The 72,089-nt window shown below is 36.9% G+C and overlaps 1 protein-coding gene, 2 long non-coding RNA genes and 2 other non-coding genes across 5 annotated transcripts; all 5 read right to left on the bottom strand.

Annotated features, from left to right (window-relative positions):
* Positions 1-1,385: 1,385 nt before the first annotated feature.
* On the bottom strand, positions 1,386-18,997 carry LOC124234915 (uncharacterized). Its single transcript, XR_006887437.1, has 4 exons — positions 18,371-18,997; positions 4,949-5,064; positions 4,229-4,375; positions 1,386-2,490 (listed from the first exon to the last, which is right to left on the bottom strand). It is a non-coding gene; the product is annotated as an uncharacterized LOC124234915 (long non-coding RNA).
* On the bottom strand, positions 16,862-16,933 carry LOC124236537 (small nucleolar RNA SNORD108). Its single transcript, XR_006887772.1, has one exon. It is a non-coding gene; the product is annotated as a small nucleolar RNA SNORD108 (small nucleolar RNA).
* LOC124236539 (small nucleolar RNA SNORD107) lies at positions 18,761-18,834 on the bottom strand. The gene has a single exon (XR_006887773.1). It is a non-coding gene; the product is annotated as a small nucleolar RNA SNORD107 (small nucleolar RNA).
* A 3,054-nt stretch (positions 18,998-22,051) lies between the features above and the next one.
* On the bottom strand, positions 22,052-33,620 carry SNRPN (small nuclear ribonucleoprotein polypeptide N). The gene is made up of 8 exons (XM_046652518.1): positions 33,602-33,620; positions 28,124-28,192; positions 26,760-26,911; positions 24,567-24,678; positions 23,951-24,103; positions 23,219-23,357; positions 22,312-22,437; positions 22,052-22,224 (listed from the first exon to the last, which is right to left on the bottom strand). The coding sequence occupies exons 2-8, from the start codon at positions 28,124-28,126 to the stop codon at positions 22,187-22,189; spliced, it is 723 nt and encodes a 240-aa protein (XP_046508474.1). The 5' UTR covers positions 28,127-28,192; positions 33,602-33,620; the 3' UTR covers positions 22,052-22,186.
* A 73-nt stretch (positions 33,621-33,693) lies between these two features.
* On the bottom strand, positions 33,694-42,353 carry LOC124234916 (uncharacterized). The gene is made up of 3 exons (XR_006887438.1): positions 42,164-42,353; positions 37,865-37,960; positions 33,694-33,737 (listed from the first exon to the last, which is right to left on the bottom strand). It is a non-coding gene; the product is annotated as an uncharacterized LOC124234916 (long non-coding RNA).
* Between the last annotated feature and the right edge of the window lie 29,736 nt (positions 42,354-72,089).

The raw sequence follows: 72,089 nt of genomic DNA on the forward strand, positions 1-72,089 counted from the left end.
ACGTTAACTCCTGGACCTATAAAAAGGATCAGTTAACAACAGTACGTCAATGGTAATGTCCTGGTTTAGATAACTGTATCATGCATATGAAACTTGCTAACATAAGAGGAATCTAAAGAATATTTTTACAAACTACGTACTACTTTTGCAATAGTTTTGTGTGTCAAAAATTATTTCAAAATAAAAATTAAAGCAATAATGGCAATACTTCTTTCCAGTCTATATCAAAAATACACAAAACACTTTCAGTAGAGCCAGTTAACCAAACACAAAACCCTGACCAAAACAAAATAAAGTTGTTTAAGATTTTTTTCAGAAATCGCAAACAAAATTATAATGATTATAATAGGGAAGTGTGTATTTACATACATATATATTTATATATATAATTACACATATACACAATTAAGTTCATTCATTCACTGGATGCAAGAATGTTCACTTTTAGAAAAAGTTAATTTTTACCCTAGTCAATAATTATAATGGCAAGTATGATCAACTGTAAAACACAAGACATTTTATTAAACTTGTCATCAAATTTAGTGGAAAATCCTCAATGAAAGGAAGGAAGCTGTTTCCTAAAATGACTCATAAGTAAACCTTTAACAGGATTAGTATTAAGAATGAAATAACCAAGGGCACTTTCTGCTTTCATATATTCTGAAACCACCTATGAATTGTGAAAAAAGAAAACCATAATTTTGGTATTTCAATTAAACGTCACTAGAAAAGTACATGAAATGGCTTTCACATATTAATAAGAAAAACTGAGTGTATGATCCCCATCGCTACACTGACAAAAGTATGAGATGAGTTGGGATTAATCAAAAGATAAGAAAATAAAACTACACTAGCAATATTCCCACATAATTTAATTAAAAATAGAAACACATACCTTGCAGTTGGATAGGAAGGCTGAGTTAAAGAGATCTAATTCTCTCCTAATTACTCTATTAAATTTGGTGCAAATGAAATTAAAATTGCATTTTTTTCCAACTTGGAAAATAATTTTAAGCGTCAACTGAGGGAAAAAATTTGAATGTAGACAGGGAATATTCTGAAAAATTACGAGAAATGAGAGAATTCAATGGAATAGCTAAGACTAGAAACCATCGGTAATTTTAAAGTATCAATATAAGATAAAGCAAATAAATAGAAATGTAGCCAATTATGTGGGAATTTCCATATCATTACAGAATTTAAATTAAGCAGTAATTGCTTAAGTCAAGGGAAACAATTTGAGTATGTAATACTTTAAATACCATGGTAATGATTAATGGAAAAATAAAAGGACAAAATGAAAAGTATTAGAAAATACAGAGAAAGAAATGTATGATACTAATGCAAACATGTTTTTAAAAGAAAAACACAAAACTCAAAAGGCATAAAACAGAACATTATTGTATTTCAATACATAACTTTTGTACAACCAAAAAATAAAACACCACAGTAAAATGATGCCGAAAAGAAAACATGGTATTTCACTTGCAATGCATGACATATGGTTAACATCTTTAGTTATAAATGAGCTTTTAGAAATGAGCAACACAGACACTCATACTCCAAGGGAAATGGAAAAAAAAAAGCAGAGGAAAATGAAATAACACAAATGACTAGTAAGGATTAAGGATATACGAAGATGATGGAGACAAACAAGAGAAGAAAAAAAGCAATTTCTTCGTAATATCGCATTGTTAACGATTAAAACACTGACATCTAACATGTGTACCATTTTAGGAAACAGAACTCTCATGAACAAACACTGGGAGACAATATTGATGAGGACTCTCTATGATTAGGGGGAAAGCTGTAGTTTTGACTCAAAACATAAATTTTTGGACATCCCTAGTCCTAGCAGTTCCAATTCTCTGAAATTATCAAAATAATTTATCTGTATGCCTTTTTACGGCATAGAAAATTTATAGACATAATATGGGCCAAAAAGAGAGTTGCATATCAATCTGTTTATCAACACACCCCAAATAGATGTGCACAAAACTACACTGACAGTAGATAACGTTGGAGAATAGAATTATGAGGGGAAAAGGGCATGAGTTAAAAATACCATACTTCACAAATTTCTATACCTTTAAAATCTTGAACAAGATGATTTTTTATGAAATAATCTTAAGTTGATCCTGTGATAAGTGAAAATTATAAATACATGCACTTAATACTTATGGGAGCACTGAAATGAAGCCTTGCAATTACACCATCCTGAGATTCTGTGTAATAACGTCTCTGGCATTCAAGCTCCTGAGATTTAGTCCAATGGCAACAATTCAATGTCAACAGGCCTGGTTACAATTCTCTCCAATTACACTCTTTAGATTACTTTAAAACATGAGCTTTCTCAGTCCGGTTTTTCTGATCTGCAAGGAGTGTCCACTGCAACACACGAAAGAGTCTCCATACATTATGAAGACCATCTTTTGGTTTGATGAAGATGGTGTCAGAAGAAATGGCATCAGTTTCCTATTCAGTCATCACCTGAGAGGACACAGTGGGATCATCAGTAGGAACTAATAAAATTTCTATGTACAAGAAATGCAACAGGCATTCTATGAAGAAATAACAGGTGGATCAAAATTATTGTTTGAATTTTATAATAGTAAGAAGGCCAGATACTGTTACTCTTTCTTCTTACACCTTGCTAAATGGACATACCTCCTCATGTTGTCTGTGCCTCTTTTCAATGACGCATTTGGTTGCTTATATCACTAGATCACTCTCGTTCAAATAGAAAATTATTTCACGCAATCTACATGCATTTCTTCCTATACAAGCAACAAGAGTGCCTAACCACCATAGTGAAAATAACAAAAGGAGAAAAAATTAACTGCATTAAAGCTATGGAAGCTACAACGTAACTCAGAAAAAGATTTAGCTCCTAACCCAGTATTCTAGCTGGCTATCAAAACTGCTGGGTAGGTACTTCCTCAAAAGTCATTAATCTTCAATTTAGCTATGATTTATCCTAAGAAAAAAACATTTTCTGATTAAAACCTTCACTTTCAAGGTTATTCCACGGATAACAAATAGGCAATAACACTCTCTGAGAAAGAATGTTTAAGAAATTTGTCATCATTCACTATTGGCAGTACATCCCATGAATTACCTTCCTAAAGGACACGATGGGGAATGAAGGAAAAATGAGAAGCACAAAAATCATGGTGTGTCAGGAGCTAGCATTCACTATTTTTCTATAAGATCATGGTTTCATTAACAACTGCCCCTCTCACTCTTTTGACAGTTTCACAGCTTTAGTAGTTATATTACACATTTCAGCATCAGCGTATTGCACCTGGTTCTTCTCTCTTTTGCATTCCCCAAACTGACTTTATCTCAAAAATCTTGTAATTTTTTTTCCTTTCTCCACCCCTTATCTTTTGCCTAATTTACTCCCAAAGTCATAAAACAAGTCAGCAAGACTTTATTCAATTCCCACAGTGAATAAGGTTTTTGTTCAAAACTATCCACGAGAAATTCGGTCTGTGTGAGAAGTGATATTCTGAAAATCAATTTAATAATTGATTTAATAAGGATACATGATTTGATGAGAACATTGTGAAAGGACCCAAAAATGTAAAAGAAAATACTGAAGCTCCACAGCTCTTAACTACTATGCCTTCTTTCATCCAGTCCTACATGTAGTCTGGGTCTCCAGTTACCTTGGCACTCTCTCACTATAAGACGGAATCTCTGCTGGAATTTGGGCTGGTCATATGACACTGCTGGCCAACAGAATATGGCGGAAGTGATGCTACATGACTTCTGAAGCTATCAGAAAGGCCACACCACTTTCACAAGGCTCTCTTCTAACACTCATTCTTACGATGCTTCCTTGTGAACCTGGCTGTGTGAAAGTACTCTAGTTGAAAGCCTCCAGTAAGCCCAGCCTTCCACATCACCACAAACCAAGTGCCAGATATGCGAATGAAGTAGTAGATGTCTGAATCGCTCTCAACCACTGGGTCCTTCCCAGTTGATCCTATATACATTCTGGCACTGTCAGAAATCTTCACCCACAGAATCTACGGAATTAACACAATATTTTATGCCACTAAATTTCAGGATAATTTTTTACTCAGCAATACATAACCTGAAAAGATCTCAATACCCACTAGCTGCCACAAAAAGTTCATTAACTTAAAGAGAATATCAACTCTTGTCTAACCAAAGTGCCCCCTACCCCCTCCCCATCAAATGAGCACTCAACTGTCCTTACAATCATATCGCCAAGGGGTACTCCTAGGACCAGAGATGGCAGTGACGAACACCTGAATGAGGAATATTGCAATAGAGATCCAGTGGCACCGATTCTTGGGATTAAAAATGAACTTGGTAAAGTATCTTTTCTTGGAATTATCATCTCCTGATGGGGAAAAAAAGAACATCGTAATGTAAGGTCCACACCAGTCTGATGGAATAGCTAAAGAACGAGTTAAGTGGAGGTTCATGCTGAACTTTGTTACAGATTTAACACAAACTATTCCTCATCAATAAACCCTCTAGCTGATTCAATTCTCCAATGTCATCCATGACTTTACTACTAGTACTTTTCAATATCAGCACCTTTTTTAGGTTTCTATAAACTTCTCCCTTTATCACACTACAAAACTATAATTGCAAAATGAGTTTGTCTATTTCATAATTTCCAATTCTTAGACAACTGATTGTTTCCTTTATACCATTAGTTACATTGCCATATTTGGTCATAAATAAGTAAATTAATTGAAACAAAACTCAATCTCTTACACTCTGCATATACTCTACAGCTTTAATGAGTTAAACATATCTTTTTAAATAATGAATTTACTCACTAACTTTCTGGCATGGGTGAAAATCCCAAATTGCCAAAAAGAAGAAAGTCTGTACCAGCACTAATTTCCTGAGCCTAGCCAAAACGTCATCCTTCACAGGACTTCTTGATCCAGAACCTTCTTACCTTTGATTCACGGTTAAGACTTATGAATTAAGGAACTCCATAAAAGAGGAATGTTCCTGATGATGTCACAGCTGTACTCAGATTATCTGCAAATGTTTTTCTTCCATCATATCCAACTGCAAAGTAAGTATACAAATGCAATATAGCCAAGGTTAGATACAAATGATACACCAGGACATACAAATTAAGATGGCTTTAGAATGGTCAGGAACAGTAAATGGAGATAATTAAACACCCAGCAAATATGACTGCCCAGAGAGAACCTTTTTACTTTCTCATCTTTTCAAACCATCTTCAGCACAAATGTAGAGAATATTGAAACATTGTTCATGCAAATTCTGAACAATCTAAAAAATTTAAGACCTACTTTAATCTATTCCCCAATTTCTTCCATTAACTACCTCATCCCAAGAACCTCTTCCTCCAACAACTTGATATAGTTAGTAACCATAAATATGGCATTGCCTTATGCAAATTTACTCTTTAAAGAAAATTTCAAGGACTATTTTCATCCCTCATCTTTTTTGTCAACCCAAATAGAACTGTTTAGTACCTACCTCAAATCCCATCTTCTCCCTTCTTTCCTTGGGTGATCCAATACACTCTGTTCACTCTGTAAAACTCTCTGCTGCACAAGTCTCTAAATCACATGCTCTTCATGACCACTCAAAAACCACTCATAATGGCCACTGAGAATACAAAGTTGGATACAACAGCCCCAAATCCCAAGATGTCGAGAGGCAAGGACGAAGATAGGCACAAACTGCTTGTATCTTTAAAATTCCCTCTGTTTAAATGTTCCTTTTGAAATAGCTTTAAAATTTCAAATGCAGAAAGTAGAAGCAGTCCTTCTATTCCTCTATCTCTATACAGTTATGTTAAAACTTTTTCATACGTCCTTCCAGATATATTTTTATTTAATAATTCATATATTCATTTTAGATTGTCATGTAGCAACATACAAATACATAAACAATGTTTTACTATTTAAATTATACATGTACAAAAATTTCAAAAAATGGTAAAATAATCACCATTAAAATAACACTGACCAGTAAGCATTACTTAACACGATAATCATGCCAGGATAATCCCATTCCCCAGGAACAGTAACCATTAACACTTCAGTTTGAAAAACTAGAGGCATATAGACACCATTGTAAACACAATTAATTGATGTTTGTTCAAAAATGACAATTTTAAATATGACCTAAAAACAGCCTTCCATACGAGAATTTTTTTTTCAGTATTTGAATTACATTCAGGTGACCAATAAGCTGTAATCACTACGACCTTTTATTGACGAGAATTTCAGATGTTCAAATTATTTGTCATCTCAATCTACAAAACATACTTTCTTCTTTGAGAGTTGCAATAGATAAAATCAAGAGCAAGTTATACCATTTTAAAAGTTTTACATACTCAATTATGATCGTCAGTGCCAAACTGTTTAAAAAGGTACACTGACTTATACTTTGATGAACACTGAATAGAATCTAAGAAATTTTCATAATTTATATTAGAGGCAACTGAGATGAAAGACTTTTGACATTTGTTTCTGACTATCACATATTAAATATAACTATTCACTGGAAAATTTTAAAGGTCCTCAAATTTTTAAAAATATTCATTATCAGAGGAATTCTGTTCACATATATGTGTATATATGGAAACAGACTAGGAAACAGATACAGAGCTACTTAATCATTTTATATAAAAAATTAACATACATGTAGCTATAACATGAAGTGGGCCTCTAGAAATGTTTAAGCTTAGAATTAAAATACTATCTCCCTTGTTTTCAAAAAAAATGTGAAGCAATAAGCTAACAAATGACAAATCTATCTATATTATCAAATCTATCTCCCTAAAAGTAATTTTACCTGTATATGTGTATATATACCTTTATATCTATGCATATACATATATAAATTTGTAAAGAGTAAATTTATATAGTATAGCAAAGTGACAATTACTTTAGCAATGTGAGAATCTCCTGTGAATCTGTGATTTAAAATGATGATTCCTTCTCATGTCTTCCTTTTTCTTCCTAAAATTAAAAATACATCCAGGGGTATTTTTCTTTGTTTGTTCTAAGTATACAATCTAATGTTTTCTTCTACATGAAAGCTTAACAATCTGAGGGGATGTGTCTATCTCTCTTCCCAAAACTCAGTGAACAAGCACCAAAATGTTAAACAGCCCTAAGAGGCCGATTATTAATTACACAGCCAAAACATTTACATGAGCCAATTTATGATATTTTACAATGAAATATTTACAGATTTATGTTTGTGAAACTCCATTCATCTAGAAAAACCACATTCTTTCAAAATAATACATCTGTTATTTACAAAGTTGTCTTGAATGTTGTCATGCAGTTGAAATACAAAACTATCATTCAAAGAGGGAAAACAAAATTTCTTATATAACATTTCCTATGTTTAAAGTATATAATGCCCAATATCAAGCAGTACAACTACAAAATTATGACTTAGATATCAATTTCACTACAACATTGGAAAGAAAATAATGAAACCATGATATTTTACAATGAATTATTTACAAAATTATACTTTGTGAGACTCTATACATCTAGAAAAACTAGATGTTAAAAATTAAAAATTTACATCCTATTATTTACAAAGTTGTCTTGAATATTGTCATGCAACCAAGGGAACACATACAGAACCGTGTATAGTTCCAAGAGGTAGTAGAAAATCTCCTTGATAAAGTCATTTATATGCTGAATGTTAAAAACAAAAGAAAAAAAAATATATGGGGAGGTATGAATAGGCAGAGCACGGAGGACTTTCGGGGCAGTGATGGATCCAAGTTATCACAGATTTGTCCAAACCCATAGAATGTACAACACCAACAGTAAACCATAACATAAACTATGAGTTTTGAGTGATTGCAATGTATCAATGTAGGTTCACCAATTGTAACAAATGTATTACTCTGTTGGAGAATGCTGATAAAGGGGATGATTACAGATGTGTTGGGGTAAAAGATCTAAGGGAAATCTCTGTACCTTCCCTTCAATTTTGCTGTGAACCTAAAACTGTTCTAAAAAAATTAAGCAACATTAAAGAAATAAGTGAGGAAGTTCACTACATCCAGAAATACCACATAAATTTACATTGTCTAAGTTTAATATACAATTCATATTTGATACAATAGAAACTATTCTTCTATATGAGAATGAGGTAAATGCAAAATCCTGTCAATTCCTTCTAACGACCAAATTAATATACGATTAATTTTGTATAACCCCAAGAGTCTGTTTATCAACAATCAGTTTCATTGCCACGTTAATTTCAGAAGACAAGAGAACAAATTTACAATGAATATTTACAAAATTATACTTTGTGAGACTCTCAATACATGTAGAAATACTAGATATTTAAAATTAACTATCTTACTTGCCATTATTTACAAAATTATCTTGGTTATTGCCATGTAACAAATAAACAAAGAAGTACATAACTCAGAGATTTTATAAAATGTACTTTAGAAAACTGAATTGCATAATTAACTTCAGTACACCTGGAAAATAAGATATACCTACATGTTCCTGAAACTGACAGATATTTTTATATAAAATGGAAACAATTTAATGTTTATAATCTAATTTTTCTTTTAAATGAAAATATGATGTAAAAGAACCTTTAAATGTCACGATCTTCTCCCTAACATGATAATATATACATAAGGAGCAAGAATATAGCTCAGAGAGTTTTAACTCAATTATGGTAATTTGTCTTTAAGGATCCCAGCAGTCCAATGAAGACTCCATAAGGGTGAACTAAAAATATCATCAAAAGAAACTGGTTCTAACCTCTATCATTCCGTTTATCAACAGTTCTATACATTCACACTCAAAACGTTATAAAGCAACTATTATAAACTCAGTTATTTAAAAAAAAAAAGACCAAGCCATATAGTTTCTAAAAACATTTGCAAAAGTTAAGCGTTTCAACCTTACAGTTTAAAACCGCATGACTGAAACATACGATGTCCACAATCTCTATAAACCAAAAAGAATAAAGCTAAAGCATCATATACTACAGACATGAGATCAGAAAACATCCAACACCCTTGTCCATATCCGTCACCACAAACCACTGAACATGCAAAAAAAGCTAATTACTATACTGATAAAAAAGTTCCTGATATTTAAAAGTATATTCTATCAGCAATGTCTACATTTCTAGAAAGAATAGGTGTTTTAAAGATAACTATAGTTCAACATGAATATATTTAGAGTGTGTGTGTGTGTTCATGTGTGTGTGCATGTGCCTGCATATGAAGAGGATGTTTCTACATGCCTAGGAAGTTAAGATGTTATACAAGAAGCTTGTCTATCATATATACAGCAGTCAAGTGCTTCCCTGCTCTGTCCCAACATTTATCAATCAAAAAATTAGATAAGAAAAATCATACAAGTTACATATTTAAAAATATGAATGGCAATGACACAGACTAACAAAAAAGATCTAATTAAAAAACTCAAAACACAAAAATAAACCAAAACCCTTACAATCAAGCCAAACTCATGAATATGCTCATTCTACTGCACCTATGTTCAAACAGTAATTCTACCTTTAACATTTCAATAAAAACATATTTTCAAAATTGACAGAAGTTACATATTCAAAAATGTTTTATAAAATGACATTTATCTTCGATACATGAATCAAAGTAAAAATATAATCCCCATCAACCAAATATATCCCAAATGGACTCAGTATAGGAATTCAATTTACCAAAATAAAGTGTTTTCACCTTTGTCTATATCGGTTTGATCTTCAAAAATGTATGCCTATTAGCAAATCCTATGCAGATGTTATAAAACAAAGACTAACATTTGTCTACCATATATCTAGCAGCCTCACAGTATCCTCCAGGTACTAAATAAAGTTCAAAAACTAAAACTTCCTATATCATCTACCCTCAAACAACCCAAAGAACATAGACTAAAGCCCGAATGACAATTATTTGGCCAAAAAATGATGTTTCTATTTTCTGAATTTTAAGAAACACTTGTTTCATACACATATATGTACATATGTGCATGCATGTGTATATATATATACACACACATACACACACCCCCATATGTATATGTAAGCAATCCCTATAAATCAAGAACTGAAAGTTTAAAGCAAAACTATTACACATTCTAACTTTTTACACACAACTATCTAACAAAAACCCCTTCAGCTTCCCAATTATTTACTCATAGAGACAATGTGACAACCATTTGGGTAAGTTTTCATTCTACAATTAATATACTTATGAAACATGCAGATATAGTATTCTTATCCTTTAAAAAATAACTATGTCCATTATATACACATAATACATAAACATTCTTTTGATCGGCTCATGATTTAATGAACTCAGATTTGATACGCCATTGCTAACATTTCCCATAAAATCTTATAAATTGCTTAATCAACTAAGTACTTTAAAATAACAATTCACTATTATTAAAAGTTAAATTTCACCGGCAACTGAAAACTTTTGTAACCTATGCTATTTTACCACAAGTAGAGGTTTCTCTATGTTATACAAAGGACTGTGTTATTTGTATGCAAACGTTTCTAAAACCAATAAGCAAAGGCAGACCACCAGTTACAAGGACATTTCCACCATGATGAATCTTGTCATAAAACAATGACATGTTACATGAGATACTACACATTATATTTACCACAACCTAAAAATAGAACCTACTGATTCAATGAACACAGAGGCTAGATCTAACCATCTCTTTTGGCAAACAAAAATGGTTCTACCCTTATAAGTTCAAATGAATTTACAATGATGTCTATCCATGTAGAAAACTAGATGTTAAACAAAAATATCTAACATTAATAACAGTTTATAACAAAATGTATAACAATATCTACCAGAAATGAATTAATGTTCAGAGGCAATTTAAACAATTGCAGTGGTGGAAGGGGAAAAGTCTACCTCTCTTTAACATTAGACTATTTTACAAAACATATGTAGATTACCAACATCTGAGCATGGAGTAACGCCTGGAGGCTGTTCAAGAACTCTCCTTGTATATATGCATGCATATATACATACACAGCCCTCCAAAACGTCTTATTCTCTATCTCCTGAATTCAGCTCTTTTACAAAGCAGTCTAGAAACACCTCTCAGCAAGCAACAAAATTATATTTTAACAATTGAAATGACCAAAATGTCAGCCACTTCTATGCTTGATAAGATGATATAACAGTACTTTTTTCATGTGTATACAGAGCAATAAAAAGCCCACTCAACCCTGAACAGGCAAAGTGTTCATTGAGGATGGCCTCTTGTGCAACAATCTCATTTTGAGAATAAAATCTAATGCCATACAAATTCTAACATATAAAGACCATTTACAGAATAACATCTACATCCACATAAAGCAGCCTTAACAAAATTTCTTACAGACAGTTGTATGCAGAACAATCCTACTCCCCGCAAAAAACCCACAGCAATAATCCGATCAAATGATTATAAATACACATCATTCAGAGGTATTCTAATTATTCTATTTCTATAATCATCTATTAAAATATTTCTATGTATTTTAGCAAACTCTTTGTTAGCAATCACAATACTCTAAGAAATGTCACAAAGCAATTATATTCAGTTATTTCATACAAAGCATTCTCAAAATGCACATGAATAACTAGTGCCTTAACTTTTTTTCCTGATTAACGTATTAGACACTCACCATGCCCATTTCTTTTCTCCTATCCATAAGCGCTCAAACAATGAATAGAGAATTATGTATAGCTTTACAAAATGTCCACAGAATTCCTTCCAAAAATCTTTTTGAGATACGATTTTACCAAACACATTTTTAGAAACTTCCCTGGGAAACCAGCTCTATTATCACAGCAACGATTTAAAAAGTATCTAAAAATAGTAGATTCATGTTTATAAATGTAAGTCTCTATGCTTCAGTATTAGAGTCCAAGAAAAACTAAGCTAAAAGAGAATACAATAAAACTATCCCATGTTGAAATTTTCATTCTCTTCATTTCCTAATATGCAATATACAGTTCATATATATTCATCATTCACTTAGTATGTTATATTTCCATTTCAATAATATTACCCAAACACAATTTTCCGAAGTATTTCAATAAATTCTTATGCTATATATGTCCAGTAGTTAATAGGATCAGATTCCAAGCTGTTTTAAAATGCTAGCTCCAGCAGGGGTGTCGGGGGGGAGAGGCCCACACTAAGATCTGTTTATCACATACACATACAAATGTCACATATGCAAGGCTTTTACTGGTAAATCTTTTGAAGGCAAGTTGATACTCCATAGCAAGCAAGACACAGTTTTTCCCCCCTCAAATCCAAATGTAAACATTTGAAAGGCAAGATGAAGTTCAGAAGAGTATAAATCTATTTTTATTTTGTCTGTGATGATGTAGCTGGTGAAGTTTCTAGCTGAATTCAAGATGTGCTGTTCTTCCCTTTCTATCCACATATTCCTGCAAGGTTGGCTTGTGTGTACTTGACATTGTCCAGACTAGCCCAATACTACTCTCGTTTTATCCACTTGAAATAATTTTCAATTCAGTAAATACCCCCTCACACACTTCCATTTTTGGGAGGAATGCGGAATGAGATGCTGTCCTGATGCTGTTGGACCAGGCAAATGAGCAGAGTCGAGGATCAAGAGAGTGGCTCTACACAGGTGCCCTGACCAAAGACCCCTTAAATCAGCATGAGGTTTAAACTTCGATAGCAGTCTGTAAGTAAAATTGCTCAGAATACTCCAGAAGAATTTGAAAACTACAGTTTTATGAATGCAGGAGCAGTCACTCAGGCTAGTCTCTCCTGCTTACTTACCTATGTTAATGGAAAAAAGATTTGCAAATCTACTCTAAATCTTCCTGGGTTGCAGTCACGTTGCTTCCTGCTGTATAAACTTCTAAAGATTCTTATGCAGAGGCTAAGTGTGAAAGAATGTCTCAAAATTTAAGAATCCAAAAGTTCAGTGACTAAAAGTGGAAAATTTCCAGTTTTGACAGTGGCAAAAGAGGCTGTAAATATTATCAGTTTATATAATCCTTGTCCTCTGATTATTGCTTATTTCTAATACTCCTGAAACATGTCAACTGCAGACTGATGAAGAAACATGATGTGGTGGTCATCTTTCCAAAAGACTGCTTTGGCAGATAGATGAATTAGAGAATCTGAGGCTAGAAGTAAAGCGACCAGTTAGAAGTTTTAATACAGTCAAAAGACAACAAAACTCTCAAATAGAAAGGTAGCTCAAATAGAGCAGCCATCTAAAGAAGTCTAAACAGTATCTATTGTGCAATAAATTTCCTAAGTTTCTGGATGAAATCCTTGTCCATCTTTCCTAAAGTCCATTCAAGTCCATGTAAGACAGCCACATCCTCACCTCCTAGTTTGCATCACCTTTTTACATCTTTGTAAAATTGACAGTCAAATGTATCATAGAATGATTTTAAAAGGATGTTTAAGTGAGTTTGAGATATTTCATGTTTACTTGCTATTATTTTGCTATTATTTTCTTCTTTGAATTATCACTACATTTTTGTCATTTTAGAAACAACTGGTTCAGGTCTTTTACACTGAGCTGCAGAAGATGTTTATGTTAAACATTACAAATACCAAGGGAATAAATAACCAATATATTATGCCAAGGTAAATAATATGATACATTTTCACATATTTTTATGCGGTCAAGTACTACACTACCCACTAACAAATCAACTGTCATATAATCTTCAACAACGATGTCCTCTTGATTTTTAAGAGATTTGTACAAGGGATAAGTTCAAATGAACATGTGGGTTTTCTTTTCTTTTATAACATGGAAGATTTCTTCTCCAGTGAGCTAGTCTGAAACAGGTGGAGGCATGCAATAAAAAGAGTAGACAACCTTAAGAAACACCCTTTTCTCTTTCCACCAAAGCCTCAAATCAAAATTTGGCATTCCATTTAAGTATCTCTCTAATTGATGGAAGAGGCAAATTGGGTGTAAGATACTATCACCCAATTCCATTCCCAGAAACACGGCACAATAAAATGCACTCATTTCTTGACTCAAACCCTTACAAAGAATGAGAAAATCAAGGGTTAAACTGGAAGCCAAATTTTGCCTATAACGCAAATTTCTTGTACTTTTTGTTCATTCATGCATTGATTCTACCAATAACTATAATAATACACCAATATAACGAAATTATTAACTATCCATCAAACACCTACTAGATGCTAATTATTATGCTGGGCCTTAGAGAACAGTAATAAATGCTACCAAAGCCTCTAGTGAACCATTAATGTTTTGTTCCTCTCATAAAGAAAGAATACCAGAAAAGTCGGTCTATGTCTTCTTGTAAGCATTTTTCCAAATCTTGCCATATTAAAACCTTACACAAACAAAATTATTATTCACTAAGTCGAGACTTTCATGAAAGTTTCTTCCTTGTGACTTCAGCAATTTTTGAGGGATGGGATATTTCTATTGCTATTTTGACATCACGTGGGGTCATACTTCACTCAGCCAAGAAAACAACCAATCTATCTAAATTCAAAGCCACAGTCTCCAGCCAAGACTAGAGAGGGCTACACATTATGCAAAGGATAATGAGAAAAATACCATGCCCCAAATTATCCATGCTACAAAAATAATAAAATCAGTATCACTGCAATAATTTATTCTCACAGAAATCTTAAGTTATAATTTTTTTAAAATCCTGTGTAATTTCTTATTCTTTTCAGTCCAAGCCACAGAAAAGAAGTCTCCTTGTTTAAAGCCTAGGTTCCTTCTTCAGTTGCAATAGGATGGGGAGTGACTCTGATTTCCTCTATATCTATGTATCTACATTCTTCAGCACTTTCAAACCTGGAGGAATCCCAAATAAAGTGGCTAATTTTCAAAATTTATAAGTGGACAGTCCATTATAACACTATTCCCATAGAGAAGCATCATTAGAATATCAGATTTCAATAACTAAATATAGCCACTGGAGTATCTGCAGCCAAACAATAACATATGTTGACATTTCCTAAGAAAACAGTATTTCTCAAACTCAACACCCAGAAATCCACTGGTATTGCCAGTTTATGGCCCACTTAAAATGATTTAGAAGTGGATGCTTAAAATAAAACAAAACATATGCCTATATGCCAAGTAATTCAAATTATGCATAGTTCTATGACTAACATAGAAGAAAAACTGGATAAACCTTACCCCAAAAGTGCATTAGGCAGAAATTACTATGTCTAAGAAATCAACACACTATTCACTAAGATCGTATCTACTCTTTTTTTTTTTAAAGATTGGCATCTGCACTAACATCTGTTGCCAATCTTTTTTTTTTTCTTCTCCTCCTCCCCAAAGCCTCCCAGTACATAGTTGTATATTCTAGTTGTGAGTGTCTCTGGTTTTGCTATATGGGACGCTGCCTCAACATGGCTTGATGAGCCATGCCACGTCCGCGCCCAGGATCCAAACCAGTGAAACCCTGGCCCACCGAAGCAGAGCAGGAGAACTTAACCACTCGGCCATGGGGCCGGCCACTACTCTTAAAAATGTCCAATCCCATGGCAGAGTGGATAGCTTTGTGCACTCTGCTTCAGCAGCCCAGGGTTTTGCCAGTTTAGATCCTGGGTGCAGACATGGCACCACTCATCAAGCCATGATGAGGTGGCACCCCACATACCATAACCAGAGGCACTCACAATTAGAATATACAACTATGTATTGGGGGGCTTTGGGGAGGAGGAGAAGAAGGAAAAAAGAATGGCAACAGATGTTAGCTCAGGTGACAATCTTTTAAAAAGAAAGCTTTAAAAAATATCTACTGTTTTTTGGAAGTTTGTGTTTATTGGTCATTTTTATCCAACATAAACTTAATGGAAATGTATAGTTGATTATTAAGAAAATTAGCAAAAATAGGTTTCCTCAAATGAGGTACATAATTTAAAGTACATTGGCATTTTGTTATAAGATACATAGATTCATATTCTCAAATAAATTGTAGGATTGTCTCCCCTATCACACATTTGACCCCAATGACTCTTATTAGTCACTTCTATTTTGTTATTATCTTGCAAGAAAAAAATACAGTATTTTGCACTGAAATTGATTATAAGACAACTACTTTTCCTTTAAAATTCCCTGCTTATTTTCATACTTATAACTGTTCTATAACATATTTACTTATGTTATCCATATAAATTAGCACTCATAATAGCACTTTCAGAAAATACATATTTAATTCTGAATAAAATTCAGTTGTTCTCCATATGTGGTACCTAAACCAGCAGCATCTGTCAGACCTAGACCTACTGAATCAGAAACTGACTCAAACTGTACAAGCCCTTGAAATGACTCCCATACGTACAAAAGTTTGATTTAATCGAAGCTGCCTAGAAATGTACAACTCTTTATCCATTTAACTAACCACTGCAGGAAGAGACATTTGAGCAAATCTTGCTCATCACAATCATCTCAACAGAAGACACAATATTGCCAACAGTCAACAAGAAAGGACACAGAACCTACCATGACAAAGCAGCCTGAGACCCACACACTGAAGTTGAACAGAATATAGCAGGTAAATGGTAATTCTGACTCCTAAGTTACCCCAACTGTTCCAGTAGTCAAACAGGGGAGCTTTCCTACTGCCAACAATGGAAACAATCAAAACAATCCAGATACTGCTCTGAATCTACATGTCTCCCTTCTCACTTGAACAAGACAAGGACATGCTACAATCACTTTAAACCTTGTTTTTTTCCTTTTTCTCTTCCTTTCATCTACCACTGCATTCTGTGTCTACTGCTAACCCATTCCTTCCATTACTCTCTCACCAAATTGCACCCATCATAAATTAGATTGGCTGGACCTCAGATTTCCCTTTGCAAGAATGAAAGCTGTCATTAGGCTCAAGAAACAATGAGTCTGATCATAAAGCTAATCCTCCCTTCCTCCAAAAGAAAAACCCAAAAATTGATCCTCTTCCAGGGATTCATATTTAAAAGGAATTTTCTTTATTTCATTTCTAAAGAAGCATCATCCCAAGAATGGGATTATTTGGATGGGGCTAAACCAGCAACTACCACTGTATCCAGTCTCCCAGAATAACTGACCACTCTGGATTGCACCAAAAATCCGAAGTCAGATAACCCTATGACAAACACTACACCTCAACAGACCCCAAAATCATTTCTTTCCTTTCTCACTCAACTGTATGCTTCTAATCTAATTCAGTTAGTAGCAAGGTAGCTCACTTCTCTCAATTCATCCGGCATATCCCTACCAGCCAGGATTAGGATCAGGAACACTAAGAGAAATGAAACAAATCTGAGAGGTTATAAATATACTAAATTTTCTGGCAGGAAAACAGGGACTTGATAAGGAAAATAATTGTGAAAAAATGTGTCTACCTCGCTTTGAAAAGAATGTATTCTGGGCCTGTCCTGTGGCAGAATAATTGAAAGTTCCACACCCTCTGCTTTGGCAGCCCAGGTTCACGGGTTCAGATCCTGGTGTAGACCTACTCCACTCATAAGGCCATGCTGTGGAGGCATCCCACACACAAAATAGAGGAAGACTGGCACAGATGTTAGCTCAAGGGTAATCCTCCCCAAGCTAAAAAGGAGGAACACTGACAATGGATGCTAGCTCTGGATGAAATCTACCTCACCAAAACAAATTTAAAAAAGAATGTATTCTTCTGAACCCCAATACTTTTTCCCTATAAACTACTCACTTGTTATAGTATCAACACCCACATCATTTATTCATATATACACACACACCTCTTAAATTTAAGATGACTGTTTAAAGATAAGATCTTGATATATTCAACTGTCCACAGTACCTTTTTTTATATAGGTTTTCCTAAAGTATCTGTTTCCTTACTACTTAACCACCTAACAGCTAGTATAAGCAAAGCACAAGCACCTAATCATAGAATGCCGGTCACAGATAATAAAAGATCCATTACCTATACAAGTGAAGATAAATATTAAACACTGTGTTATTGAAAACCTGATTCAAAGAAATGCATACTATTTATCAAACAGTTCCTCTCTCCAGGATTCAGCACTGACAAGTACAAAAAGCTGATTTCATTCCCCTGACTCACAAAGAGTCAAAACTTCTAAAGCTCCATCTGTGTCTGGCCAAGATAATTAAAGTGGTGATTTATTAAGGATTAGAGTAATCTCTCTGAATGTAACTTAATCATTCGTCTAAAAATATAAGTCTCACCTTAGACCAAAGCTGGGTCTCAACAACTAGCACTTTTTCATTCATGTGGTAACTGGAGCTGGTTCATAAAGGTTGGGAACATGCAATCAGTAAACTTTAGCACAAACACCAACAGCATCCGTGTGAAGGTACTTACCACATTCATTGTATTTCATCATAATATTAGTTTCTCTCCTTCCTGGACATCAGTTAAACACCTAGCACTGTGGCATTCAAGGTTTGATCCAAGAGGTGCTAAATTTCCTTTATGCGTGTCCTTGCTTCCATCTCACCACACGCGTGCCTTCTCAGATCCAAGGATGTGCTTTCTTTTTTGCTTTCATCAGCATGCACATATATATAGTAAAAAAAAAAAAAAAAAAAGGAATTATCCCAGAATATCTATGAAAATAAAAAAGGGGTATCTGAGTAACTGGCAAAGTGTACTACTACACCTGCCATTTCTAAGTATTCAAAGTTTTCACATGTCAAGCCAACATTCTCTCAAGAATAATGTTCTCTGAAAAGTAATGAGGCACATTGACTGGATTTCAGGGTGTCATTTTAAGCTCAAATTTTGAAATCACTTTGTTCAGACAAGGTCCTGTATCATCATGAACCTAGCCAAGGCCTCTGAAATACTCTTACTTTTTTCTTTACAAGGTTATTTTACCTGGAGTGGTTTAAGTTTCTCTTCTAAATGCAGCTAATCCGATTTTCAGCCTTGTTGCAACACTACTTGGTCGGCTCCACAATGACAGGTCAGAAAATTCAGTGATCAAATTCTCTCTTCCTTTCAGTCATCAACTAAGCGGGCAAAAAGGCACTGCTTAAGACTGAAAAAGCTGCAACACAAAAAACCCATGATAACATGCCTTGCTTTACTTATTTAATAAAATTCAAGTACTGCGCATTTTTATATGTATGGCCAGTCTCAAAGGAATTGGAATGCAAAGATGACTAAGACAGAATCTAGCAATGTATTATCAACTGGATAAGATGTATTTGAAAATTTCATATAATATACCTGAGGCTATGAATACTTGCTGAAATCAATAAAAGTTTTATTTGAAATGAACACAGTATGTTTTTCTGATCTTTCAAATGAGATTATGAAAACTCTAGACAAGTATTATCACCTAATTCCATAAAATACTTGAATTGTTCTATTACAAGTAAAGACCTACAAGAAGTAAAATGTTTTATTACAAAAATTACAAGATTTCTGATCTCACTCATATATGGAATCTAAAAAAGGTGAACTCATAGAAACAGTAGAATAGTGGTTGCCAGGAACTTATGGTTGGGGGAAACGGGGAGATGTTGGTCAAAAGGTATAAACTTTCAATTATAAGATGAGTAACTTCTAGGGATCTAACGTATAGCATACTGATTATTGTTAACAATATTGTATTGTACACTTAAAATTTGTTAAGACAGTAGATCTTAAATGTTCTCACCACAAAAATACAATGGTGAACTATGTGAAGTGATAGAGGAGTTAACTAGATTTATTGTGGTAATCGTTTCACAATATATATCAAATCATCATGCTGTACATCTTAAAATTAGATGGTTTTTATCAATTATATATTGACGAAGCTGGAAAAAAATCATGGGACTTCTAAATTTTGACATGATCACATGATTGAGGACCAATGAATTTATGAAGGGATCTACATCACTTTTGACATGCATTTATACCAAGTCCAGTTAACCTACCATATAAACACAGACCACCGCAAATAACAAAAAACATAAAGGTTTAAGGTAGTATAACTATTAAATCCCAGAATTCTATTTGAAACTGTCTGTAAACCACAATAAAAACTATATTGATAATGCAATGTGTATATACTTACGGAGTCACAGTTAATAAATGTGGCCAGGAAATCACTGTCCAACTGTGTTTTGGATGAAACACGTACTTACTTGAATGCAGGAATGTAGGAAAAATCCTAAGGGACAGAAAGCACTTACTGCTTTTAAAATGTTTAGAATACAATTCATTTAGAGCAAAACGAATATTTGAAAGCTAGTACGTTGTTATGTGTGCCCACGGGAACCCTGCAAAAGCACAGATCTATCAACGTGTAACAAAAGAGCCACACACTTATTTTACATGCTATGTGCAATTATATAAATATGTCTCCCGAGTTGTCTTTTAGTCTATGTCCTACAGTCAGAGTTCTCAAAAAAATCCAAGGAAGCTCTAGGCAGAGAAGAATATTACCACCACCAAACCCAAAATGCCACTAGAAGCATCTTGTAGAATCTTGAATTCCTGTCACTCACCTCTAACTTGATAAAGAGGCCATCTTTAGTTAAGGAAATATGAGAGAACAGGTTCTCTTCAAACATGCTGCACGATCGCTCATGCCAAAATCAAAGGGCCATCCATGCCAGCAGTTCTATGTAGAGGGAGGTTTTCCTTCCAAAACTAGAAAAAGTACCACAAATTATTCGAAATTGGTCCACAGAACAGACTTCTTAGAAAACAAGGCTCTTCACATGCCACCTACATAATTTTTAGAGCAAAAGTAGCTGTCATATATCAGCTTTGCCTCCAGAGATCTAGATAAAGAACTTTTCCTACAGCTCCGGTAGCCAGAAAGTTTCTTAACATTGATGAATTCTGAAAAAAGTATCATCTGTATCACATAAATCTCCTAAACCAAGGAAGGCGTGGCTACATTATGTTCCTTACTTGAAAGTGACCATCAATCCTGGAAACTACTGTGGGAGAGATCAGACTACATAAAGTATATAATAAAATATATAAAGTTGGTGATGACAACGGTAATCATTTTTAAGGTCCCTTTTCCTTGGGAGACTATTTCTTGAAAGGCCATGAATTAAAAGATGGAAAAAGGTGGAATACATACAACGTCTGCTGATAAAATTAAAAGACACAATCAGTCTACCCATCTTAGGTTATTAAGGCTTAATACCAATCTCTAACTGCAGTATTTTATAAGCTAACTCCTACAATCAATAAGGATTCACTCATTGCCTAGTTGAAACCTTAGCCGTAAAACCTAAAATCCTCCTCCCTCTTCCTTTTAAAAGTGATTTCATTGCTTCATAACGAACTCAAAGAGAACTAGATACTTGGACACTCCTTAACTACTGGAAAAGACTCTCTGCTCCTCTGAATACTTTCAGTAAATCACTAAGTAATGCAGTTGATGATAATCTGTAGTTTAGAGTCAACTATATTTTAGGGTGTAAGTTATCTTTATTTTAAGTAACATAGCTTACCTCAAATACATAACCTCCCTGGCTCCCTATACACAGGCTCTGCCGTAATTCAAAAATTTATAAGTGAATACTTACTCACTGGTAGGGAATGATGACTATTCCAGGATCATGTCATCTACTCTGATCACAGAAGGCCCAAGGGACCTGTAAAAGCTCATTAACTGAGGTAACCTTTCAAGGAAAAAAGAGTACCTCCTATTCCAAATGCTTGATTTAATGAACAGTCTGATTCAGTACCACAATTTCCTTTTATAGGTGGTCTTTCATCCCATCCCTTCAGTTATGTACGGCATAGTAAAGTGCAAGAGGCCACGTGTGAGTCTTAGTTCAACCACTTAACCCCCTTGGGTCAAGAGGTTCCTTATGTGTAAAAGATATTAAATGACACCAGTCACTGCACAAAGTGAAAGTTAGGAAACAAACAAGAAGCACAACCATTTTGTCATAACAATTAAAGAGAAAATTATATGAGTTGCTGAACAGGATTCACCTCATCCACAATAATGTCAAGACCAGAAAAATCCCAGTCATCACTCTGACCTCAACAAACGAATGGGCCAAAAAATGTACAAGTACCTCACAGTTTAATTGCTCTATGCATTTATTAGCTAATATTAATTCAGCAAAGAGGGGACAAAAGCTCACAATCACTCTACACAGTTTCACAAGACACACTGCAGGAGAAAAGTGACTAAGAAGAATCAATAGTATCCTAGGGTCTTGGTGGACGCATTCCTGGGGGAGGTGGACCTGGAAAAGAAAAAGTAAAATTAGAAAAGAACACATAAACATTCAGGGCCCTGGCTGGCAGCACTGAGCTCAAGTGTATCCATTCACCTCTAATTCCTGGTGGAGGGGGTCTCATGCCTGGAGGGGGCATGCCTATTGGCGTCCCTCGAGCAGGAGGAAGTCCAATTGGTGGGCCCATGGGTGGTCTCATACCAGGTGGAGGAGCCATAATGCCTAGAAAAGAAAAATGGCAGCAATAAAAGCCTCATAAATCAGCTAAACTAAGATGACAGAATTAAACACAAGATAATATTTAAAGAAACAGGCCCAGTTACCAAGTAGAGAGTTGAATCATTTCTCCTTGACCATCACCATGTTAAGTCATCCCCAACTCAAGAGTCCATAGCCTTTCATTAAAAACCACTATTCAGAAATGGGAAACATATCCCAAGCAACTAGTTAGGTACTTAGGATGAGTCTGAATTCAGCATTTTTTTTTTGAATAGATGAAAAAATATTTTCCCCCAGCTTTATTGAGATATAATTGACATATAACACTGTGTAAGTTTAAGATGTACAATGTGATGATCTGATGCACACATATATTGAGAGATATTTACCACAATAAGGTTGGTTAACACATTCTTCAGCTCACATAATTACAAATCAGATGAAAACAAATACCGTATAATCTCATTTATATGTGGAATCTCAAAACACTGAACTCATGTAAACGGAGAGTAGAATGGTGGATGCCAGTCACTGAGGAGTGGAGGAAAGGCAGAGACATAGACTAAAGGGTACAAATTTTCAGCCATAAGATAATTAAGCTCCAGGGATCTAATGAACAGCACGGGACTATAGTTAACAATATTGGATTGTTTACTTAATTCAGTATCTTCTTAGTGAGAGTTATCCTTAGTCATCACTTCCTCAAGATGATACAATCTCTTCACAGACCCCTACCTATATCTCGTAACCAAATTCTTTTACTTCCTGTTCATCAATTCCTTACCTGGAGGTGGGGTTGCTCGGCCCACAGGTGTGGGTGGAGTCCCCCGTCCTGGTGGATACTGAGTTGGGGCTCCAGCAATGCTGGCAGTAGCAGCAACTGCAGCAGCTGCTACAGTGCCTCTTCCCTGTGGAGTCATTACCTGAGAAGGCATGGTCAGAAAAACATTAAAGGTGGGGTGGAGGGTGGGCATAAGGGGTGAAGGGGAGCACCTATGTGGTGACAGACAAGAAATAATGCACAACTGAAATTTCACAATGATGTAAACTATTATGACTCTCAATTTTACAAAAAATTTAAAAAGAAAAACATTAAAGGTAAGACACATCCTCACGTTACTCAAACACAGAAAATAACTGGTGGTCCATGACCTAATTAAATATGAAATCGTTACAGCAATTTTGCACTTCTCCCATTATTCTCATTTAAAAAATCTTGGCTCACTAACGCATTCCCTTTTAAATTGAATATGCCTCTAATTTAATAAGTCCTTTTGCATTTCCTCAACTCTGTTTTATCCACCCATATTTCTCTTTACTCACCAATAGTGGTAAATTGCTCATATCAAGATGGCTTTAATCTATTCCCTTCTTAATGTGTATTTGTGTCTCAGTTCTCTCTATTGCATATGCTGCTTACACAGTAGAGGGTATACACTCAGGCTTTTAAATCTCCTCAGCCTCGAGTTCTAGACACTTTCTCCCAATAATATAAAACCTTCTCCTGGTTCCTCACCTGTTGGGATGGCCCCCCAACCCCTCGAACAGGGCCTGCTAACCCAGCAGGAGCCTGGGGTATTGGAACACCAGCTGGAACACCTCTGCCAGCTGCCCTGCCAACGCCAGGGCCTCCTGCAGCTCCAGCAAGTGGTACTCGAGCAATGCCAGTCTGAAACAAGAAAAATTATAGCTTGAAATCAAATGATTTACCAAACTTATCATTAATCTTATTCCTAAAAGATCACTCCTTCCCACCATTTTCCCACACGACCTATCTCAAATTAGTTCTGTATTCAAAGGAATAAATGGAGAAGTGCACCATGGAGGCATTCTGCAGATTAAATGCACATTCATCAAATTATGAGTATATATATTTTTATGACCCTACCAATAAAAAATAAATCAGAAGCTCCTTCCCTTATCTAGGTAGTACCCAGCACATAAAAGCATTCATCAGAAAACCCTTAATCCTCAAGTATAGACAAGCAAGAACTGACATCGAGTGCTGGGTACACTTTACTTGACAAAGGTACATAATACTGTGCCTCTGTTGTACTCTGCTTTAGCAAACATCTCAAGTAACGTGATGCCCTTCCACATTAATGTTCTGTCCTGCCCTACACCTTCCTTACATCTTTAGGGGGTGGTCCCTCCACAGTCATGGAAACCAAGTTCTCCCCACGCAGCAACACCAGACCCAAAACTCGCTTTTCTTCACGCTCTGGCTGCTTCGCATTCTTTGGCCTATAAATCAGAAGTAAACTTCAGTAAGATAAGTTAGGGATTATTCTACTCTAAAATATTTACAGATCATTAGGTATCAATTAAGATAATAACAGATGCCAAGATGCTCAGGCTCAAACAGTTACTGAGCTGTGACCAAAAATCTAGACTCAACTGATAAAGGTGAATGGTAAAGCTCTTTTCCTGTCAAACTTTAATCCTCCAGAATATTCCCTCAATGTTCTACTATAGCAAAACATTTCCTCTTTGTGAAACACAGATGCAAATGGCATGGCTAAGACTCAAGAAAGACAAAACTGAAACCTCAGTTTTCATATGTTAAGATGCAAAGTAAATCTTTTAAAATAATTTTTTACCTAGTAAGTAAATCTTGATGGGAGACAACTAAAGAAATGGGAAAAGTAAGAGGCAAGTGTATTTCTGGCCTTACCACTTACTATATAACCATGAAAAATAAAAAAAAAATAAAAACCTCTGTGATTCTAGTTTCTTCCACTGTCAGCAGCAAACACCATACATGCATGACGATTATATCATGTGTAAAAGCAAGTGACACAATGCCATTCAACAAACCCCAGTGAGTACTACCAGACAAAAATGCATGACCTTAAAGCATTATTTTGATGAAATTATCCCTGTAACTTAAGAGTGAAACAGAAAAATTAAGAATATGCCAAGCTTTCATCAAATGCCTTTAGTGTTTATCAACATCATAAGGCTTATTATTATTTCCAGTAAAGGAGTGGAATATTTAAACAAAAAAAGATTAACACTGAAGCATCCACCATCCAGAATTTCTGGAATTATCAAACTTGGTGTACAGGAAGGAGATTAACAATAAATGAGGGGCCACCCGAGTGGTTAAGTTCGTGCACTCCACTTCAGTGGCCCAGGGTTTCACCAGTTTGGATCCTGGGCACAGACATGGCAGTACTCATCAGGGCATGCTGAAGCATCCCACATAGCACACCAGAAGGATTTACAACTAGAATAGACAACTATGTACTGGAGGGCTTTGGGGAAAAAAAGAAGAAAAAAAAAGCCTGGCAACAAATGTCACGCTCAGGTGCCAATCTTAAAAAAAAAAAAAAAAAAAGAAGAAGAAATAAAAAGGGAAAGACAAGGACTATGCTATGAATTCTATTCAAATTTGACTAAGAAAAGACTTAAGACTACAGCAGGCAGGCAATGTTGAATATCACCTTTTTCTTTATATTTAATAATCCTAAGTGAAGTGGGCAAATTAAATTTCTGAACACTGTATCATTAACTGTGGGAATAGAGGAAATCAAGCCAAGGGTCAAGGTGATCCATTGTTAAGTTCTGCCCCAATATAAGAGTCGGAAACACAGTCATCTTGGAAATACAGAGATATTACAAGCACCGACCCAAATACTCCAAATAAAATGTCAACTGAGTGAAAGTAGGATGCCGAGTTCTATGCTCTTGTTGCATGTAGTCCAACAGCACCCTGTTAAAGGAAGCTCCCCAATCACAGGTACAAAGAGAGTGGCCTCATGTGATAAGGTTCAAGCACACAGAGGTTAGTCATGAATAAATGAAATGGGTAAATCACAAAGACAAATAAATAAGCAAAAGGAGAGACTGACAGCAAACCAACAATGAACATGATTCAGACCAAAAAAAGGGGCATGAGAAGAGGCTGGATGAAAAGTGCTAGACGTGGCACGGAGTACTCTAATCACATCCCAAGTCCTCAATCATGAAAAGAAATTGTTGTTCTTAAGATTCCTTCAGTCTGAAGGAATGCTGCAGAAGCCGACCAATTAAGAACATTCCTCAATTTTTATGATAAACATAACTTGATATTTTGATTGCACTGTACAGTTTTATTCTCAGTTAAGTTCATGATTGTATTTGGAAACTTAAAACAAGTAGTGTTGATACAGTAACTTTAAGACAGGGAGACTGATTCAATTCAGAGAAGAGGCCAGGTGGTCAGACAATACACCAGCCTTGCCACATTTTCCCTGCCTCCTTCAGTTATCCTGTATAAGCCCTTACCCCTATATTGTGCCTTTCCCTCAACCTTCCATTACCCAAACCCAAAGTGGTCTTACTTGATCTTCCTGAACTCATCACAATCACAGAGGATCAAGTTCATATGCTTGTCAAAAGCCTTAAAGGTACCAATGAAGATTCGGCCATCCTGTAGGATACATCTCATTCTATAGTCAATGTGCTGCAGCATCTTACTGCTCTTTCCTACAGTCTGGAAGGGGTAAGAGAAGAGTCAGTCATCAGCTTATCTGCAGCTATTTTCTAATCCTATCCCATTTCTTCCTCACTCCTATACCAATCCAAATCTGGTTTCCCTAACACATCCCCCGTTCCACATTTTCTCCAACATTCCTCCCCACCTTTTCAAGATCCGGGACAAAATTTGGACCCAGGACCAATATACTCCTCAATGGATCTCTCTACTTTCAGAATCTCTCCCTATGCAGTTTCCCATCATCCTAAATATATTTACTCCCCAACTGAGATTCCCAAGCCAGTTCCCCTTTAGTATTCCATCATTCCAATCCTCCTCTCCCAATTATAATCCCAAATCCAACCCTCCTATGGAACAGTTGACCCTGTGGACTATTTTTCCCCCCAGACACTAGCCAAACAATGGGAAATTCCCACCTCCAAAAACTCCCATCAACCCAATGCAAATACAGTGCACAAATTTTTAGTTCCCCAAAGGCCTCTGCCCTAGTTCCATCACAACCCACATCCCATATCATTTAGAACTTTTATCAGTGCTTCTCAAATTTTCTCTTTCATTTTTGTCCTACTAAGGCACCTTTTTAAAACATTTTTATCCTAATCACCCACTCCACTGAAATTTTAATATGCTCATATGCTATCTCTCTACATATTCTGACCCTTTGGAAGGCCACAAACCATAGTAAAATCAAAGACTTTTCTCAAGAAAATCTCCTCAAGAACCAATTTTCGTCTCCTTAGGATATCCTTCCCATTGAAAATACATCCTCTAGATTTTCCAAAATTTAACAGAACCACCAAATTGATTAGGATGCTGTCTTCTTCTTTACAGACTGCTTTCCTTTATAACAATGACGCCCCAAAGCCCCAAACACTTCCATTTCCTAAGTAGACTTTATGTCTATTGTAACCTGACCTGAATCTCCCACCTGCAGAATGGTCCCTTACTACTGTAATTATCACCAAAAACTCTCTTCTGTATTTTCTCACATTATAAGATCACTGTAAAAATGTCCTCCAAACCATGTATCACTGTAACAGGATAATAGACATAGCTCTTCTCTAGTTGTTATTCCATGCAATGAGATACCATCTCTATAGATACCTTATTTCTAACATTAAGAACTCCAAATCACCCCACGTTCTGTCAAACCATTGTGTCGGGCCCTTACAGTAGCTTCTCATGCCCCTACCCTAATATACATCTTACCATGATTGCTGTTTCTCCAAATCCAACGTCCGCAGTAAAGTGTCAGGATCCTTAAGACCTAAGGGAAGGCTACAGATAAAGGGATGATGCAGGTTCTCCTACAAACAACGCAAGCTGGGGCAGAAGCTTCAAACAGTAGATGGAGCCTGCAGAGGAAAGCATGATCTTGCAGCACTGCAATCTACCATATTTTAAAACAGGCAGACACTTTTTCATGAAATCACTATAACAGACATATTCAAAAAGATCTCCCCCATGTTCCCACACCCACCAAGTAAACAACAAATTTCACTATTCCCTCACCTTAACACCTACATTTTATGCACCTAAGATTAACAAAGTTTTACACAAAAATTCTTAAAGGTTTCAAAAATAAACTTCATTTCCATTCTCAAAATGGTTCTCTTTCCATCCTTATTTAAGGTAGCGCTTCATTCTCTAGCCTCAAGTTAGCACCAATTATCTCAACTTCAACATTTTGATATGCTTCCGTTTCTTCATCTGAATTACTCCTGAGTTAGTTTTTTGCTTCTTGGCTGAACCCACTAAACATTTTCAACCTGTGTTCCCACACACATGAAGTCCCTTCACAATAAAGCTAGGTAATCTTTCTTCACCAACAACCAAATGTATTAACATGTACCTGCTTAAGATTTCATCATGTACCTACTTGAGACTTCCTATGTTAAAAGCTGACATAACAACTACTGAATGCTTATATGGGATACTATGGGCAATCTTCTTAGTGATCAAACGAACATGTATTATAATAATATTGTCATTTTCCCAAATATACTAAATAAAATGCTTTTATTATGTACGGCAACAAAATCTAGCTAAAAATGGTAAACAGTCTCAAACTACTGATTATATTCATTAAAAAAGGAAACAAATTACTTTTGAATGGGAAGTTGGCTTTATGCCTAAAAGTAGCCCAGTATCATAAACAAATCCAATTGCACTTTTAACAGTGCAAATATTTCCAGTAAGATTGTTCTCCACTGTTTTCAATAGAGAAAATTTGCAACCGGCAAAGTAAACTTAAGTAAATTCTGAATCCTCTATTTCAGGATGTGAAAATGAAATTATTTAAATGGTGGTTAAGAACTAAACCAACATCAGAATAATTAAGTAAAAGACATGTTTTGAGGACACCATTTTCCATGTGGAACTGTATGACACTTGATCAGAAGAGAACAAAACGGGATGAAAGAAATGATTCAGTAAGGGTGGTAAGATGAAGGGATGCTTCTCTATAACTACCAAAAGTTGACAGCAGTTAAATAAATCTTCTATGAGAACTTTGAGGATATCAGATTATCTAAAAAATAAATTTGAGCAATACTCTGAATATCTCCCAAACTTTGTTCTCCATATGCAAACTGCTATGCATCCTTTGTGCAGTTTTTCCTCGAAGACGATCTATGTATACCCTCAACACAGTGTCAACACTCCTCTGAACACTCATCATAACTGATTCTACTATCTATGTACTTGTCCCTTCTCCTACCTACCCAACTTAGTCCTCAAAGATACAAGAATGACATCAGGGCTAGCTCCATGTCTGGCATTCAATATTTGCAATACAGGAATTAATGTTTTACAAAAAACTGATAAGTAAAGATCTCAAAAGATCTATTCAAATCAGCAGACTAACACCTCCTTGCCCAATAAATGTAGTTTCTGACCTAAACCCACTTGAGTAAGTTTAAGACCTATCATTTACATGTTCAGAATTCTCTATAAAACAGTGTCTAAATCCAGGAATACCTGGCACATGTTTGAATCATTAGCAATTTTCATTTTTATAGATTTAGGATCTTCAGCAATCCATGAAGACAGGAAGTAAATTAAGTGGTGCCTGAACTACAGGGTGAAAATAGAGAATGAATGTTAATGGTTACTAGGGGTCTGACTTCGGTAATGCAAAGTCCTAAAAGTACCCTGTGGCAAAGGTTAAGAAATTCTATAAATCTACTTAAAAAAAAAAAATCGCTGACCTATACACGGTTAAATTTTATGGTATACAAACTGTACATCAATAAAGCTAAAAAAATAAAATGTCAGGACCTTCAAATACAGTATAAAGTTCCTAAGATTACTTTTTGTATTGTCATTGGTGCAAAAATAGAACAGCTAACCATTCAACAAAACACTATTACTGGAACACACTCCCTTACCAACAACTGAGACATACTACCAGACGATGAACAACAAGACAGCGATTATTTGGAAAAAAACAAAAGAAAAAACAGTAGCGGTGGATGCAGCTTTTCAAGATTTCATTCAAAGGAATAAAATGTAATCACAATACAATTTCTTGTGTAAAATTAATGTAATGGGACCAGCATGAAATGTGCTTTTAAGGTAGGAATTTGTACTAAGTCACTTCTCCAGTAAAAGTTTGAAATTCAGAGACAAAGCTTTTATCTTCAGGTGCCAAAAAGATTTAGAGTACAGATTTCCCCATCTGGATCAGTTTCAAATGTTCTATCCCACTTGGCATTTCAGTGAACACATAGCGTCCAGCCCTAGTTCATACAGTTTAGCTGGAAGAAATCAACAAATTCAAACAAGATTTCCTTGCCTTAGTGAGACGGACTTAAATTTTAGGAACAGTTATCTCCTGTCCCTAAACTTAGCAAACCATAATCATGAACCCTTATAAAGAAAAGGAGATCATTTGTAGAATGATCAAATTTATATCCACAGCAAAGGAGAACAAAATGCCTCAAGAGACAGAGGAGAAGAGGAGCAGCAACATCACACTGACTTGATGAATTACAAGTTACGGTACATCTCCTTACATCAAAGGGCTCATAAGCAAATAAATGGTCATGAGTCCCTGACTCAAACATCCTCAGATCTTTCACATCAAGTTATCAAACTTTTGGTTAAGTGTGGACTTTCAAATGATTAAACTGCATAAGAATGTGAAGCTTCTTTAAGTCAAAAGATAAGATGGTGAGAACTCAACCAAGGCACATACAACAAATGAGAAATCAAGGAATAACGGTAACGCATTAGCGCTCACTCAAAGCTGGTAAAATAACAAACCCTTCACAGAAAAATGCACAAAAAAGTTTAACAAGTAACAGGAGAAAACATAACTAAATGGAAAATATGCGTTCACAAAGCACTGCCAGCTAAAACTACGAGAAAATAATTTTCCTTTTCTGGAATTACTTATCAAAAAAGATACCAAAGGTGGTACTGAGAAACTAACACTCTAGTAATTATTCTTGATGGCAATCAACACTGCTTACATAATGCTGTTAGAAAGTAACATAACAAAATATTTAAGAGTCATACTAGTATTTATACCCATACTAATATTTATGTAGCTCATAAGTGGATCCTTATCCAATAAATTTAAGGTACTGAATATAGCTTCAAAAACATACAACATTCATCATAGCATAGCAAACTAGAAAAAAAAAACACACAAGTACAAGAGAAAGTAAATCACGAATGGACTATCTTTTATTCATTAAAAATGATAATTATGTGGGCTATGTAATAAAACGGCGAAACATTAATGATATACACTTAAGTGGAATAAATAGAAAATAAATTAGTTTAAAAGCATGATTCCAACTAACTAAATTTTCAAAAGAATAAGAAATGGGGAAAATGGGAAAAAAAATCAACCTCATGCTGTGGTTGAAACATAGGTATAGGATGTCTGGTTTACTTTCTCATTTTTCTTGGCTATCACTCACATGCTTTAGATTTTTATTTTTATAATGAAAAAGGAACATATCAATTGTTAAAATGTCTTTAAAAACTACTCATCTGCATGTATAGCTGACTATAACATGATTCTTAGACCTGACCCTTGCTCCGGAAATTCATCTAGTTCTCTACCCTGTAATGCTTACTTCATATTTTAGGCTCCGCCTGCCATTCAATCTGTCACAACTACTTCAATCTGCCATTGTAGAGTCAATACAGCAATAGACCATATGTAAAAAATAATTGGACATGGTTGTGTACCCATAAAATTTTATTCAGAAAAGCAGGCAGTGAGTGGGTCAGATACTTTACCAACCCCTGCTCTAAAGTAATCCTAGTAACTAGCAATTATTTACATAAAACTAGTACTGGAGACTAGAATAAAATATAATACCAAAAAATGAGATAGTCCTACTTATACATCACAATATTTGTTTCAAATAGTAAACTTAGGAACTTACTCAAGTATGTGAACTGCATTGAGGAGCCAAAAAATTCCTGGTTAAAAAAAAATTCAATTTTTCCTACTTGCTCATTTAAAAATTTCCTTACTCTGGGGAACAAGTGCTGGGGACAAGAATCAGATTCCATTGTCTTACAATCAAGTTCAGGCAATTACTACAGAATGCTGGGGACAGGATTCAGCAAGGGAGGGTTTTTCTCAGATAACTTTTTAATCCATTGCTCTGAAACTCAAAATGGTGGCCGGAAACAGACCTAAATCATTTGAGTTGAGGGGTAATATTTCAAAACAGAAATAAAGAAAATCTAGAAGAAAACTCATCTATAAACCCCCTTCATCTCTTAGTTTCTAAAAAGCATATATTAAACTCTTGGGATTGAGGTCCTTCAAATCTTAAAATTAAAAAAAAGTCACAAAAAAGAAACAAAGTACTAAATCAAAATCAACTTCTGAATAGCTTTTTCTTAAAAATGTAAACAACCAACATAAGAGGCTAAATAAATCTACATCACATTAAAAAATCATGGATAACAGCTTTATTAAACTGTCAGCTGATTCAAACAAAAAAGTGAGAAAAAGAGAAACAAGAATAATTAGTAAATAAGTATGGGGAAATTAAGCTTATCTCCCAAGGAATGTGATGTGTTATTTATAATTCAATAAAGACAAATGATATGTAATCAAAATAACCAATGTAGGTAAAAGTCTATTGTAACTGGCACTATTTTTTCAAGGCAATTAAGACTAATATAATACCTTGCAATACAATTTTGAAAATGTATCTTAAAGTTTATAGTCCTTGACTCAATTTATTTTCATATCTGCATATCTGAGGAAAGGATCCTATCTAATGTTTTATGCAAAGCAATTCACTGAAGCTTTATTCAAACTACCAGCAAAAAAAAAAAATGAAGTCTCACAAAAGGGAACTATAAAACATTCATTAACAGAATATTCAGCAGCCATTTGTAATGAAATACTTTTCATATAAAGTTGAAAATCAATACAAGTTAAATGTCAATGAAACCACCTAAAAAGTATGCATGACAATGACTGGACAGTAATATAGAAACATTATAAAGTCTAAGAGCAAGAGCCTTAAAGTCCTGCTTTTACTTTTTTAAACTTGCTGCAATGTTTTTATTGTAAGAAGCTCTTAAGGAAAAAAATTGCCTTTAAAATATCCTATATAATTAAGTGACCTCCAAACACTCTATTCTTTAATTATTTCTTTATTACCAATCATGACTTCATCAGCTCTAACCAGGTTTTTCACTTACAATCAGCTACCTGGATGTTCCAATACTGTTTTAACCACCTCTTGGTGTCTCAGCTAAGAATGCCTGTCTCAGTTCTGCCTGGAAATCCAGCAGAGGTATTTGCTGTTGCTGAGATCGCCTCGGGTACAGCTGACACCTATGACAAGAGCACAATACATATAAATGAAAAGTCTTTTGACTATATAGATAACAATATAGAAGAAAACGTAGAGATTCTTACGACATTCAAAGAGATTCTCATTTGGGTCAGAGCATGCCACTACCTCATGAAGAAATCATAAAACAGGAAACAGCAGTCTCTCTCTGCATACAGGAATGTACAAGGAACTGAGGTATACTTACCCACTTTGGGGATACTACCACGTAACTAAAAAAAAAAAGCTCTTTTGGTTTAAAAAGCCTTGTGGAAATGCCATCAGTACCATATCCATTACTCACTTTCCAATCATCCTATCTCAAAACCACTCTCTAACCGCTAGTAAGACGGTGGTACACTTGCTTAGGCATTTCCATTGAGACATTAAGGCTGTCATCCATACTGATCCTCCTGAGAAAACACTACCTGAAACAAAAAAAGTCCAGGACTCAGGCTGTTTAGGCTCTCAAATCTCATAAACCAACTATCTGTTAGGAGGAAGTTCTGGAAAAAAGCCCTCAGTATATCCACATGGATCAGTAATCTGGTGTGAATCTCAGATTGCTGGTTAAAAAGACAAGCAAGAGAAAATAAATCCCCAGCAATCCTGCCCTTGTTGACAAGCATTATATATATGAAAATATTCAACAGCAGTTGGATTTGGAAATGGGACTGTGATAAAAGGTTTTCCACTACTTTTCGTAGTTTTTAAATAACATCTTTATCATTGTGCTATATAATAAAGAATGAGGCTGGACTTTGTCCATGGTTCCTGGAAGATAAATTCAGGGATTTTAGAGGTTATCAAGTGACAGGAGTGTATTCTGTTATTCACGGTGGGTGCCTTGGATCACACCTGAGTTAACGCTGAAAAGATAATGGGATTGGGGCTCGCACCTCTTGAATAGAGGGTTGGGGCGTAGAGCCTGACCTCCTGGGAAAGGACTGGAGATGGAAATTGAGTGAGGTGGAGTTCAATCATGAGCCAGTGACTCAATCAATCACATCTAAATAACGAAACACTAATAAAAACTAGAGACATGCAAAGTTCTGGTGACCTTGCTTGGGTGATGATATACATTGATATGCTGAGAGATTATCACAGCCTGATGACATGGAAGCTTCAGATCTTTCCCTATGGGTCTCCTCACTGGCATATCCCAATCTGTATCCTCTATAATAAAATTAAGTAAGTATAGTGCTTTCTTGAGCTCTGTGAGTCATTCTAACAAATTATGGAACCTGAGGGAATAGTGAAAACCTAGAATCTGTATCTTCCTGTTGAGATGTACAGGTAGCCTAGAAACCTTGGACTTGAAGTTGGTATCTAAATTGAGATACTCTCGAGAGACTGTGCCTTTAACCTGTCAAGTCTGCCCTAACTCTAGGTAGTAAGGGTCAGAATTGCATTGCTCATTCCTTTAGATTTTCCCATTCCAATGACTGAATAATTAAAATCTTTACTTGGGCATTCTCAGTTCCAATCCTTCTGTTACCAAACGGCAACAAGGTTGCCTGCTTGCTCTGACATAACAAGGTTCTCAAAAAAGTGTTTCAGCCCTCCAAAAAAACCCTTTCTTTTCCCTTCTTCTAACTCCTATAGCAGTGCCCTTCTTGGGTTTAACCTGAAACCCAACTGAAGACTAAGGTAAGACTGAGAAAATAAGATGCAGTACACAGCATTTACTTCAAAAAATGCAGAATATAACTTTAGAAAGACAGTTGAAAAGGTGCATGAAAGAGATTCAGGGGACTCTCCAGACCCAATCTCCAATTTCTCCCAAACTCAAATACATCAAGAAATGAGGAAAACATTCTTTGGTCCAAAAGAACAAGAGCTGATTTGATGATCCACTAAAAGACAGAATAACCATCAATTCGGGAATGCAAATCAATGAACCTTTATTAATACTTAATGTAGGGTTTGTGGGATGTTTTGTCTGCATCTTGTTTGGGTTTTTACTCAACTTTGTTTTGTATTTTTTGGATGGATAGTAATAGCAATCCTTTATTGGTCTTTAGAACTGGTACCCACACAATTCCTTAGGAATACTGACTCCTGGTACTTACGGCTTGGGAAAAGGTGGGCTGATGGATTATTATTAAAATGAACACTGAGATTCTAACTATTAAATGTCCTAATTCTGAGAGAATCCTGAGCATATGTATCATTAAAGCACGGCTTAGAGACTATTCATAGTGCTTAGCCATTCTTATAACCTACTTACTCTGAAAGCAGAGACAGATGACTAGGGAAATTACACTATTTCCCTAACCCAAAACTTCTCTCAGATCCCTCCCCTAATTTAGCACCCTGTAGTATTTATACATAGCTTTTACAGCAGAGGTCAGAAAAATGAAGTTATTGCTTCTTTGAAAGCTACAAAATGTTTCCATAGATATAGACAAGAAAATGACACCTAAAGAAGACTTAAACAAGACAAGCATGAGATCACCTGTCATTCTGATCCAAGTTGATGCTGCATAGGATAAAAACTAACAAAATATAACAAATATGATAGAACCTTCATTCACTAACAAAAGATCCTCCCCCAAGAAATCCCTCCTACCTATACCTCAAACACAGTCTCTAAAGTACCTCAAGATATTTCTAGAGATTCTGGGGAAAAAATGCCACTTTTGAAATCCCTAGAGTTACAAAAGACCGAAGAGAAAAAATAAATTACCATATAAAAGAAAAATAATAGGCAAACATCCTATTATAAAAGACAAATTATATAAAATGTTCATTCATAAAATACTCCTTTTCAAAGTAATTTTCAAAATAAAAATGTAATAAAGAATGAACTCAAAAGAGTAAACAAAATAAACAGGGAAAAATGGTGAAATCTTTAGCCTCACCAGTAATTTAACACATACATATATTGCAATTTTTCATGTGCAAAATGAGAAAATAACAAAAATAAGACAAAATGCTACTCAATGTTTAAAACAAGTTTTTAAAAGCTTTAGATTTGAGGAGATAAAACGCAAATAGTAATAACTAATATTAATTTTCAGATTGACTGCTCTTATGTTCTTTGTTTATAATAGCTAACAAATGCAAACAACCTGAATATCCATCAGTAAGCAAATGATAAATTGTTATTCCACCACCAAACTCTGCAGTTTGTAAAATAAAGTAGACTCATATGCACTTACATGGAAAGATGCCCAAGGCATATTGTTATAGAACAAATCTCATGTATGTAAACAAACAAATCACAAATATGACTCTCTCCCGCTCCCCTCCATAGGTGCGTGTGTGTATATACACATGAATGCATAAGAAAAGGGCAGAAAGGACAGAGATCAAAGTACCTGAGTATTACCTCTGGGGAAGAAAAGGGACTGGACTGGTGTGACTTGAAAATACCTACTTTTTATCTCAAAATTATGTTTTACAAAAAAACTACATTCATATACTATTAATACTTGTCATCTTGAAAGGTAATCTAATAAAACCGATTTAGGAAAGAAAAAAGAAATGCTGCCCACTGACACTGCCAAGATTTGTGGTAATGACAAAATGCAACAGATTCAATGTATACTCAATAGCTACCAGGTCATTAAAAATGTTCACGTTTTTAATTAAAACACCCTTCTGGAAACCTAAATTTAAAAGTGTGTGTGTATATGTGTATGTATCCCAAATAAGGAGAGGGAAAAACGTATGTAGTTCAAATTTTTAACTGGATAAATGCACTAACCAAATAAAAATCTAAATATTGCAGAGCAACCATGAATGCATAAATTAACATCCCTTTAGTACACAGAACATTTTGCAAGCATATAAAAAGTGATTTAGTAACAACATCAAAAATAAAGCAGAAATAATTTAAATATAAATATGTTGACAGATGTAGAATTTTATAAAGATAAAACCCACATAACACACGTATGGAAAAAAAGGAAATATATTTTACTAAAATTTTAACAGAAATTGAGTTAAGTTAGGACTACATGGTTAAGGATGATTTCATTGCTTTTTTGCTCCATCTTCTGGATTACAGTCATGTGTATCTTTTATTAATTAACCTCATTTCAATCCCATCATTGCATGATACTTTGTTCCAATTTGATAAAGGATTCTAATTAAATTGGTTCTCAACCCAGACTGTACTCACTCTTGATTGCTCAGTGAGGCCGTCCTTCTACGTTTGACTTGCACTTCAACCTCTGGTACGTGCTGTTCCGTAGTCCGTCTCAGGTGTAAGCGGTCCCTGAAACGAAAAGATGGATTTGTTTGATAGGTTTCATGAATTCCTGAAATAATCATTTATTTAAAGGTTAGTTTTAGAGCTATTTTTAACGTGTCTGGAGTCTTTAAAGTGCCCATAATCTAACTAAAACAAAGTACAGTAATGTATGTTAATTATATCTCAATAAAACAGGGGGGCAATGTATAATTAAATTATTAGAAGTTCTTTATTCTCCAATAGTCAGGATCTGACCAAAAACCACTTTCTCCCTTTAGAAGTCCCTTCACATCAGAAAAGCTGGGGGAAAATACCAATTAAGCAAAAATAAAATATTTATTTCTCCTTACTGTCACACATACAGATATAAAACTACACACTTACAGAGCTATATTTAGTTACATGGACATATGACCCATATCTCCGCCCCCCAATAGCAATGTTGATTCCAAAAACGGTTTAAAATATATTTAGAACAGATAGATCCTTTTGTATGGTGGAAAAAGCATTAAGTTTAAATTACAAAATGCCTACTTAAGCAACCTCCTACACATTGCTGCTTGCTTAGGATTTTCATAACAGGAAACAAAAGGGCTGCTTGAACAAAAAAAAATAAAAATAAAAACATTGCTTCTGCCGTATTCTGAGCTGCAGAGCAATTTACAAAATGGCTGCTCAAGGGATCTACGCATGAAATCTTCCACTTGGGTCATCCATATTAGAAACTAGAGGAACTAATCATAAACCTAAAATCAAAGAATGTTAAACCAGAAAGGACAGAATGAAAGATATTTTACAAAAGTCATGCAACGTAGTATTTCAAAGGCAGAATTCAAAGCACATATCCCAAAAGCTAATTCCCTGAACCTTATTTTAAAATTCATGTTAGACTACGCAAAGTAACCCAAATAGCTTACCAATAACCCCAACTTGTTTTATTGCTTCAAAAACCTAATGTTCTAAACAAGCAAGAGAAAAAGATCACTTGGAAAAAAATCACTCATGTACATACCAGATTTCTAAATGATAAAAGTATACACTTTGCCAATCTCCTTGACCTTTGCTTAGCAAAGCATGTGATACCTAGAGTAATTAATGAGAGAGGAATCCATAAAGTCAATTTCACCAAAAACAAAAAATGTCTTTGCTTCAAAGGACACTATTAAGAAAGTGAAGAAATAACTAACAGAATAGGAGATAATATTTGCAAATCACATAACTAATGAAAATGTAGTATCCAGAATATGTAAAGAACTCTTCCAACTCGATAATAAAATTTAAAAATTCAACTTAAAAATGAGTAAAGGATTTGACAGGCTGCTTTCCAAAGATATACAAATCTCCATCAGCACTAGAAATGATGATCAGTATCATTACAGTCATTAGAGAAATGCAAATCAAAACCATGAATATATACCACAGGAATAGAGGAGGATTTGTGTACACTTGTTAGTGGGAATGTAAAATGGTACAGCCTCCGGCATTTCCTAAAAATGTTAACAATGTAGTTATCATTTGATCTAGTAATTCCACTCCTTAATGGAGTAAAGTAAAAACACAGACACTTGAGCATGAATGTACCTACCAGCATTAATCATAATAACCAAAAAGTGGAAACAACTCAAAGTACAACTATTGATGAATGATAAACAAAATACAACATCATATGGTATATCCACACAATGGAATGCCATTCAGAGATAAAAAGGAATGAAGTACTTGACTCATGAAACCACACAGTAGTTTCCCAAATATATTTATTAATGTAATACAATATTATATTAATCTAACACAACAAGAGACCATATCATATGCCTCTCCTGTGTCACAGACCACTGATTACAATTAATAGTGTAACTGAGAACACCCCATTACCAAAAAAAAAAAAAATTCAGTTTCTTTATGCCTTCATCAGTTGCCTCAGTATGAAAAGGTCTGAGTTCAACTGAGAAAAGAACCAGTGTACAAAACTGTTCTATTCAATTACCCAAATCAATTTTTCAAAGCTACATACAAAATCCTTTATGAGTAGCTTCATTTCTAAAATAGTGGTTTGTTCTACATAAGCCCCCCCCACACACGCATTTAAAATGTTCCTAACTGCTTTCCCAAACCAGAAACCAGTATTTCAGAAAATTAAGCATTTAACGGAAAAAAATGTTGTTATATGTACACAATGTTAATTTTTTGCTCCAAAATCACTTTCATAAAAAAAAGATACTAATTTGGAAATACACTGAAAAGCAAAAAGTGATGAGTGTTTTCCCAAAGTGCCTAATATGTTATCAAATATTTAATATGCCTTACACTCCCGCCAAAAGACCTTAAAAACTCAACTAAGATATCAAAAATGTAAAATAAAAATTAAGAAGATAATGTGAGATGATCCCAGTCTTCAGATCTTTCCACAAACAAGAAAATCAATGCTTCATAACAAAACCTGTGGAATCATCAAAAAAGAATTCTGGACCAGCCAGAATTCCGAAACTCCAGACAAAATAAATAATTTCCACGCCCAATCTTTATTAGTGAAGCAGGCTGCCTTAACCATCCAAAACTCTTACTCAAGCTTCCTGGCTCTGGTCCCCAAAAGTGGAGGGGACAGACAAGACTAGCAATAAAGTTCTAATGTATACTGAAAGAGGATTAAAAACCTCACTGTCTCCTGTCACGTTGAGGCAGCACTTATACCCTGCTTACAGATTCTTCCTAAAAACAGCTAAGTAGCAAAGTGAAGTGTCAAAGTTAAGAGATTAATTTAGAGGCCTTATATCTTACATGTGACATTTGTTAAAAACAAATCTAAGCACATTAAGAAAAGCAAGAGGGAAACAGAGGAATAAAGATGTAGTGTAACCACATACAGGTAAAATATTTCAGTAATGAAACACCAGACAGAACACTGGGAAACCAAGATAATAGAAAACAAACTGAATAAAGCCAAACCAGATAGTATCTTGCCCTAGAGAGCAACAAAACAGTACCTCGACTAAGTTTCCTTGGTCTAAATCACAGGATGGGCTCACATTCCCTCCTGATTTTCAGAAAGCCTTGGTACTAAGCCAAACATTCACTGCGCAGAAAAGAGGCCCTACAGCTTCAGAGGTCTTTCCAAAGGGATCCGCCATATTGAGATCCTGAACCTGAGTAAAAGACTACAAAATGGCGGACCAGGATAACTCGCTCATCGCGCAGAAAGTCAAATGATAAGTTAAACCAAAATATAAATATTTGAAGCAATTATCTTCATACAAGCAGGAAAAATGGGCAAATCCTAAGTATCACAAAGTTCCAGACTCCTGCTGTTTTTCCAACTACTCGAAAAGAAACAATTCCAGAACAAAGCTTTCAAGCTTCTGGATTTATTTCCCATAATGACATTCCAACTCAGCACAGACACACACACTGGTTATGATGAATGAAAACAGAGAAGAAAAAATGCAAGCACATCAAAATCCTGCAAAGGAAAATGAATTCCTTAAAAAAGTCAGGGAAAAAATCTAGTAGAATATGGAATACAAGAAAAGTTATGTTAATTATCCTTTCTCACGAAATTTACATAAGACCTTCAACTTCAAAAATGATAGTTCAAAAAGCATTAATCTAAAAATCCCACTAAGGGCTATAATTCCTTAATTCCAGGTACACCCACAGCCCTGTAGCCTACTAGTTCTCTGATTCTCTCCTCTCTTCTCTTTGAGCAAACAGCTTACAGCTCTAGCTCCTAGGAGCCTTCATCCTCCGATTTAAGGAAATCATCTCTAAAGGATGCATCACAAATAGAATATCCAGAGATTAAGAAATATGACAAACTCTCAAAGGTGAATGCACTTAGAAATCAAAGGTTATACGAAGGGGAGTTGCCTTACAAGCTAATGAACGCTCTTTGAACATGGAGAACAATTAAGATTGCGCACAAAACATCCTAGGCAGAACAAAAATGAAAAGGTATGCCTTTCTAGATTCAGGAAACATTTAAAATCTCCAGCACAAGTGACGAAGCCTGCCTTAAGTAGAACGGTGGATCCTGGGAAGGCCTCGCCTTTTTTGGCATCCAAAGCCCCCACACCTGTCCTACTTCACAGCAGAAAAGCAGCAGTACGCCAGCCATAAGAAGATGTCGAATGTACAAATCGCCTCCCAGTAAAATCCCCGGCCTCAATGCCCTCCCCCCTCCACTGCGTTCTTATATAGTGGGGGCGGCCGCAAGGCAGAGGCTGAGCAAACCTGTGCCCTTCTTTCTTCCTCCCTCCACTGCAGCACAGCAAGGAAGGATCAACTGCAGTAGACAGGTGAAGAAGGTGGCCACCACCACCTCCAGGGACAGGATGCGTAAACCCCCTCCCCAGTTGCCTGCCCTACTGCTGGACGGAGGTGATGTCATCTCTGCTGCGCCTGCGCACCCCGCCTGCTTCCAAGCTGCGGCACTTTGAAGAGGGGCGGCCGCCCACTCAGGCCCGCCTCCTCCCCTCAGCAATGCACTTTGGGGAAGGCGCAGCCGAAATTCCTTCCCTGCAGAAGAGGCACAACTGCCCCTCCCCCACTGCAGCACTGGGGCGGGGAGAGGGTGGCCACCTCCAAGCTGTGGCGCAGGCGCAGAGTCGTGCATCTGCAGCGGCAGCCATCTTTGAGAGCCGCACAATGGCTGTGACGCGGCTTAGGACCTTTGCGTGCCTGAGCCTGCCTTTAACAACCGCCTGTCTTTGAGAACTGTGTTCAGAACGCAAGGAAAATCAGTGCGAGGAAGACGTCCCGGCGGTCTCACATCCCAGAACCTCGCAAGTATCTCACGAGATGCGTAAAGTAAGTTCTGCACACGATATCCCCAATCTTACACCAAAAGCACAAAAGCCAATGATTATCAATAAGTAAAATATATAAAGACGTGAACATTTCTGCAGCCATCCCATCAGCTGAATGTGGGCCAACAGGTTCCCCACAATACGCAAACTCTAGGACGGCCACAGGTCTCAGAATATTTAACGTACTCCCTTCAAACCAATGGCTGTACACCAGATACCACCCTCTCCATCTGACGCCACCTCAGACGCCCTGCCCACCGCCATCGCTCCACCACCACCATGGCAGCCACTCCGCTAAGCCCCTCCCACACACCACCCTCCCTACTGCCGCCCCCTCTATCAACGCCGCGGTGGTCACCCCGCCACTCCCTCTGTATCGCCGCCACGGTAACCATCTCCCTACCTCTTCCCTACCACTGCCACCGTGGCCACCCCACTGTCCCCTCGCACCATGGCCACCGCGGTCCCCCTGCCATCCCTTCTGTATCACCGCCATGGTGAGCACCCCACTGACCCCAAACCACCGGCATGGATACTGCGGCCACTCCCTCACTACTACCACCACTGTGAACATCCCATCCTCCACCCCTCCCACCACTGCCATGGTGGCCACACACCGTCACCGCCACCAGGGACGCCCACAAGTATCCCACCCGCCACCACCACCATGGATGCCCACGAGTATACCACCTGCCACCACAATGGTAGGCACCCCTGCAAACACCACTGTCTCCAAAACCATAGACACCCTACCGTGTCACTGCCCCCCATCTCTGCGGACCCCCCCCCCCCACTGACCCCTCCCTGTCGTGCTCTTCCCCCCTTCTACGCACCACGGCCAACACCACGTACCCCTCCGCACCTGCGGTCATGCCCTCACATCTCAAGGGCAAAGGGCCCCACTAGAAAGGATCTAACGGGACGCAATAGGATGATGCAGATGGGCCAAGAGAGACACGATGAGGGCAGGACACGGTCCAGTGAGGTAGAGCCAAGCCCCAAGCCTCCAAAGGTTTCCCATCCGGTTCTCCAGAACAAAGAACTTTAGGGCCCGGATTCCCAAGACAGTACTCCAAATTCTGCACACCTGAAACATCAAACAAACAAAAATGTCCCCCAGGCTGTCTCTGAGGGAAGACACCTGCACGGCTGACCTGGGCCGCTCCATTGCGACGCTGGCCGCTCCTCAGAAGAGACCATCAGGCATCTCTGGCGGCCGCTCGAATCTGCGCCGGAGTCACCACCACAGCGTCAACTAATTGCAGCAGCTCCGCCTACGCATGCGCAACAACTCGGCCCCCTCAGTCCTTGACCACGCATGCGCGTCCATTCGCTGCAGAGCCGAGTTCTTGCCGCAATGCGGGGGCGCTAGTGCCTTGCTTGACTCGAGCAACGGGGCATGGTGTGTACTGTAGCGCAAGAGGCCAAGGTGCTCGCGCCCTGAGACAGGGAATACTGGGTCCACTGCCATCCTGAGGTTAATGGCAACGTCCCCCTGTTTTTAAATATGTGTAAAATGTTCAAGAAATAATACTTAATTCCCCAACAAGTCTTTGCTGGCCCCACTAGCCAAACAATCCTGATTGATTATCACTCTCATGTTTTTCTATATGCGGTACCGAAAATGCTGGTTTGGAAGAGTTAAACTGATGCAAAACCACAGTGAATGCAAATATGCTAGATACCTGAAGGCCTGTCTAGAAGAAAATATAACTCTAGGAAGATGTTGTATTGTTCAAATTTGGTGGGCATTTTTCCCCTTTTTCTCCTTTCTGCAATTTTTTTTGCAAATTATGAAAATTATGCCAAACAAATTATAATGTAAACTCTCCAGTACAGGATGGATAGATCATTACATTGGGAATATTGGCTATTCATTTCTTGTAAAACAAAAAAATGAACTTGGATCCCTACAGAACACAACAACCTTTACTTGGCTAAATTTAAATTTTTACCCATAATCAGTGATATCCGAAGTGGAGGAAATTGCACTTTCATGCAACACTAATAAACAGATACAAGATTTTTCCACTAATAATACCATGTCTACAGGTATAATGGACACTTCAGTAACTCCAAAATTTCTACATATGCATAGCATGGAAAAAGACAATGCAGAGAAGTGGAAGCTAAGGAAATAATCCTGAAGCTGTATTTGCATAGCTTTTTACATAGCTTTTCCCTTTTCTCAATTGTCCATATCAAAGGACTGAGGGTAAAAGTGACTAAATGGCTAAAATCTCCTCCCCTTCTCCCTAAGCTCCAGCTCTTTTCCCAATGATCTTATATGCAAACAAGTGTGAAGAGACATATTAATGTACATCTCTATCATAATAAAAAGTTGAAAACTATGTAATGTGCATCATGAAAGACAATCTAAATAAATTAATGTATATATCAATAAAATACAAGTTGGGTGATATAAAGAAGTATTAGACTGAACCATGTGAAATTAATATCTAACAGTGTTTGACCTACAAAACTTACAACTTATAATAGTGCATTTTTACATATTCATGCGAAGTAACATAGGAAGGAGATCAGAACATGCCACCTCAAAATATGCCGCTCTGGCATATTGACTATATTGAGTTAATCCACTATACTTAGAAAGTCAACTCTAATCATAGGAGTGCATAGCAAAATATAATGATGAATTATATGTGGATATCTTATGTAAATATATTTACATGCATTGAAAAAAGTATGAAAGAACACACACCACTATAGTTCAGTGATGAAAACCGTGCCCTTGAACTCAGACTCATTTGATTCAAAGTCTAGCTTTGACGTTTGACAGCAATGTTACCTTGGACAAGTTATCTAACTTTCAGTGCCTCATTTTCCAAATCTGTAAAACACAGGGGAATTGTACTTATATGATGATTTGACAACTAAATGAGTTAATATACATATTTAGAATAGGGTCTGATACAGACTAAAAGCTCTATAGAAGTGTTAGCTCTTAGAATTGCTCCAAATATTACTGTGGTATTTCCACCTGGAAGCAGTACTCCCAGGGGATTGGAATTTGGTATATATTTTTTATTGTAAACTAAATTCCACACCTTATTCAGATTTCCTCAGGTTTTTCCTAACGTCCTTTTCTTGTTGCAAGATACCACATGTATTATGTTCAGTAGTCATGTCTCTTTAGTCTCCACTTGGCTATGACAATTTGGGCATTTTTTTGGTTTTGCTTTTTACTTTTTACCATGTTTATACTTTTTGCAGTGATCATTAAGTACTTTTAAAATTTAAAATTCAGTATTATGATAAAACAAAATTATACTTCGTTCTCAACTCTAATGTACTTGATTGTCTAGTTTCTTGACCCATCATACACTCTTTGTAGCCTGCTGTTTTTGAGAACTCCGACCACTCTCCTCATAACTTCCTGGCTGCTCTACCGCATTATGAAGCTGGCTTTGGATGCCAGAGAAGGCATGATGGGCTTTCTGTGCCTTACAGACAACCCAGAGAGCTGCCATTTTGGCTCACTCATCTACTTGAGGACAATTTTATCAGTTTATAAGCCTGACTGAGCATATCCTGCAGTTGAGAAGTAAATATACAGAAAAGGAGACTTCATCAGTAAACTTGGCTATAAGGACCGTGCCACTAGACCTTGATGTGTCTCCCAACCATTCCATTTTTTCCGAAGTCTAGACTTATCCCTGAGTAAAACACTCAAGGATAGGAGCTTACAGGATACCAAGTCTGGATTAAAAATGCTATCTATACAACTAGAGCTGGACGATCTGCAAAAACTGATCAGAACTCATACATCACACCATATACAAAAATAAACTCAAAGTGGATCAAAGGAATAAATGTAAGAGTTCAAAATATAAATTTCTTAGGAGAAAACATAGGTGTAAAACTGTGTGACTTTGACTTACACAATATTTTCTTACTTATGATACCTAATGCAAAAGCAACAGGAAAAAATAGATAAATTGGACTTCATCACAATTATATAAAAGGTTTTGCTTCAGGGACACTATTAAGAAAATGAAGAAAAACCCAGCAGAATGGTAGAAAATAGTTTCAAATGATATGGCTTATATAGGAAGTCTTACAACTCAACAAAAGAAAGACAAAAAAAAAAAACTTTAAATGGGCAAAGGATTTGAATAGACAACTAACCAAAAAATGATAAACAAATGGCCAATCAGCACATGAAAAGATGCTTAACATCATCAGTCATCAGGAAAATGCAAATGAATAACTCAATGAGATAGCACTTCACACTCTCTAGGAGGGCTATAATCAGAAAGACAATAACAAGTGTTATGGAGGATGTGAAGAAATTGGAACCCTCATAAATCACTGATAAGAATGTAGAATAATGCAGCCACTTTGGAAAAGAGTTTGAGGGTACCTAAAAATTTAACCATAAAGTTACCCTATGACCCACAATTCTATCCCAAAAGAAGTGAAAATATACATCTACAAAAAAACTTGTACATGAATTTTCATAGCAGCTTTATTATAATAGTTGAAAATTGGAAACATCCCAAATGTCTATAAACTGATGAATGAATGAACAAAATATGATGTGGTATGGCACATCTTATACAATGGAATATCATTTGACCATAAAAGGGAAGGAAGTATTGATTCATGCTATAAAATAGACGAACCCTGAAAATATGCTAAGTGAAAGAATCTGAACTCAAAAGGCCACATTTTGTATGAGTCCATTTATATGAAATGTTCAGAATAGGCAAATCCATAGAGACAGAAAGCTGATTAGTGATTGTCAGGGAATGGGGGAGGGGTGATGGGGAGTGACTACTAAATGTTAGGGAGTTTCTTTATAGGATGCTTAAATGTTCTGAAATTAGATAGGGGATGTTTGGGATGATTGTAAAACTGTGAATATACTAAAAAGCACTGAATTGTGCAATTTTGAAAAGGTAGATTTTATGATACTGCATTATAAATCAGTTTTTTTAACTCAGTTGAGGGACATTCTATAAAATACCTGACTAGTAATCCCAAAACTGTCAAGGGCATCAAAAACAAAGAAGTCTGAGAAACTTTCTGAGTCTTTTCACAACCAAGAAGATCACTGAGATAGGAGTAGTAAATGTAATGTGTTATCCTGGATGAGATCCTGGAACAGAAAAAGGACATTAGGGAGAAACTGAGGACATCTGAATAAAATATGACCTTCAGTTAATAATAATGAACCAATATTTGTTCATTATTTTGTAACAAATGCACCATACTAATGTAAGATGTTGATAACAGGGGAATATATGTATGAGGAATAAAGGAACTCTGTAATTTCTTTGAAATATTATGTAAATTTAAAACTGTTCTGAAATAAGTTAATTAAGGGAAAAAAACTGATCAAGAAAGGATATACAAAAATGTCCTAATTTAGTCACTGACTAAGGAGAAGAAGCCTGGCAGACAAGGGTAGAAGAGTGATGTCCCACTGAAGAATCTCAGTAACTCTAATTTTTAAAAAAATTTCTGTCATTTGAATTTATGAATTGTACCAAATAAAAAGCAAACAAGCAAACAGTACAGAAAAAGTCATTCAAGGAAACTTGTCTGGCAAAAAGACACAATAAACAAGGTTAAAAGAAAAGAGATAGGAGTACCTATTTGCAATATACTTAGATAATAAATTAATATCTATTGGCTACATCAGGAATTCATAGAAATCAATAAGGAAAAGGGAATTTGAAAGAAAAAGTGCAAGGATGCACAGTCATTCTGAAGTGTTTGGTCTTTGTGATTGCTCCACTCTGCACCTATTGCAGCTCTCTCTAGCTGGGTGGTCCTTCCTACTTTGTGCTTTTGACACAGCATGTGGACTCCCCACCTCTGGCTTTAGCAGTCCTGTAGCAGGTGAAAAACAAAGAACACCAGGCTTACTCCCTGGCAGTGGAGCCCATCCCTCCTTCACTATCAAACCCCAGCCCACCATCGGGAAGAGAGGGGGGCAGGCAGGCGAATACTGGAAGATGTTGAGAATCAGCAGGACAAAATGTTACATTCTAACCATGAAGTCTTTGGATTTCAAACACACACTTTGTGGTCCCTAGAAAATCTGCTGCTTGGACAAGATCTGCACAAATCCCAACAGCATTATTTTTAGTTTTCTTGATTTTTCAAACAGTCCAAATAAACAGTGATAATTTCAAATACACAGACGGTGTTTTCTGAGGTAACTGGATCAATCTTAGTGAAAAAGTTTGTGGGCAGGGAGGAGCAAAGAGAATGTTTTGTTTTGAAGGTAATTTCTATTTTGAGGTTGTTGTTAAATGGTGAAATACTGATAAAACATTAATACATTCTTGTAGAAAAGAGAGTGGTAGGTTGAGATGTTTTGACTCATGTAAATTGTTTTGTATTTCCTGAATTTGAGGCAAGTATAAAGTCATGCCCAGACATGAAAATAAGATATGATGGGGGACCAGCCTCGTGGCCAAGTGGTTAAGTTCGCGTGCTCTGCTTTGGTGGCCCAGGGTTTTGCTGATTCAGATCCTGGGCACAGACATGGCACCACTCATCAGGCCATGCTGAGGCAGCGTCCCATGTAGCATAACCAGAGGAACTCATAACTAGAATATACAACTATGTTCTGGGGGGCTTTGGGGAGAAGAAAAAAAAAAGGTTGGCAACAGTTGTTAGCTGAGGTGCCAATCTTTAAAAAAATAATAAATAAAATAAAAATTCAGAACCAGAAATTTAAGGCAATAAAACTGTAAAGACTACACAGTTTGAAGTTTGCATTCTATGTGAGCAGCTATTTTTATTTACTTTACAAATACATATTCTGCTTTCTATGCACCAGGTGATTTTACAGGCACTTTAACATTAGTCCAAATAACAACTATATGAGTTATTTCCTATTCCATCCCTTTTACACATTAGGAAACTGAGGCCCAGAGAGGTGAAGAACCACAAAAAAATTCACACAGCTCACACGTAGATGAACCCAAATTGAAGCCTAGCACTCTGGTTCCCATGACCCTGCTCTTAACCACTACCCTATGCTGTGATTACAGTCTACTAAGGGTAATGACTTTCTTCATTATAATTTTTATTCCACAAAGGGTTTGCACAAATCCATATATATGAACCTAAAGTCCAAGAAGAAAGCTGGGTGAAAAAACAAAACAGGACATACATACTTTCAGCAGGAAAGCCCAAAAGCTGCCCTGACAGGCTCCTTTCTCAAGGCACTGGTGGTGCATAACTGGTTCACAAGAAAGCTGACCAGGAGAGAGAAATCTTTGCCATAGGCTCCCTCTCCAAGTCTGGGGAATAACAGGAGGAAGATTCTCCTAATAGCAGCAGCCTTCTTGGAAAAATCTAAGGAACAGTTATAGAAGAGGCTGAGCAAAGGAAAAAGAGTTCCCACTCCTCTTGAGAATGCTCAAACAAAAAAGACACTCTTACTCACTACATTTGCACACATTCTCACTGTGTCCAGGCTTTAGATAAGAACACCCTAGATGGCAAAAAACTATGCTAGATCCCATCTACTGCCCGTACGTTTTTTAAATGGTAGACAGGGAATCAAAAGAAAGATTATTTTGTGACATATGAAAATTATATTAAGTTCAAATTTCAGTGTCTATAAATAAAGTGTAATTCGAACACAGCTGAATAGAAAAATTCAGTCTCCCTCATGAGTAGGCAAAAACCCAGTTCTCCACCTCCTATGTGTTTCTCCTTTAATCTCACACTACTACCAGTCACGCAGACTACTTCATTTCTAACACTTCTATCACCAAATGTGAGGGGATTTTCTCCGAACCAAGCAATTCTCCAAGACTGGATGTCCTACAACTTAACTCTGATACTATCTACATGGATATAGCATCAGATCCCATAGGTGGAGGGCTCAGTCCAATGAGACTGCCCCCCCCCCTTCAGATGCCAATCACAAGTAGTAGAGCCCCAGGTTACCCACAACTTCTTTTTGACTTGGCTACAAATTGGAGGTTCCCATGTCCATCTCTTCCTCCCTTGGGTTCTATTAATTTGCTAGAGCAGATCCCAGAATTCAGGGAAACATTTATCAGTTTGTTAAAGGATGTGATAAAGGATACAGATGAACAGCCAGATGAAGAGATACATACAGTAAGGTCTGGAAGCGTTCCAAGCACTAGACCTTCTGTCCCCGTGGAGTTGGGGCGCATCATCTTCCCAGTACTAGGATGTGTTTGCCAACCTGGAAGCTCTCTGAACCCCATACATTTGGAATTTTTATGGAGGCTTCCTCACATAGGCATGATCAATTATTAAGTCCATTTCCAGCCCCTCTCCCCTCTCTGAAAGATGAGAGGTGGGACTGAAAATTCCAAGCTTCCAATCATGGCTTGGTCTTTCTGGTGACCAGCCCCCATCAAGGAGCCCACTCGCAGTTACCTCATTGGAAGAAAAGATGTTCCTAGTGCTCTTATCACTTAGGAATTTACTAAGCTTTTAGGAGCCCTGTGTGAGGGACAGGACTCAAAGACCAAATATTAGAACAGGAGATGCTCCTAATGTTCTTACCACTTAGGAAATTACAAGGGTCTTAGGAGGTCTGTGCCAGGAACTGCGAGCAAAGACCAATATATGTATTTTCTATTATCTCACTACAGCCATGCCCATTTGTTTACATATCATCTATGGCTACAACTCAAGTGGACGGTTGAACAGTTATAACTGATGGCATTCAGGACCCACTACCCCAAAATATGGCACTTTGGCATATTGAATATTTTAAGCTGAAGGGTTTGAGAAAATGGCAGAAGCAGGAAGGTCACTTTGATCTTCCCTCTACTCTTCTCTTCTGAAATAGGTCATATAAATCTCTTGTGAGAGGTGCCCTCCCTATACCTGGAGGGAAAGAGCATCCTTATTTCCAAAGACAAAGGGAAGCCAAGAAAAATGTGAACAAACAAGCCTTGCTAAATTTCCCCCTGTTTACTACTCTAACCTCATACTCTTTGACCTATCATATTTCTACATGACTGCTCACTTCATCAAAGCTAGCATAAAAACAGTCAAGCCTAAGTGTTTATTTGGGTCTTCATTTCCTTAAAAATGAAGGCTCCCATGTCACATAAAACTTATCAAATAAATTTGCATGACCTTATCAGTTTAATTTTCTGACCCAGTCAGAGATCTTAAGAAAGTTGAGGAAAACTTTTTCCTCCCTGACACAGTAGAAACCATATGGTCCACAAAGACAAAAATATATACTATCTGGCTGTGATGATAATTTTTTGTGTCAAATTGACTAGGCCACAGTACCAATATATTTGGTCAAAAACCAATTTGTATGTTCCTGTGAAGATATTTTTTATATGGGATTAACATTTAAATCAGTAGACTTAGAATAAAGCAGATTATTCTCCATCATGTCAATGAGCCTCATTCAATCAATTGAAGGTCTTAAGAGAAAATTGACTGAGGTCCCTCTAAGAAAGATAGAATTCTGCCAACAGACTGGTTTTGGAATCAAGCTGCAACATCAACCCTTCCCTGGGTCTCCATCCTGCAAGCCTACCCTATGGGATTTTGGACTTGCCAGCCTCTAAAATAACATGAATCAGTTCCTTAGAGTAAATCTCAATCTTTCTCTCTTTCAAAATAGCTCTCTCAAAATAAAAAGAGAGAGAGATCAACGCTATATACATACCCTATTGGTTCTGTTTCTCAGGAGAACTCTGACTAATACAGATTTTAGTACTGAGAGTGGTTCTAAAGGAACAGAATCTTAAGGATGAATTTTCTGAATTGGTTCTGAGGTTTCTGCGATTGGTCCTTTAATCTGATTAGATTTAAAGACATTAATAACTCTATATCCAGTAGTAAAGAGAGCATTGATAGTCCACGGTATGATGTAGCAATAGAGATATGCAAAATATCACCTTTGGATACCCCAATCACATACTTACAAGAAACAAGGTTCTGGATGACCACGGATATGATACCCTCAAAACATTTTTCTCATATTAACAGCTGAAATGAGATTGGCTGATTATATGGCCTCATAGAGATGCCCTATGATCATATAACAGAGGAAGAGAAAACTCAGGCCTGCAATGATATGCAGACACCACCTGAAAGTAGACAGCTCCAGGACTATGGTCCCTTTCTGGGATGTTCCTCAAGGAGAGTGGTAAAAGGAAATCCTTCCAGTGGGCAGAACTTCCAGAAGTGCACCTAATTGTTCACTTTGCTTAGAAGAAATGGCCAGACATGTGATTATATACTGATTGGACAAGCTGTAGCCATGGTTTGGCTGGATGGGTAAGGAATTACAAGGAACATGATGGGAAAACTGGTGACAAGGAGGCCTACCAAAGAGGTATATAAATAGAATGCTCTGAATGGGCACACAACGTGAAGATATTTGTGTTCCATGTGAATGTTTACCAAAGGATCATCTCAGCAGAGAATTTTAATAATCAAAGGAATAGTATGATTCATTCCGTGGATACCAGTCAACTTCTTTCCCCAGCCACCAACGTCATTGCCCAACAGACTCATGAACAAAGAGGCCATGGTGCCAGGGATGGAGATTATATGTGGGCTCAGCAGCACAGGCTTCCACTCACCAAGGTGGCTACAGCCACTGCTGAGACTCCAATCTGCCAGCAGCAGAAATTAACACTGAGTCCCTGATATGGCACCATTCCTGGGGGTGATCAGTCAGGTACCTGGTAGCAGGTTAATTACATTGGACTGCTTCCATCATGGAAGGGGAAGCATTTTGTCCTTATTGGAGTAGATGTTTACTCTGGATACAGATTTGCCTTCCCTGCATGCAATACTTCTGCCAAAACTACCATCCGTGAACTCACAGAATGCTGTATCCATTGTCATGGTATTCCACATAGCATTGTTTCTGATTAAAGAACTCACTTCAAAGTGATGGGGTTCAGGACATTCTATCCCCAAATATGGCATCTTGGCATATTAAATATTTTAATCTGAAGAAGTTTGACAAAACAACAGAAGCAGGAAGGTCATACTTACCTCACCTGCACCTCACCCATCTTCCCTGAAACAGGCCATAAAACCCTCATGTGAGAGATGCCTTCCCTATATCTGGAGGAATGGAGCATCCTCATCTCCAAAGACAAAGGGACACTGAGAAAAATCTGAACAAGCAAGCCTTTCTAAATTTTCCCCAGTTTACTGCAATTATCTCATACTCCTTAACCTATCATACTCCTCCATGACTGCCCACACTTCAACAAACCTAGCATAAATATCCTCAGGTCTAACTTTCTTTAAGTCTTCATTTCTTTTTTTTTTTTTTCCCTCCTTTTCCCCCCCACCCCCCCCCCCCCCCCAACCCCGTACATAGTTGTATATCTTAGTTGCAGGTCCTTCCAGTTGTGGGATGTGAGTCTTCATTTCTTTATTAAGGCTTCTGTGTCACATAAAACTTATATTAAAAAAATTTGCATGCTTTTCTTCTGTTACTCTGCCTTTATCATTTTAATTGTCAGACCCAGCCAGGGACCCTAAGAGGTCAAAGAAAACTTTTTCCTCCCCTACAATAGCAAATGACGTGCAGCAATTGACCCATGTTCATGGAATTCACTCATTTTATCATGTTCCCCACCATCCTAAATCAGCTGGCTTGGTAGAAGGGTGCTGATGCATTGCCAGCTAGTGGCAATACCTTGCAAGGCTGTGGCAAGGTTCTCTGGGAGGCTGTACATGATATGAATCAGCATTCATTATATGATTCAGTTTCTCTGATAGCCAGGATTCACAGGTCCAGGAATCAAAGGGTAGAGATGAGAGTGGCACCATTCACTATTAACCCTGGTGACCCACTAGCAAAATTTTTACTTCCTGTCCACACGACCTATGCTCTACCTGCCTAGTGATCTTAGTTCCAAAGGGAAGGATACTTCAAACAGAAGACACAACAATGATTCCACTGAACTGGAAGTTGAGACTTCCATCTAGCTACTTTGGGTTCCTCATGTCTCTGAGTCAACAAAGCAAGGAGCTACTCTGCTGGCTGGAGTGACTGATCCTAATTACCAATGGGAAATTAGACTACGATGCCACAGTAGAGGTACTGAAGAGTATGTCTGAAATATAGGAGACCGCTTAGGGCATCTCATGGTATTACTATACCCTGTAATTAAAGCCAATGGAAAACTCCAATAAGCAGGCAAGACTACAAATAGCCCAGACCCTTTAGGAATGAAGCTTTGGTCACCCCACCACATAAAGAACAACAACCAGCTGAGGTGCTTGCTGAGGGCAAAGGGGATACAGAATGCGTAGTGGAAGAAGTTATAAATGCCATCTCCAACCATGTGATAGTTACAGAAAGGAGGACTGTAATAGTGATAAGTATTTCTTCCTTATTTTGGTATGACTAAGTTTGTGTGGGTGTATGTTCATATATATCTTTGTTTTCTTCCCTCTCCTAGCTCCTTATCATATAAAATAAGATGTAGTAACTTTTTATCATAGTATTTCAGTATTGTTAACTTTATATTATTTCAATTTCAGGATACCAAGGAAAAGAATGAACATCACTCAAAGACTGCATTCTATTCTCTTCTGGGGAAGGGGTGAGTGAGTTTTTAGTTTTACGCTAGACAGTTGTATCATGTTAGGCAGAAGTATGACATTGCTAGTGTCTTTATTTGGAAATGAAGCATGGATTAAGGAGATGTATATGGGTGCCAAGTTGACAAAGTGTGAAAATTACCATGTGATGGTCATTTTATGTGACAACTTGGCTAGGCCACAGTGCCCATATATTTAGTTAAACATCAGCCTGGATGTGGCTGTGAAGGCGTTTTTTTGATAAGATTAACATTTAAATCAGTAGACCTGTAGTAAACTGGCCTGTCAGAGAAAAAGTTTGCTGATCTCTACCCTAGTCACTTGGCCTATATCACAAATTTGTCAGGGATTCCTGGTCAGAATAGTGTGATTAACAATCTTCTTCATTGTATTTATTCCTATGTGCCATACTAAAAATGCTTATTTTGAAATGTAAAGCCTAAAAAATATTTTTAAAAAAGAATGCAAAACATATAGACCAAAGGAATAGAGAGACCAGAAATAAATGTTTGCATATAGGTCAAATAATTTCAACAAGGGTGCAAAGGCCATTCATGGGGAAAGGACAGTGTTTTCAACACATGGTGTTGGGAAAATTGGATATCCGCATGCAAAAGAAATGAAGTAGAACCCTTTACATAATACAGAAAATTAACTTGCAATGGGTCACAGACCTAAATTTAAGAACTAAAACTATACATTTCTTAGAAAACATTAGGGAATGCTTCAGGACACTATATTTGGCAATGATTTCTTGGATATGACATCAAAAGTACAGGAAATAAAAGAAAAATCTTTGAATAGGAGTACATCAAAATTAAAATCTTCTGGTGCATCAAATCAAAGTGAAAAAGCACAGGGTGGGAGAAATATTCCAAATCATAGTATATAAGAGGTTAATATCAAAAATATATGAAGAGTTCCTACAACTCAACAACAACAAAAAGAACCTTATTAAGAAATGGGCAAAAGACTTGAATATACATTTCTCCAAAAAAAGATATACCAATCAGTAAAAATCAGTATACAATGAGATACCACGTTACACCCATTAGGATGGCTATTATGTTAAAAATGAAAAACAGAAAATAAACATTGGCAAGGATGTAGACAAATTAAAATCTTGTGCCTTGCTATTGGGAATGTAAAATGCTGCTTCAGCTATGAGTACATTTGTATGTTGTTTCCAAAAAAAGTAAAAATAGGTTTATCATATGTGGTATGTATACATAGTATATACATACAATAGAATATTACTCGGCCTTTCAAAGGAATGGATTCTGACACATGGCTACAACATGGAACCTTGAGGACATTATGTGAGTAAAATATTTCAGAGAGCAAAGTACAAATAATGAATTATTCCACATATATGAGATACCTAAAATAGTTAAATTCATAGAGACAGAAAGTAGAATAGTCATTGCCAGGGGCTAGGGATAGGGACAAATGGGGAATTGTTATTTAATAGGTACAGAGTTTCAGTTTTGCAAGATGAAAAGAGTTCTGGAGATATATAGTTGATGATTGCAGAACAATATGACACACTTAATGCCGCTGAGCTGTACACTTAAGAATTGTTAAGATGGTAAATTTTTTGTAATATGTACTTTAGCACAATAAAAAAATAGTGCAAACAATTATGATGAATGAGGAAATTATTAGACTCATAAAATGCAAGTCCAGATGCAAATTTTTAAAATACTAAAAAGTGTCAGTATATTAAACATTTCCAGGAAATTTATTTTGGTTCTGTTAATAGCTTTATAAGTTATTGGTAAAATATATATATATATATATATATTATCAACAATGAGTTCTGTTGAGAATTAAAAATAAGTAAAATATGTTGTTAGCCCCACTTTCCTGTCCTCAACCATCATTAGTCCATTGGTCCAAACATGCAATGTGCTCAAGTCCAACTCCCCTCCCACCAAGATTCTGGTTCTCAACTCCCTCACAGTTCAGTACCCACCACCATTTTACCAGATATCAGAAATCTGGTTCCCTGAAAGTTATGGCACCAAGCTTTCTTCCAACTCTTGATGACAAAGGGCATGTTAAGCTGTCCCTGATTCTTAGAGACAAATTTTACTCAAAATTATGGAATATAAATAAGTGTATCTTTTAGCAGGAGGTTCATTAATTACACAATTCACAGGACACTCATGGGAATCTTCAGTGGGAAGGAGAAGAAAGAGTGCAAAAGGGAGAAAGACTATAAACAACACAATTCATAATATTTCTCTGCCTTGTCCCAAAAAGCAAACACCCGCAGTTCACTTTTCCCAAAAACAGGAAGGACCTTCTAATGCCTAACCTTAATTTGGGGCAACTTTTGAGATTCCATTAGTCTGAAAGCCCTCCTGTTTAAAACTTCCCGGGATTGCATTCGCTCCACACAGGCCACACAAACTGGAGGTGACATATTCAGAACAAAGTGATCTCCAATTCAGTGACAGTGTGGGTCACTCCCCTTGGAACATTTCCTGCCCCCTCTTCCCTGCTTTTTCCCCAAAATGCTTCCCACTTCACTTCATGCTCAAGACAAGAGATACTCCCCATTCCTCCATGGTCCTTTCACATTCAAATCTAAGTTCAGACTCTTGCCTGCAGCCTAGAACATTTTTCTCTCCATGCTTGTCTCAGCTGGGACAGCACAACATTCAAGAAGCCTCTCAGGAGGTTTTTGGAGGCAGAGACACTTTAATATAAAACACATTCCCCATGCCAGTACTTCTATCTAGATTTCAAATAAACCTATCAATTAAACAAAATCTATCTTCCGCCAGAATGAAACCTCTAAGATAAATTTGTGATCTCCCATAACATACACACAAGTAACTGAGTGCCTGCCTTCATATGGGCTTTCAGCAAAAATTGTTTAATTGTATAAATCAGAGGTGAGCAACCCTTTTCTGTAAAGAGCCAGATAGTAAATATTTTAAACTTTAAGAGCCACAGGTCTCTGTTGCAACTACTCAACTTTGCTGATGTAGTGTAAAAGCGGTGATACACAATGTGTAACTGAAGGGGCATGACTGTAGTCCAATACAACTTTACTTATGGACACTGAAATTTAAAGAAATAGTTCTTTTCTTTTGATTATTTTCAACTACTTAAAAACATAAAAATCAATTTCAGCTCACAAGCCATATACATACAGGGAGCAGTCGGGATTTGGCAATAGGTTGTCCTTTGTTAACCCCCAGTATAAAAGAATACAGTTTGAATCAGTCCCAAATGTGTCTCTATGATCTCATTCTTTCTCTTTTTCCAATTATCCTACAGAATTCTCCATAGCTTACCAGAGGACCACCCTGATGAAAATCCTTCAATGTATGCCATGCATCTTCCATTCTATAGGGCCTGTATACTTGTTAAACCCCATATTTTGCCTCTCCTTTCTCTCTCCATATATTTGTGAGGCAGGCCTTTTGCCTTTTTTTTTTTTTTTGAGGAAGATTAGCCCTGAGCTAACTGCTGCCAATCCTCCTCTTTTTGCTGAGGAAGCCTAGCCCTGAGCTAACATCCATGCCCATGTTCCTCTACTTTATATGTGGGACGCCTACCACAGCATGGCATGCCAAGTGGTGCCATGTCCACACCCGAGATCCAAACAGGCGGACCCCAGGCTGCCAAAGCAGAACGTGCACACTTAACCGCTGTGCCACCGGGCTGGCCCCATTGCCTTTTTGGCAGTAACTCTGATGTGCTCATGTTCCTTGTCTGTGAAGTTCCATCAAATCCCTCCACTTCTCTATCCTGGGCTCACCCCTGAGTTCCAACCCATTCATTGTCTTCCTTAAGAATCCCTTCCTGGCTACCCTTCTCAAGGCTCCTAAACACAGGATAGTTAACTCATCATCCTCTCATAGACAGCAGATTGTCTGATCGCTTTCCCTCTCTTTTCCACATCAGCTCCCCACAAGAGCCATAGCTGTTTTGCCAACAGTTTCACAAATGGGCTTTTTGCCAAAAAAGTGAACTTTCAATCAAAATTACAGAACCAATGACTCACTGCTGGGAGATACATTATAATTAAGAAAGAAGAAAACTGAAATAAACTGGAAATCATTTAATATGTCTGGCATCATTGCTAGTATAGACAGTGGCTTAGAAGGGGAGCACCACCAGGCAAAACTAAAAAACAGAAGAGGCAGTGGCTCTGTGGTGGTAAGAGATGGACTGCAGAGTGTCACAAAGGCTGAAATTTGCCACTGGGACTGCTGGCAGTTCACAGGATATGGAGCTCCAGTCCTGAAGGTGAGGCCCTTACTTCTGGGGAACTGGATTCTTGTGATATTGTGATATATAAGAAATATATATTGGGGCTGGCCCAGCGGCTGAGTGGTTAAGTTCACAGGCTCTGCTTCAGTGGCCCAGGGTTTTGCCAGTTCAGATCCTGGGCATGGCCCTAGCACTGTTCATCAAGCCATGCTGAGGCGGGGTCCCACACGCCACAACTAGAAGGACCCACAACTGAAACATACACCTATGTACTGGGGGTCTTTGGGGAGAAGGAGGAAAAATTAAAATAATAATAATAAAACACTACTAACTTGGCCTAAAGAAAAGAGAAAATGCAAAAAAAAAAAATATATATATATACACACACACTTGGTCTTCATCCCCCTTTCTGCCATAGATCTCCTAAAACCGTTGAAATTTTCTGTAATCAGAACGATAAAGGCATCTTTTGTTATGTTGATGAGGTGACATTAGAAGTCATCGAAGGATGGGGGATAGTTTGCTTGCCAGGAGAACCAAGCTGTCAGAAAGTTGGAACTTTCAGCCCTATCCCCCTGACCTCTGCAGAGAGAAAAACGGCTGGAGATTGAATCAATCTCCAATGGTCAATGATTTAATCAATCACGCCTGTGTAATGAATGGCTCTCTAGTATGTTCTCTGAAAAGAGTGATAAGGAAACTGATGCACAGATGGTTTAAGTGACTTGCCAAAAGTTCCATATCTTTTTTTATCATAAGGCTAAGAAAATCACAAGCACAGTTCAGTGAATCAGCAAGATATCTATCCAGACAGTACTACAGATGCGGAAGATGTTAAGTTGTTGAAGAAGAACTCACGAAAGAATGTAAAGAAACATGGAACGATATGGAAGAATGTCAGAATCAATTATCTCTTCTTGGAACTGAGACACTCACTGATTCAAATGCTCAGTTATCATTGTTAACTCTGCAAGTAAAATATCTGACCACCGAATTCAGTTAATGGTAGAAAGAAACTCCTGAAATAATTCCACTGAATGAACATGTTCTGGTAGCGTTAGGAAAAGGAGAGTTCCAAAAACTGAGATATGATCTTGAAATGGCACTTTCTACTATTCAGTCAAAGAATGGAAAGTTACAGGAAGACTTGGAAACAGAATAACAATGGTTAGATGAACAGCAACAGATACTGGAATTTCCTTCCCAATTATAAGGAATGAGTGGGAGTGAAATGATGTGGGGGCAAGAGGAAAAGAGTCCTTTCTTATGATAAACTGACAACTACAAAATACTGAAGGAATGTAGTTATAAAACTTCATTTTTGACCAGAAGAGTAAAAAAAATTGTGCCAACCAAAAAGGCATCATCTTAAAACAGTCTTGAGGACATTTCAGACAGATTCATGTGGAGGGCATTCTATAAAATAACCGGCCTGTATGCTTCAAAAATAATAAACACATGAACGGCAAAGAAGACTAAGGAGCCATTCCAGATTAAAGATAATTTTAAAAAGGCATTGCAGCTTGATAGAATCTGTAGACCTGAACTAGATCTTCAACAGAAAAGAAATGCTATGTAGAACATTACTGGGACAACTGAAGAAATTGGAATATGTAATATAGATTAGCTGAAGGAATTGCATAAATGTTAAATTTCTTGAATTAATAACTGCACTCTTGTTATCTAAATATGTATCCCTGTTCTTAGGAAATACATGCATGGCAAACTTCTCTGAAATTTCTCAGAACAAACAAACAAGAAAGTTTACACATAGAGGGAGAGGGGGAAATGACAAACCAAAATGTGGCAAAATATTTAAGATTAGTGAATCTGGGTAAAGGGTAAATGAGAGTTCTTTTGAATATTCTTACAACTTCTATACATTTAAATTTGTTTCAAAATAAAAGTTAAATAAAAATAGCATGGATACACTCATTTGTTTAGTATATGTGATGCGAAAGTGAGCACTACACCCATTTGTTTAAAAATTTAAAAATAGAATCTATGTATTTACTTACAAATGTATAAAAGTCTTTTATTGTGAGAAAAGGTTGGATTCTAAAACAAGTATATTTAGCTTTATACTTTTGGTGGTACTCATAGAATAGATCTACCCAATTCTTTGAATAGCTATTTTATATTCTACTGTAAGGAGATTCTAATAATTCAGCCAGTTTCCAGTGTTTATGATATTTCTGAATACTTAAGTTGTTCTTTAATTATGTTTTTATTTATGTATTTGAATAGCTAATATGTTCATAGTTAAAAAATCAAAATATACAGAATGACAAACAGTGAAGTCTACTTTCAACCCCTGATCACCATATACCCCATTTGCCTGGTAAAGACTCAGTTTATAACTATTGTCCTGTCATAATTATGAATAGCCCCTTCTTTCTCTCAGAAGTATGCTAGTTTGGATGATAAATTATAAACTCTACTTAGATCCCTGTTCTTTCACCACACTGCCACCCAAAGACATACAGAGGCACCAATGTTACCAGTGTTTGTGTAGACTTCTGGGGGAATTTTATGCATATATAAGTAAATACAAACAAATTCTATTCAAACATTTTTCAACAAATGGGTCTATCCATGCCACTTTTATTTAACTTTTATTTTGATACAGGCTTAAGCATATAGAAATTGCAAGAATATTAAAAAGAATTCTCATTAGCACTTTACCCGGATTCATTAATATTAAATATTCTGTCACACTTGGTTTATCATGTTCTGAGACACCATTACCTTCACCTGGATTACAGTTTCCAGCCCCCTCCTCTCTAAACTCTCCTAAGTGATTTGGAAAAATTAATACACAAAAGGAAGACTCCAAGAGGATGATATGGAAAATTCATGGAGTATGACATTGGCAGAAATGGTAGCAGAGGAAGGGGTGTGTGGAGGCAGTGGAGTGTGAAGTGTGCACAAGGGGAGGCTAGCAATCCTAATTTTGAGAATCAAAGAATTACAAACTCTTAGGCACACAGATTCTTTTTCTGTGATTGACATAAAACACTGCAAATGTCCTTTCTCCCAGGAGCCCTTTATAAACTACTAACTAATACGTGTACCATACACTTGGAGGCATAGGCTAAAAGAAAAACACAGAGGCTGAAATTTTAGCTTTTCCTATTGCTAACCCTGAATAACTTCAGTATAAGCCTTCATACACAATTCTATTTGTCAATAAAGAAGACACCCATATGCATTTGCCTGTATTGTGTTCACAGTCCAATAAAGATAGGAACAAGCTAATGAATTTGGATTTAAGTAGACAGAAAATCACCACAGCTAAACCAGAGGCCTCAGTCCTTCAATCCCCACCCAAACCTCCTGCTAGACATGCCAGTTATCTATTGACAATCATCACTTGTCAGTTTTCACATTGCTAAGTGTAAGGATTTTTGTCTACTCTTACATTTAAATGTAAGGGTCTAAGGATACGCATACTTAGATGTTCACAGCAGCAGCGTTCGTGATAACTGCAGACTACAATGACCCAAACAGTTGTCAGGTATAGAAGGGATGCATCTACTGTGGGATAGATGTAGCTATAATGATAGCATTCATACATATATACATATATTTAACATCCCTATATATCCCAAATATGCTTAAGTATATATCTATACATATATGTATTAGGCACATGTATACATATAACAGTAGTATTAGATATAGATTTAGTGGTAATAGATATAGAGAGATAATGATAGGATACTATCTGGAAATGAATACATTTGTATGTACGTATACATACTACATGTGTATACATACATTTGATAGTATGAATACATACTATCTGGAGCTACATAAAACATGGATAAATACTGAAAACATAATACTAAGTGAAAAAAGATAAAACAGTTAAGAGCAGGCAAAACTGTATAAAGTATATTCCTATAGATAAAGTATGTAATCATAAGGGATACAACTGTAACAAGCAGCATTAAAGATTCATCTCTGTTGGAAGAGGAGGTCAAGATTGGGAAAGGACACCCAGTAGTTTGGGGGAGAGCCAGGGATCTTCTTTTCTTCACTTGGGTGTGAGTCTGGCTTGAATAAGCCACTTAGCCTCTTTGTATGATATTTTTATAATCTCTAAAATGTAACATTCCATGGAAAGCAAGACCAGTGGCCAACGCAGAACAAGTAGTCAATAGATGCTGGCTGATACTGGTTACATTCACATCCTCTGTTATATTCAACCCCCAACATCCCAAGGTCTGCTCAAAAGCACAGTTGTTTTAATGGGCCAAGGAAGACCATGGTGAGTTGGTCTGGAGAGCTCTGCCTTCCTTTTCAGCACTGGACGCTTGACTGGAAAATGCAAAGCAAGATGCAGTCCTGAGCCTCACTTCTGATATGATCTCAGGCCCAGGGCAGACTATAAAGGTTGTTTACCAAATCCTGGGCAACTCAATTTCCTTGGTGTTCAGCTCATTCCTCTGGCTGGAGCCTTTTAACCACAGGATGACTTGGAGAAATTGCTCCCGCATGTTGCCTGAATTACAACCAACCCCAAATCCTTAGATTTTGGCATCATAGTTTCTCCCACTTCCTTACCTGGAAAATCAGTTCAGCTCTCCTTAGACTAATAGAAGGAAAATTCTTCTTGAGTCTAAACAGACATGATTCCCAGCTCACTCTGCAGCAATATTTCCTGGCAGGGGCTACAACTCCTCAAGAGCCTATGTTTTTCAAGCGTATAAAAGCATGCACCTGCTTCCTTACTAATTCCCTGAATAAGCCTCAGGGCTAACTCTATTCACCTGCTTAATGTCAATCTTCTTAAACATGGTTGCTTCATAAGCCTTCACAAAGCTGAACTTGCAGTTCTACTTCCACTGACTTTGGGTCAAATCCTGTTCTGCATTAATGCGATCCTGTCAGAAGAGCCTTACACAGTTGGACTCTTGTAACTGTCTTTGGATCTATGCCACTCCTAGAACTTGTGAGTGTCCCCACCAGGCAAATCATGGGATGTCTCTGCCCTGACAATTAGAAGCTGTTCTGAGGTGGTGAGGTAAGATAGTTTACCTCTAGGGCATGCCCTTTAAATCCCTGCCTATTTGGAAGGGTACCACACCTGGGTAACTCTCCAAAACAAATCTTAAACAGCAGCTGACTTAGAACATAACCACAGAGCATTAGCCATCCAAATGCTCTCTGAGCTGAACTCTGCTTCTGGCACTTGAGATTTGGTAGGGAGTCTAGTTCAGTGCTTTTCAAACTATAAGGAGCAAAGGACTCCCTGGAGATCTTACCATTTGGATTCTGATTCAGTACATCTTGGGTGGGAGCTAAGATTTGGTTTCTAATAGGACCCCAGGTGATGCCAATGCTGCTGGTTCACAAATCTCACTCTGAGTAACAGAGGTCTAGCACACTGCTTAGAGGTGTACTTGTCAGGGAGACATATCTAGATAGAATCCTAATTTTAACTAAACTGCTGTCAACTAAACTGCTTGAACAAGTCCTTTCCCTCCAGAGTTGAGTTTATGAGTAACAACCACTCCTCCATTTACTTTGAGGGAGTTTGAGTATGGACAGCACTTATTTACATATTAAAGTGTGCTTTAGCTCTGCACTCTCACATTTAGTGCACTGCAGTGATTCTCTCTACCCCAGGTTAGGGAACCCCAGTGCCACTGGTTAGGCTATCACTTCTCTCAAAGTGTGGCCCTCAGATCAACCCTGGCACTTGTTAGAAATATAAATTCTCAGCCCCTAAACCAGACCTAGTGAATTAGAAACTAGGGGTGAGGGGTTGCACTCGTGTTTTAACAAGCCCTCAGCTGATGCTGATGTACACTCAAGTGGGGGAATCACTGCCTTTGCCAGAGGGATACAGAAGAGCCAAGCAGAACCATTGCAGAAAAGCAAATACCCCAAAATAAGGAAAGGGCTAAATTATAGAATTAAATTGTAATTGAAATAAATCACTTTAGCAGTATGAAAAATGTTTCTGATATTAAGAAAAGTTTTCTAAGCATCTATAACAGAGAATACGGTGGACTAGACAGGGTGGGTATGCAAATAGAGGGTAAAGAGTGAGAGATTAGATAGCAAGATTTCTACTTATATAAGAGAAAGTACCTTCAGTGACTGGTACAATGGGCATCAAAATCTGTAGAGGAAATTCCGACTTCTAAGTTCAGCTTATGTACGTTGAAGTTGACAATTACAAACAGAAAAGCTCTATCAGGTTGTTCAAAACACAAGTGTACAAATCTGAAAGTAACATAAAAATGTGCTTTGCATCCTTTGGAAAGGGAGATAAAGATGGGAGAGAGGAAACATTTTATAAAAATTTGATTTCCTGCACACTCACATGACACTGAAACAACTATATACTTATATGTTGTGCAAAACTCACATAATCTTTTAAAATAAAGCAAGCGGCACTATGGCAAATGTGCTCTAAGAAGCCCTTGTCTCTGCCCTATGTGAATAAGGATATTTCCGTGAAAAGTGACAGAATCAAAAGAAAACTATGAATACTATTTTTTTAAATAAAAGGACTCATTAAAATAAAAACTGAAGAATGAACTCTACCGCCAAACTTACCTAAAAATAGTTCAAACATTGTGACAAATATATTAAAAATACAAAATAATATTTTAAAAGACACAAAAACAAATTTGCTTATAGATGATTTCCATAGCCAAAGAATTAATGCAAAAATATTTTCATATTGTTCTTTATAAAATCCAAAGCTCTCTGTAGGCCACATTTGTAAACACAGAAATAAAGGAAAAAAGTAAAAGATAAATAGGGAAAATCAGATCCTTTAAAATCTGTATTATACAGGGCACCTTTCTAAAAGTGTAGATGCAAATCCGTGTTTTAAAAAACTAAATCTTAAACAGAATAACGAAAAAGTACCAAAAAACCCAAATACGAAACAGGTTTCCCAAGGCCACAGAGATGGAAACAGGGATGGGTAGCGGCGCCCACTTTCGCGCTGCACCCTGCTCCGCAGACACAAGCAATATCGTCCCCTGTGGGCCACCGTCCACCCTGCCCCTTCACGTCACCTTCCCAGGATGACCCGCGGTTGACGCGGCTGCGCTGGGTAATGGCGCGTTTCCTCCGGGTTCCTCGGCAGGAGAGCCCGCTGATAACAGCCGGGACTGCAAGAGATTAGTCAGCGCGCGGAATCTCAAGTGAATACCTGATATAATAATTTCAGTTTTCAAAATAGGCTACACTGACCAGAGAAAGTACTTCGGTATTACTAGTTAAATTCATTACCTCAGGATAGTCCAAAAATACGAGTTTTAAAGAATTAGGACACCACCATAAAACTTCCTTTTAAAAAGTGCTTGATTCAGAAGGAATTTAATCATTGACGGAAAAAAATACCCTGTATTTCAAAGGAAATTTTTTCTTTAGTTATATGCCTATTACCAGGAAATTTGTGACCTTCGAAAACTGGTTAATTAGAATTTCAAACTTGGCGCATCCTACATCCTGAACAAATTACATGCTGCTGCCGGCTAAATTTAATACTGTTACCATTGTATGATCTATACAATACATACACACATATACAATGAAGTTATTTCTTAAGTGTAGATCTGAATAGAAAGAAACCAAATGCATATGTTGCAAAGTGTAACTGCCAATTCAGAAGGCTGCAGTGGACTTTTATTTCCTAATTTTTGTATTGGTTATCCTCTCAATTTATAGTATAAGCACACATTCCTCCTTAAAAAATAAAGTCAACGTGGAAAAAAATATATATATAGGCATGTATCTGTGATTTTTAAAAAAACAAAGACTGGAAATAGTTGAAGATCATTCGTAAATATGATACTAGGAGTTTTATAGTGTTTGGATTATTCCCTGCCTCCCGCTTAACTTTTCTATAGTCCTAATACTTTCTATCATTATATAAGAAATTGTAAATGTCATCTTCCAAATAATTAACAACGACAAGGAAAAGGGAAAGAGATTCATAATTTTTGCAGTAGAGTATTGACTTGCTTACGTTGTGGAATGGAACACATATGTTTCTGCTATATTTCTGTAACATACAACGAAGCCAGGAGGAGGCCAGTACTGGGGAAACCGGTCCACTGGACAATAACGTTGAGGTAGAAAAGTGAGCTCCAGTGCGAGCTGGCCAGGGAGAGGAAAGGGAGAAGTAGGACAGTAGGGGTGAGAATAAACGAAGTTCAATAGATACTTAGAAAACAATTCTGAGACTTATTACCAAAGTTTGCAAAACACAAATTATCAAAGTAAGAACATTTTTAAAAGTAAAAATTATTTTTAAACTAAATCTTGAAGCTTGGGTGAAATTTTGTCCCTCTCAAGCCACTGTTCTTGAGTTAGATGCATTTTTTTTTTAAAAAGGAAAGTACCAAGAACACAAGACAAATCTACAATTTAAATTTATTAAAATGCCATTCCTATTTAAATAAGCGAATGAAGCATAATAGCTTCAACACACTGTTTAAAATATGTGAAATTCAGAGCAATGAAATAAGATAAAAGAAAAATAAGAACAATATTATGAATAAGCTTATAAGCTACTTCTACAAGACAATAGTTCTATAACCACTTTGAGTAAAAGCTAATTTCTCTATATTCTGAAATTCTAAAATCAAAACACAAGAATCCCCCCCACCCCCAACCTCCACCTCCCCAGAGGGAATCTGTAGTGGAGTAGTTGAGCACTATGGGTGGTCTCCGACTCCCTGGAGCAAACCACTGATGAAAATTCCCCAAACGGAAGCATCCCACAGAAGCTAAAAAGACAGAGGCCAGGAGGCAGAGGAAGGCCGCACCTGGCCACACCCCGCGACGCCATGCAGAAGCATAAGGTTCGTCCCTTGCGGGCCACCGTCCTCTCTGCCATTCACGTGACTAGCGGCAGCACGCTGCTCAGCGATTCAGCGAGCAGAACGTGGCGCTGGCGGCACGCTGCTCAGCGATTCAGCGAGCAGAACGTGGCGCTGTTCCTCTTGGCCACGGTAGTAAGCTAGGTGCGCTGCTGGAACCTGATGCGACAGCTAAGGGCCCCTAGGCTTCAGGACAGAGGCCGCATAGTTTCTAGTTTCCACTGTTCGCCGTCCTGCAAATCGTCCAGAAATAAGAATTTCAAATTAAGACAGAAAATTCAAAATCGACATAACATAAAATTTAATCTTCCGGAAAAGCATTATAAATTAAAACACAGTATGTACCAACATGCTAAAAAGAAATGACAGATTTCAAGATGGTTTTGTGCTAAGTTTTCAAATGCTTTGTAAGTTGACATAAAATTAAAAGATTTTAATTAAAACTTCAACTAAATCTCGGCGTAATAGGCTAATTGGTTGCGATGGGAAGAACCCAAGACTGACTTCCGAGAGAATAAAATAGCTAAGTTAAATCGAATGTTATAATTTCAATACAAAGAAGATATCTTATTTTCTAACTTAAGAGTAGGTATTCCAGCGTGACAGGAAATCTGATAATTTTGACGATAACAGATTTCAAAAAGCTATGGAAAATAAATTGATAGAGAAAAGAGATTACCCACCTAAAAAAATATGCTAAGAAAAACTTCACTTGTTAAAATAGTGACTGGACTCCTTCCAATGAAAAATTAGGAAAAGAACAAAACACGAGAATATATTGACTTAGAGAAACCTCTACAAGGTGAAAATAAAATGATAGTTTTTTTTCTCAGATTGGAAAAGTTTTGAAGAACAACCTACCAAGGATTTAGACTATGAAATTTCATTCATCTTATAAACTATCTTGCAACCAATGGGGAAAATGACCTACATACATACACACACTTATGTTAGGATGAATTTGTCATAAGACAAACAACTGAACAGGTTTTATAATAAAATATGACCTATTTATGTGTGTCCATGGAAACATACTCCTGTCCGTCCACGTTTGTAAATGAAATCAGTCAGCGTAACAGGGTTCACGCCAATCTTCTCAACAGTTAACTATGGAAAGTGGTGTAAAAAGTAGATATGGAGCCAGGCTTCCCTGCATTTTTACTGTGAATAATTCTGAGTTATGTTTTTCCCTAGAAGCAGAACATGGCATTATGTTTCAGTTTTGAAATAAAGATTTTTTTTTTTTAAAAAGATTCCTGCTCAAATGAAAGCAGTTAATTTTGCTTCTTGGACCCATCTTTTTCTTGCCCTGACTTTTTCTCCTTTCAGCCTTCTGACACTTTATCTCTCCCATCACAACTCAGTATTATATTATCCCCAGCAGCTGTTGATAAAATTCTGTGAGCTTTTTAATGAGGCTGACTTTGGCCTCTCATTTTCTTGATGCCAGATGGCGCTGCAGTCCTAAATACTATAAATCAAGTGAAGTTTCCATTCCTGAAACATGAGTGATGAAGGCTTGAAAGTAGCTTGTGCATGAAATATTCATGGGCTGATTTGGGATCCTGCACAGGAAAGTCTAAGTGGATGAAGAGAATTGTGCAAGCTGTAAGCCATAGTTCCCGTGACCTCTCCCTTAGGCTTTAAGAGCTTTTTTTTATCTGCCAAACCCTCTACCCTTTTGCCTGCACAGACGCTTTCTCTAAAACCAAGGGTTTGCATTAGCAACTTTTCAGACACTAAGAAACAAAAGTTTTCAATTTACAGTGACACCAGTGGTATTCCTATTAGGAAGATGTCAAATGTAGCTAATGAATGTATAAGAAAAGAACAGCATACAATGAAATAATTGAAATGTGATTAAATACCTCAAAATCTAGCCCCAGCATAGAGTATTCAACTTGATTCAGGGGGATGAAATACTCTCTACCTATGGTTCGTCAAATATTTTGTCCTCTGTTTATATGTTATTTCCTACCTGGAACAAAAATCCTATTTTTGTACTCCCTGCTCTATTGTCCTTGAGTTTCTACTGCTCACCCTTTATGTCTCTAGTCACAATTTGCTTCCTGCAAGGAGACTTCCCTGACAACTTATATCTAGAGTATATGCCCATACATTCTCTGAAATACTCTAGTGTTGTGCACAATCCTATTCACAGCATTTCTACTTTAAGGGAGGGAAAAAAAATCTTTTTCTTTCTACCCTTCTAGGTTCTCAGCTGGGGCTCTGTAATAAAAGATAGATTAACAAGAGAAAAGCATACAAATTTATTTAAGTTTTACAAGATATGAGAACCTTCATAAAGAAATGAGGACCCATAGAAACAGTTAAACTTGAGTGTTTTTATACAAGATTTGATGACATGGAAAAATATGATAGGAGAAAAGGGTATGAGCCATGTATAGTGAACTGGAGGAAAGTTAGCAAGGCCTGTTCATTCAGATTCCTCTTGGTGTCCCTCTGTCTTCAGAGATAAGGATGCTCCTTTCCTCAGACTATAGGGAGGGCACCTCTCACATGAACCTCTTACCACCTGCTTCAGGGAAAAAGGTCAAAGAGTCCTTCAACACTTTCCCTTTCCCAAATTCCTTCAGCTTAATATACTTAATATGCCAAACTGCCATATTTTGGGGTAGTGTCTCTTGGACACTGTGACTACCCAAAATTTAATTGCCTCTTCATGTATGTGAATTCCCAATCCATTGATGTCAACTACAGGAGGAAAGCTGTATTTTCGTTCACCAGTCCATCCACTGCATTTAATAAAGTACATGTCACATCATTGTCACTCAAATTTTGTTTGCATATGTGCAGCAATTTCCTTATATGCATCTTCCTGTCCCCAACTTCGGCAAAATTTAGCATTTAAGTAGCATCAGCTTAAAGGGCAAAAATGTTATTAGACCTTTTCCCACATTATGATCCCTCAGTTTCTCCTAATTGTATAGAGAAAAAATGACATCAGTCCTTCCTACCTGTTTGTTTGCATCTCTTCCTCCAGACCTCCATTTACAACTCTGTGAAGGGGCCATTCTGATTCCTTTGTAATTTGTCAATGTGCCACGCTCCTTCTTGCTTCCTTATACTTGCACATTTTCCTGTCTGTTTGCATGTCCTTTCTTTCCTAAATTCTGTGCACTTGAAAAATATATTCACCTTCTAAGAATTAATGTGCTTGTTATATTACTTCAGAAACTGATGTTCACACCTCATGTTGTTTTAAGATACAGTTGATCCTCATTAGTTATAGACTCAGTATTTGCAAATCCGCATACTCTCTAAAATTTATTTATAACTCCAAAATCAATACTTGTGACACTGTCATTTGCAGAAAAGTGAAGAGCGGCAAAAAAATTGAGTCACCCTTTGGGAACATGTTCCCAGCTAAAGTCAAACAAAGCAATGATCTCTCTTTTTTCTTTCAGCTCTCAGACTGTAAATAAGTATCCTATTCATAGTCTATTTAATGCCATTCTGAGTCTCTGAATTGACTTAGTTGTGGAAGCTAGGTGGGAATCTGTTGCATTTTTAGCTTTTCTTTTTATATAAATCAAATAATACATCAGTATGCTTCCCATCTATTTAGTTCTAGGGACCCTCTGATAAGTTAGCTACCACAAAGATACGTGTGCGCCAAAAAGTAACAATTATTGGTATATGCCTGCTGGCCGTTATGGTAAATCATATACAATC

This window comes from Equus quagga, chromosome 2, assembly GCF_021613505.1.
Source record: "Equus quagga isolate Etosha38 chromosome 2, UCLA_HA_Equagga_1.0, whole genome shotgun sequence".
NCBI classification, from domain to species: Eukaryota; Metazoa; Chordata; class Mammalia; order Perissodactyla; family Equidae; genus Equus; species Equus quagga.

Bases quoted from the DNA above. Each gene is read 5' to 3' on its own strand.
- SNRPN (XM_046652518.1), bottom strand. The intron at 24,104-24,566 runs GTAAGGAAGGTG...TTCTTGTTTCAG, and splicing joins AGGGACCACCCCCTAAAGAT to ACTGGCATTGCTCGAGTACC. The intron at 22,225-22,311 runs GTGAATGGATAC...TTTCTTTTCCAG, and splicing joins CCCTCCACCAGGAATTAGAG to GTCCACCTCCCCCAGGAATG.